General features: G+C 36.2%; 3 protein-coding genes and 2 long non-coding RNA genes across 5 annotated transcripts; 2 read left to right on the forward strand and 3 right to left on the reverse strand.

The window, feature by feature from the left end:
* Positions 1–3,421: 3,421 nt before the first annotated feature.
* On the reverse strand, positions 3,422–7,066 carry LOC132607224 (receptor-like kinase TMK3). Its single transcript, XM_060321100.1, has 2 exons — positions 4,512–7,066; positions 3,422–4,111 (listed from the first exon to the last, which is right to left on the reverse strand). The coding sequence occupies exons 1-2, from the start codon at positions 6,826–6,828 to the stop codon at positions 3,600–3,602; spliced, it is 2,829 nt and encodes a 942-aa protein (XP_060177083.1). The 5' UTR covers positions 6,829–7,066; the 3' UTR covers positions 3,422–3,599.
* An 8,500-nt stretch (positions 7,067–15,566) lies between these two features.
* LOC132607225 (uncharacterized) lies at positions 15,567–23,002 on the reverse strand. Its single transcript, XR_009570223.1, has 3 exons — positions 22,815–23,002; positions 18,038–21,918; positions 15,567–17,141 (listed from the first exon to the last, which is right to left on the reverse strand). It is a non-coding gene; the product is annotated as an uncharacterized LOC132607225 (long non-coding RNA).
* A 19,784-nt stretch (positions 23,003–42,786) lies between these two features.
* LOC132605455 (uncharacterized) lies at positions 42,787–45,822 on the reverse strand. Its single transcript, XR_009569191.1, has 3 exons — positions 45,175–45,822; positions 44,408–44,458; positions 42,787–43,205 (listed from the first exon to the last, which is right to left on the reverse strand). It is a non-coding gene; the product is annotated as an uncharacterized LOC132605455 (long non-coding RNA).
* Positions 45,823–51,218: 5,396 nt separating this feature from the next.
* LOC132607226 (disease resistance protein Roq1-like) lies at positions 51,219–55,470 on the forward strand. Its single transcript, XM_060321101.1, has 4 exons — positions 51,219–51,971; positions 52,927–54,013; positions 54,454–54,747; positions 54,842–55,470. Exons 1-4 carry the CDS (start codon positions 51,484–51,486, stop codon positions 55,304–55,306), a joined length of 2,334 nt encoding a protein of 777 aa, XP_060177084.1. The 5' UTR covers positions 51,219–51,483; the 3' UTR covers positions 55,307–55,470.
* A 94-nt stretch (positions 55,471–55,564) lies between these two features.
* On the forward strand, positions 55,565–56,829 carry LOC132607227 (disease resistance protein Roq1-like). Its single transcript, XM_060321102.1, has 2 exons — positions 55,565–55,921; positions 56,014–56,829. The coding sequence occupies exons 1-2, from the start codon at positions 55,565–55,567 to the stop codon at positions 56,275–56,277; spliced, it is 621 nt and encodes a 206-aa protein (XP_060177085.1). The 3' UTR covers positions 56,278–56,829.
* Positions 56,830–60,948: the final 4,119 nt, after the last annotated feature.

Raw genomic sequence — 60,948 nt, forward strand, 5'->3', positions numbered from 1 at the left:
CCGTACATACAAACAAAACCCCTCTCTGTATTTCACATTTGCATTTTATATACATACAAGATGCACATCTTTAAAACTTTGTTTATACATTCAACAATCTATTCCTCGAAGTAAGTCCCACATTCACGTGAGATGCATATATATTTTTGCTAGCATTAGTTTTAATCCCAAATGCGTACAATTTAACAAACTTAAGGGACTAAAGATGCTCAAAAGTAGATATATAGGGATGAAAACGAACCTAGGTACAAGTTTGGTTAATGACCTGCAATTTTATATAAAATTTTCTTTCTATTTATATCTCGCCTTCTGTCCACAACTTTGCATCTCACAAAACTAGGGTTTCTTTCTCTCAGCCGCCACCCCATCTTAAGTTACCCTTATTCATTTGTTCAATAAAGCTAATTTTGCTATGTTTATTTAGATTTTCATTTTATCCTTTTCATTTTGCTTAATGGAACTATATTTGCTATGTTTATTTGGATTTAAGCTAATATCTGAAGCATGTTTTGTTTATTTATTTCATAATTTTTCATTGTTATCCTTCTTCATTTTGTTTATTGGAGTTATATATATATACTATGTTTAATTAGATTTAACCAAATATTTGAAGCATGTTTTCTTTACTTTTTCATAATTTTGTATTGTTGTGGGTTGCATGTGAAAGTTCTTCTTCTTGAATGGAGCCATATTTGCTATGTTTATTTAGATTTTCTTTATTTTTTTCCCATAATTTTCATGGTTGTGGATTGCTGTAGATAATTATTCTTTTTTTTTTTTTTTAATAGAGCTATATTTGCTATGTTTATTTAGTTTTAAACATATTATCTGGAACATGCTTTCTATATTTGTTCATAATTTTACGTGGTTATGGGTAGCAGAAGGATTAGTGTGAAACAAACAAGTACATTGTGGAGGAAAAAAAAAGGGGTTCATAATCATGAAGAAAACACTTTATGTTTCTCATGTATCCTTCGGCTATCCATAACCATGTTAATTTTGGGACTTGAATTTTCTCGTCCTCGTAAATATAGAAGGCATGTTTTTATATAAATGCCAAATCTTTTGAGTATGCTCACATATAACAGCAACATACCCAATGTAATGCTCACATATAACAACATACCCAGTGTAATCCCACAAGTGGAGTTTGGGGATTGTAGAGTGTATGCGGACCTTACCCCTACTTTGCATGTTTTCAGTGCTCACATGCTCTTACATATTTGCATTAGTTACATTGTTATTTAGTTGACACTTTCATGGTTGTTAAGCGCATCTGAAGGTCCAATTGCTCTAAGTGCAAGGATGGGTTATTCTTAGAAAAACATTTTTTTTAAGTTAAAATCCAACTTCTCATGTTGAAATATTCAATATATTGTTTGCAAAAGAAGTTGGTTTACACCATATATTGTGCAAGATAATTAGCTAGTCTTTTCTTGCATCTCATTTTGTTTATTTAGGTATTAGCTGAGAAGTATTGATTAAAAAATGGGTATAAGCTGAGAGTTAATTCATATTTTGGTTAACAAGTTTCTCTACATGCTTGCTAATATTGAGGTAAACTAATATACTATGAATGTTCTGTTAGAATCATTATCATAGTAGCTCCAAACATCTACAATTTGTTTGCTGTGAGATAGGATTAAATACTTGGAATGTCTGTTTGTTAGGCACAAAGTGTTGTGTGAGTCTCAACATTACCATTCTCAAAAAAAAATGTTGTATGAGTCTCCATGACTTTTGAATTAAGCTACCTTTATTTTTTTAATTTTGGCAGTTTATCTAGAGCGTGCTTGCTTTATTTTCTCTTCATTTTGCATGGTTGTGGGTCGCTGAAGGATTGATGTGAAACCAAGAGGTGATGTGCGTCCACTGGGCTTTTTGGAGTAAAATGCGATTGTTGTCGGATAAACTTACGGAAGAAAACACTTTATGTTTCACACAAATCCCTCTGCGATCCATAACCATGCTAATGTTGGGACTTGAATTTTCTTGTTCTCGAGTGGTGCAAAATAAAGCAAGCACGGCTTTAGGTAATTGCTAAAAATTGAGTATCCATACCTATTTGCTTTTGTCATGATGTTATTCTATGTTCAATATACTGTGAACACCCTCTTTGTTTATCAATTATGTAAGACAGCTGAACATACCTGTAATAATGTGTCTGCTTCTCTTTTCTTGCTCCTCACTATTTGTTAGTTATTGTTATTAGTCAAGAGCCAACTCAGAATTTGGTTGGCAAGTTTCTCTCATGCATGCATATAGGTCTAGTTGTTATTATCATTGTACATTTAGAAGCATTATCTTGTTTAGTCCAAACATTCCTACAATTGGTATGTCATCTCATTGTTTTGAGTTTTAGTGAATTTCTTCATATTATCTGTTGTTTGATTTCTAGAACCCGCCATTATATTATCATGTTTGGGGTGCAAGATTCAGAATTTTTTGCAGGTTGATGTTACAACTGGAAAGGGAAGAGAGCAACGAAACACTCAGACATTTAGAACACGGCGACTTCATATAAAGTTTTTGCAACTGTGGTACTTTGGTGCGACTTTATTTAGGAACATGATGTATGTCACACTTGAGGAATTTTTTTCATTACCTACAGGATTTAGGGATTGTAGATCCAGATTACCTACATGATGTATGTCACACTTTCTTGGCGCGATTGATGAAATGATTTCTAGCATGAAACAATAATGAAATGCTGGGCAGTAGTAAAAATGGATTTTTGGATATGAGGTTGCTTTTTCTTCAGTGTACTGTCGATCCATGTGGTCAGATGTTGAGCAGTCTTATTTACTAAGGCCTATTCGCTTTTGGTTAAGCCCACACAGTTTTTTTTTTTAAACTCAAAGTGACTCACACCATTTAAGAGGTATTGCTATACTTTATGTAACTTCTTAAGCTACAGGCACATTTTGTTCAATCTAAATGCAGTGGTTCCATCTGTTGATTATGGTGAAGACTATTTTTGATATTTCGATGTGATCTCCACAATTTCCTATTGTTTCAGCTGGAAATGGTATACTTTGAATAGAAGAAAATGAACTTACAAATATTTGATGCGTTTCATTTACCTCTTGTGTGTTACTATTTTTTATCAACTCTTGTGAAAATGACCAATAACTAAAAGAACATTTGTGACGGGCGTAAATCCTCCCAATAATCAATATCTTTAGGGTTCACAATGGATGGTACCACTGGTAAGTTCTAGCGTATAGTAGCTGTAATTGTAAAGGGTAGTCTAGTTGGTAACTCCAACCATATGGACCTAGCCCATTTCAAATTAACACACATTATAATGAAATATTATTGGACAGTAACAAGTTCATTATCTTGGAAATGAAGATCTTGTGATCTACTTATGTCACAGAGTAGGAAGAATTACAGTATTTTCCTCAGAACTCAGCTGATAAACAGTTTTCATTCATCACTATACCATATCTACATTTCACGGAACTTAAATACTATACATTGGATTGAAATTTCTACAAACAAAAATGAATGAAAGCACAGATAAACAGGATCAAAATCACACAACATAAAACAAAAAGCTATCCACATTTACTGAATAGGAATATTTACTAACTTTTTTATCTACCGTCAACTGATGTAAAGGACTCAGCAAATCCGGTAGGCCTTGCAGGGATACTACCTTTAGTGTCTTCAAGATCAATGCAACTCACGTCTTTTCCTTCCGATTCTTGCCAGCCTTTGACCATTTGATCGAGTGGAAGACTATAATCAATACCACAATCGTCGTCTGTATCTTCCTCAAGAGGCTTCCATTTCTCAACAAGCGGGGCAAGCACGTTCACAGCGTGGGACATATCGGGTCGTTGACCAGGCTCTCTTGCTGTGCAATGGCCAGCAAGTTCAGCAATGGTGTAGATGCTCTCGAATGTACTCTCCTGTTTCACATCCAAAGCCGGATCGATTGCTGCCATAAGTTTTTCTTTAGAGGATTTAATGTTCCAGAACCATGCAACTAAGTATTGGCTCTCATCAGGTCTATCGTCATCAAGTGCCATCCATCCAGTTAACAACTCCATTAGGACCACACCGAAACTAAAGACATCGACTTTTGTAGTGATTTTACCAGTAACTGCGTATCAAAACAGCAAGCAAAATGAGTTAGGCAAGCAGCAGATGGAAACGACAGAATCATCTATAACACTAAAATATAAGATTAAGCAAATTTTAGGTGTCTACAATAATAGTTATAACTTCTAAGTAGTCTTGAAGATATCGAAAACTTGAATATACTACTGAAATCATCGCATTATGATGTTAGAGATAACGCACATTATTTACTTAATTATATTCTCAAATCCATAGAACTTGATTTATCGACCCCAAAACAGACGACAACAACCAAACTAGCTGAGTTTTATGTAATGTATTCATTCCAAAGAGAACATCAAATGGCAAACAGAACATCGCGTTCTTCTTCAACAAAAAAGTTGTCATGTTAGGAATAAAAGAACAGGAAATGAAATGTTTACCTGCATATTCAGGTGCTAGATATCCAAAAGTTCCAGCTAGCCTGGTCACCACAGAGTTCTTTTCTCCATCAGGAGCAAGTTTCACAAGTCCAAAATCTGATACTTTTGCTCGAAAATCATCAGTCAGCAAGATATTTGAGGGCTTAAGATCTCTGTGTATGAAGCACTGATGAGCCAATGTATGTAGATACTCCAGTCCTCTAGCAACATCTAATGCAATATTCAGCCTCCTCTTCCAGGAAAGAGGCTCTAAGTTCAAGCTTTTCCATTGGAAAAGATGCTTACTAAGAGCACCTTGTGGCATGTGTTCGTAAACCAAAATTCGTTCATTGCCTTCAGCAGAATATCCCATTAGAGACACTAAATGCCTATGTCTGACTTTGGAAAGAACAGAAATTTCAGATCGAAATTCATCCAACGCTTTGCTACTAATTACTCCCGCCTCCATTCTTTTGACAGCTATTTTCGTCCCATCGTCTAATTCTCCTTTATAAACCACCCCAAAACCACCACGCCCCAGTTCATTTTGTGGGGCAAAGTTATCAGTTACATTCCTAAGTACTTGACCTGATATGACCAAATTTCCAGCTTCCATCACAGGGTATTTACCACTAGCAGAACCGCTTCCAGTCAGTATCGAAAGACTTCTTTTAGTTTCATCGGCTATTGCGATCTTGACCATGCGATCCGAATCAGAAGGATCTCTAGGATGAACCACAAGTGAAGTTGGACCTTTTTGCCTATCCATACTCCTTCTCCGGATACAAATGTATAACGGAATAGCAAGCGAAACTAAAAGTGCAAAACACACAATAGGAACCACAAAAATAACTACTAACTTTGACTTAGAAGAGCTTGATTTATTGGTCGAAGAATAGGGTGAATAAGGTGAATAAGATGAAGCACCAGGGGATGTAGTATTATTCGTTTGTGAAGGGCTTGCTCTAAGAGGACTAGAGTTCAATAGTGAATTTCCACTTAGAATAAGTTTCAACGGGGCAGTAAATTTTGGTAGAGGAAGGGAAATGTGGTTATTACTTAAATCAAGCAGAACCAGATGTTTCAAGCTAGTCCAACTCGACGGGACAGAACCAGAAATATTGTTAGATCCAAGATAAATATGAGTAAGAGAGTCTAGTTTTGCAATTGAAGGACTTAAGGTTCCAGACAGATTGGACTTTGGCAAGTTTATCACCATAACCTTTTGGTTAATATCACAGCTTAATCCCCACCACGGCCCGTCACAAGGGTTATCTCCTGACCATGATTCAACAAGTTTAGATGGATAGTTCAACTCATCAAGGAATTCTAAAAGTGCATTAACTTGAGGGTCACAAAGTGAACCAGTTTTGGTTTGACAAAAAGAGTTGGATTCAAAAGTAACATTTGTAGCCTTGAAATTTGGAATAGGACCCGTGAAATGATTATTATTCAAATCAAGATGGCCTAATGGCATATTTGCTAAAGATTCAGGAATTAAACCAACAAGATCATTGCTATTAACATTGAAATCCTGAAGATATGTCAAATTACCAATCTCCTTTGGAATTTTACCTGAAAAATGGTTCCCATGAAGCCAAAGAATTGTGAGTGATCTCATTCTTGAAATCACGTCAAGTGAACCACTCATTCCATCGCCAGACTGATCATTCAACCAAAGCATTTTCAGCTCAGAGTCCTTAAAACTACTCGGAATACTCCCCGAAAGCCGATTATTTGACAACAAAAGTACATCTAAAGAAGACATATTTCCAAGAAACTCAGGCAAAGAACCAACCAAATTGCAGTTCACCAAAGTCAGGTTAGTCAATTGAGCTGAATTTTGCAACTCATTAGGCAAAGACCAACCATTAGTAACATTCAAAGGATTATCATCCAATGCCAACACTTCTAAACTCACAAGTTCATTAAAGAAATCTGATGGAATACTATCAAACTTGTTGAAATCCAAGAAAGCATAGCGCAATTCAGATAAACCACTAAAAGATGGTAACTTTCCACTGAATTCATTCTTTTGCAACCCCAAATTAGTCAGTTTAGACAACTGATTAAATTTCTGTGGTAAAGGACCTTTTAAACCCAACCCCATAACTTGAATCTGTTGAATTCTGTTACCACTGCAAATTATATGAGGCCAAGAAGGAACACCACAAGGGTCATTACTATTTTCAGGCCAGTTTAAAAGCTCTGAATTTTCCAATCCTTTCTTGAATTCAATGATAATGGCTAAGTCATTGGGGTCTGTAGCACTGTAAGCAACTGAAAGAAGTGAAAGAAAGAGTGCTAGAACAAACCCCATTTGTTGAGTAGCCTCCATTGATGATGATGATTACACTAAGAACTACTGGACATGTATTGACAATATTAATCACATAATCAAGAATGTTAGTTAATTTGGTGTGGCAACTAATGACTGGCTGTTTTTGTTACAACCCCATGTTAGATTTTAGACAAGGAGAGGTGGGAAACATGGGTTTCAGATCACTACAACCAAACAAGAATGGAGAAATAAAGATAGAGAGAGTGTGTGATAATTGGAGTGAGAAGCTCTATACTATGGAGTTCAGTGTGGCATAATAAAACAATAATTATGTCTCAATTTCAAACAAGTTAGATATTCATAATTTACGTGAATCTATTTGACTGGAACGAAACTTAATAAAGAAGAAAATACTTTTAAACTTGTGGTGTTTAACGAGTCACATATATTTTGTGTGGTTATAAATCATTGCATAAAGATGAATTTTTCCAAATATAGAAAGGGGTCATTCTTTTTTACACAAACTAATAAGGAAATGAAACTGAGGGAGTAATAATTATGTCTCAGTCTCAAACTAGTTAGGTGTTGTTTGGTTGTTGGTTAGGAAGTAATTTATTCATGTATTAAAATCAGTATATCTTGTGCGGTAAGTAACATTTTAGTTGTTATATATAAAATCTAGCACATCAAGTACGATGTTTATTAGCTTACAATCCCGCATAACTAATCTCTATATTACTAATAGGTGTATAACTAACAATAACCAAATGACCCCTTAGGATCGATATTGTGTTCAGTATAATCAGAAGAGGAGGGAGAGTATTAGTTACAAGTTCGAATGAACTCACTAACTTTTATCACTATGTTTATATCAGAAAATTCATTAAATATTTATAAAAATTTAATTGCGAACCCTGTAGATATGACGATAACAAATTTTAATGACAAATTCAGAACCCGTAAACTCTAAATCTGGCTCCGTTTCAAAGTATAATTTAAAATATATAATTAATACAAGTGGTATGATTAATGAACATTAAAGAATTAAAGAAGAAAAATCTGGTTGTGAATATTTTGAAGCAAGTGATGAGTGATGACCATAAAAAGTGGATCTTCCATTAGGAGGTCTTTTATGCAAATATAAAATGAAGATAGTGAAGCTTGGAGGGAAAATTGTGCCCTGATTTTATGGGCATTATGAAGAAAGTGATATTGGCCTTAGCAAATGTAATGACAGGGACATCATTGTCTTTTTAGAAAAATGAATTTTATTTCATTATCTGTAACCACATGATTCAAGTCTTTTTATTTGCCTTCTTTAATGAAAAAGAATTTGGAATTGCTCGGCCTTCGCTTTCTGTGTAATAAAATTCACATTCACTGAAATTCATTTATTTCATTAAGTATGAAAATTAAAGGTAAGAAAAAGACGTGCAGGTTAAAAATAACTTATGAAATAAAATAAGGATCGAAATAATATAGTTGAAGAGTGGCTTTGCCAATAGTCGTGTGGTGATTGAGACAGATAATCAGCTAGTTCATCAAGCTCTTGTAGGAAACATTTCAAATAATTCTTATTTTGATTCTCTTGTTTGTGATTGTAAGATATTAATGAAAGGTTCTCAATTAGTGTCAAGTTTCTCTATTCAGAAAATCAACGAATCAAGCTACTCACGCTTTAGCTAGAGTTGCCGTTTTTATGCTTGATTCGATGGAATGGGAGTCTGTTCCACCATATTTTATTTCTGATATACTGACTTTTGATTATTAATAATTGAGAAGACATCTTATGTATATATATATATATATATATATCTAATTTGTGAAAGTAGTTTTCTTTTGTTTTGTTTCAATACATGTATTTTGGTTTGATTTACGAAACAACAATTCTATTTTCCAAATTAGATGCCACTAGTTTTCGGAAAAGCTATTTTTTTAATACAACAAATGCCATGCTGCTGTTTTTCTCGTATTAAATGAAATTACAAGCAAGTTTAACCATAAATTAGTTGTAATTAAGCCGATCAACGTGGATAGCACATTACCACCATACCTCGTCAGTGGTCAATAATTAAGAGACCACTTCCCAGCATGTGGCGACTGTTTTTGAAATTGTCTTTTCACGAAAATATAAACTTCACCCCCTCAATATCAGAGGAATATCACTTAGACCCCTAAAAAGATGTGTAGATGAATAGAATTAGTTCACTCCGAATTAGAGATCTCAAGTTTGAGTCTTGAGAATGGAGAAACTCTTTATGTGGAACGTTTCCACCTTTAGTTTACTCAACACAACACGAATCCGAACTAATCAAATCGATAGGTTACAGATATCGAATGATTATATAAAAAAATATTTTCTTTCTATTCACCCACCTTGGACTACTTGAGTTTTGTAAAACTTATATTATTTGTGATTTTTCACTCAATTTTTCATCTAACCGATGCTAATTACCACCAAAATTTCGTAAAGGAAAATAAGTTCAAGTATCCTATATTTTTTTCCTTAATTCTTTTTTTTTTAGATAAATTTATTAAAATACTACTCATATGTTAAGTTTCACAAGAAAACAGGAATGTAATTGCTTATTGGTTCTGGATTCTCGTTTTCTACGCTGTGATGCCTTTAAATTCTACCTCTTTTAACTTTTTCAAGAGAACAAATAATTATCTTATCATCTTTTATTTTATATGTGATGTTTAAAAATAGGATAACTTTTTAAGTTCAACAGGACAAACAGCGTTACGATTGAATCTTGTCTTTTACGTTTGAAGCATTTGATTTCCTGTCAATAAAACAAAAAATAAAATAAAAATTAACTAATTAAAAAAATTCCTTAGACTATCCATGTGATAATATATTGATCAATATAATCAATGCACGTTATTGGACATATTCGATCAATCATTCACCTCACAAACACTAGTGCTATAATGGACAATATTTATACCCTTTTATACATATACTGTACTTCATTACGACTTGTAAATCCCTTTTACAGTTAATTCTGGATTAAATTATATCATAATAATTGAAAAATAAAAAGAAACATTTTTTTAAATATATTTCTCCTATTTTTTATTGATAGGACCTGATGGTGCAAAGCACCCCAAAAAAGCAGACAAAATAAGGCCCCCACATATCTCACGTAGCATTACTTTTTGTTTGTTGCATGAGAGGGTTGCTTGAGTTTAAAGGGTCAAAAAGTTGAGGCCAATGTAGCACTTCTATATATTTTTTTTCTGTTTTCCTTAACTAAAAATGTTTAAGTTATTAATTATTTAATTGAAAGAAAAATTGTCTTAGTTAGATTGAGAAAAAGATTATTTTGTTTGCTTTTACTTTGTAAGACTTGTTTTTCTATTATTTAATAAAATATCCCTCCACTAAGAATACTTAGTGGTTGCTTAAAAAAAAAAAAAAGATTGTGTCTTTATCTAAAGTTTTAAGTGACACTTACATCGTTATTGGAAGGATCACTACTTTTCGCTTTTCTTAAAAAAAAGAAATTTTCATTGTATAAAGGACTGGGGAAAGGAAAGAGGAAAATAATAAAGTAATGTGAAAGATTTTCAACACTAAATTATATTAAAATTTCTATCTTTGTGCTCATGCATTAAAGACAATTAGTAAAACTTTTTTAAACCGTACACAATAAAAGTTAGATGTAACAGTCAAGAAAACAAGATTGCCTTAGACTAATTAGGGAAAATTAGACTAACTAGCCTTCCAAGAAATAAACGAAATGTTCTTTCATGAAGTTAGACATACATTTTAAAAATTAATTGCACATTACTTATATGTGTTTAATTCATTTTCCGCTTTTTCTTTCCCGCCCTTGTTCATGGGCTCACTTGTGATGCTCACCATGTAGGTGGGTCGAGGAGGACAAGTAAGCTTATAGGCTAACAAATTTTTGAGAAAAAAACAAAAAAAAAAAAAGGAGCATATGACACATGAAGCAAATCTTACATGGAACAAAGAAATGAAAGTGAAATGCCATATAAGACATAACACAATTATTTACAAAATACACTTTTTAGTTCAATGTGTTGCATAGCCCAAGCCCCAAGGGGCAAATCCATGAGGTTTATTGCGTAAAAAACGGAGAATAAATGTCACAAGTTTAGAGTGTGAAAAATATAATATTAGAATCGGACTCACGCGGGATGATTGTAGGCAAATCAAACTAAAAAGAAGAAGGACATACAAGCTTTCAAATAAAGGGTGCATATGACACCTTAGACAAAATTCATATTGTAAAGGGAAGAAAAGTGAAGTAAAATGCTACTATTTAAGATAGAATACAAGTTAATTAGGATGATACGCGAACTTACAAAAGCTCGATATGGTGTAGCTTAAAGAATAAATTTGTATCAAAATAAATAACACTGTGTGTTATCGACTAATTCGACTGTGACATCACCCTCTTAACCAATACTTCCTCCGTCCCATAATAAGTGTCATCTTAGTCAAATTTGTTTATCCCATAATAAGCGTCACCTTAGGAAATCAAGACATAAATTGACTAGTTTTTTCTAATTACCCTTAGACAATAAAGTAACATCTAAATGATGATTGAAAAGCCACATAGTAACTTGGTATGTTGGATTCTCAATGTCAAAAGGTTTACTTCTAGTGCATGCTCTAATCAAAAGGTAAAATTTATTTATTTTTATTATATAGGAGTAATTTGGTAAACTTCACATTGCATTATTGATTCTTAACATGTGTATTTTTGGCTAAAGTGACACTTATTATGGGACGGAGGGAGTAAGTTTTTAGTGGTTCATTCACCACTAACCTAAGCAAAAAAGAAATAGAGTGCCAGTCTGGTCAATACTTCAGGACTTTAATCATGAAAATATGCCAAAGCAAAAGTTTGCTCAATCTAAGAAAGTTGTTGTCAATCATAGCACATGAGGTAGATTCTTTGTAACAAGTACTAATATCGATGCTGTTATAAACTGCTTGTACATATTGTCCGCTTTGGCGTACCTCACGACTTTAAAACGCGTATACGAAGGGAGGAGGGCCACCAGGCACCATAGCTCGACTTGTATAAACTGTCCGCTTTGGAGACTTCAGGCTCCGCACGGTTTTCAAACGCGTATACGAAGGTAGGAGGGCCACCAGGCACCATAGCTCTACTTGTATAAACTGTCCGCTTTGGAGACTTCAGGCTCCGCACGGTTTTCAAACGCGTATTTCACTCCTCCTGACGAAGACCAAGATTCAGATGTCGGAGTCTTCGCATTCCAATCTTGAATATCATCTTCTCAAGAGTTGAAGTTGGCAAAGATTTAGTGAACAAATCTGCAGGATTGTCACTTGAACGGATTTGTTGCACATCAATATCACCATTCTTCTGGAGATCATGTGTGAAAAATAACTTTGGTGAAATGTGCTTCGTTCTATCTCCTTTTATGAAACCTCCTTTTAATTGAGTTATGCATGCAGCATTATCTTCATATAATACTGTGGGTATTTTTGTATCACACTTCAAACCACATCTTTCTCTGATGAAATGTATCACTGATCTCAACCACACACATTCTCTACTTGCTTCATGAATAGCGATTATCTTAGCATGATTTGAAGAAGTAGCAACAATGGACTGCTTGGTCGATCGCCATGATATAGCAGTACCTCCGTATGTAAACAGATAGCCCGTTTGAGATCGAGCTTTATGTGGATCAGATAAACAACCTGCAACTGCATAGCCAACAAGATCTGTACTACCTTTGTTAGTATAAAACAGACCCATATCGCTAGTTCCCTTCAGATATCGCAATATATGCTTAATCCCGTTCCAATGCCTCCGTGTAGGAGAAGAGCTATATCTTGCTAGCAAATTAACAGAAAATGCTATGTCAGGTCTTGTAGCATTAGCAAGATACATAAGTGCACCTATTGCACTAAGATATGGTACTTCAGGACCAAGTAGCTCTTCGTTTTTTTCCTGAGGTCGGAACGGATCTTTGCTCACTTCAAGTGAGCGTACAACCATAGGAGTACTTAAAGGATGCGAATTGTCCATGTAAAACCGATTTAGAACTTTCTCAGTATAGGCAGATTGATGGATAAAGATCCCTTTTGCGAAATGTTCAATTTGCAGACCAAGACAGAGTTTTGTCTGTCCGAGATCTTTCATCTCAAATTCTTTCTTCAAATATTCAATCGCCTTTTGGAGCTCTTCTGGAGTTCCAATGAGGTTTATGTCATCAACATAAACAGCAAGTATAATGAACCCTGATTTTGTTTTCTTAATAAAAACACATGGACAAATGACATCATTTATATATCCTTCATTTATCAAGTACTCACTTAGGCGATTATACCACATACACCCTGATTATTTTAAATCATATAATGATCTTTGTAATCTGATTGAATAAATTTCCCGAGACTTTAAACCAAATGCTTCAGGCATTTTATATCCTTCAGGAATTTTCATATAAATTTCATCAAGTAAGCCACATAGGCCGTGACAGCATCCATCAGTATAAATAATGTGACATCTTCTGTTGTTTGGACTGCTGTCCCTAATGTTTACCAAAATGCATCATTTTACTTGGTAATTATTCTACGTCAACATGCTTTAAGAGACGTAGAAATCAAATCCTCACAACCTTATACAATATTGCGCGCTATATTGTATATTGTCGACAAGATATCATATTGTATCGGTTCGCAATTCGACATAACTTACTGAGATCTCATCACTTCATTATTTTCAGGTACCTGAACCTCCCATAAGGTTTATGAAGTATTATGTCGTAGCTCTTCAAGAGCACATTGTCTCCTTATTATGATCATTTGCTCCTCCTTTTTTCAAGGATTATTATATTTGGAACCGATTGGTCTACCATGCTCCATGCACGCTATAGACTTTGTCCTTCAGGGACATTAAGAGCATTATGCAGATGAAATATGAAATAGTTGGGTCAGCAAATGCTTCCAGCATTTGACTTGAATTATCTGAGGATCATACTGATGATAATTCACAACAAATTTCTTAGCTGCTTATTCTCTCCCCCTTATTTTAGTGACATATGTCCCCATTTTCTTTGGGAAAATCCATCTGTGTGCATCATGGTATATCCAGTAATCATGTACCGCACATCAAATGCTAAAAGATGAAAATATCTAGTTCCTGACCCTGAACCAAATATGAGGGGAGAATTTATCAAAATTTATTGATCTGAAGCATACAAGTGTTGTTGTATGCAATATATCATATCTCAGACCAACATCTGAAACTCTGTTCTCATAAGCAATGGTTTAGCTGTATTATGGAGGCATCCAATGCCAAACCAACTTAGATATAAACCAGCATTATCAAGATGATTGTCTTGATTACATATTTTGAAAATTGTGCTTCCAACTCAATTATTTTGAGCAAGCAACTTTGTAAATGTCAAACTGCCAGTTGACAATAAACATACACGTGACTGTCTTAAATAGATGCACCTATTTAAGACATCACATTGCAGGTGAAGGGGCCCACATTCACCTTTTATATTTTTCAGAATTTTGGGGATTCAGTCCCAACATTAGCTGGTGTAATCAACTTATCATGAGAACAAGCAACACAAACAAATTCTTGAAGAATCTTCTAGTTCTTCAATATGTTTTTTTAATACTCAATTAGCACATCAGATTTAAATCAGGACGATAAAAATGGTCTTGTCAACTGATAAAATTATCTGTACACGTAAACTTCAAGTTTACTATGACGAGTGCTATTTCTTTTAATAAACTTCTGGTTTACTATTGCATGAAATTCTATGTCAAAACTTCTGGTTTATTGTGACATGCGATCTCATCATGCTCAGGTAACGCTTTACACACGTGACCCTACCCGTAATAAGTTGGAGATATTCAATCTTCCAATCATCTATAGTCTCAATATGATGACCATTTTTCTTGCTAGTAAACTTCAGGTTTACTATAATTTATTTTCCGATCGAAATAATTATGATCTGAGATGAATGGTACTATCATATATAAGCTCTTCGAGAGACATCAATTTGTTCACCATAATCATATATTATTTGGACACTGCTAGTGTCATGATACTTGTAAATAAATAATTAGCTCTTCTGGAGCCTTTGATCGTTAATTTCTATTACCAAATATTTCTTAAATACTTCTGGTATCATGAAAGCAAATTTCGACACTACTGGTGTCACGAAATAAACATTGAATTCTAAACTTCAATATTTCAAACATCTCATTCAGGGAGATTCATCATTAACTGAGTATTTTGTATCTAAGCTCAAACACATAATAATCAAATCCTTCATAAAGAAATACATTAATTGTTATTTCCTTCAAGGAAATCAATAACAACTAACCATAATATATTAATGTGGTTATAGGAGAAAGCATTCTACTCTACTTCCTTTTGCCTTAGAAATATATTTCGACGTACGACAGGTACATGTAGCAATGTCTGAATTTCATACCACCAGAATATAACATCTACATTCCTTGTATTTTATCTCTCCAGGAGATAAGTTGTGGTATTTATTCATTCACTTCGGGAAATGAAACCTGATTATTTAAATATGCTTGAAATACGACGCTTATCAATAGCTCGTTATTTTGCTCAAACACAAGATTACATTGCTTTAGAGTATTTCTCATATATTTTGGTAATTCTTTCTGCTTCAGGAGTAAAGTTTCAGAGTTTTACTGCTTCGGGAGTAAATTTTCAAGTTTTACCACTTCGGGAGTAAAGTTTAAAGGTTGACTAATTCAGGAGTAAATTTCTGAATTCTACTACTGTCACGACCCAACCCCGTAGGCCGTGACTAGTGCCCGATCTGGGCACCCGAACCCATCTATCAAATATTATCTCAAATTCTATCAACTCATTCTAGTATATGGCGGAAGCCGACAAGGCTTTATTTCAGATTTAGGTAATTTCCAGAAAAATTTCGGCAGAGTTTCCTTTGTTTTACGGACTATCCAATATACCCTGCACGCAGAAAATACCAACAAAAGCCACACAGGGCTAACCAAGCAATACATAAACATATGCGGACCGGCCGCCTCGGCGTATAGGATCGCCCAAACAACATATGCGGACCGGCCGCCTCGGCGTATGGGATCGCCCAAACGACATGTACATACATCCATACAGAAAGACCCTAACCCACAAACACGTCCACAGACCTCTAAACAGACCGACAGAATCATATGGCGGGACAGGGCCCCGCCGTGCCCCTGAACAAATACATATATACATAGCGAACAAATGTATACCAAAATGTGTGCTCTGAAATGAGAAGAGCACTCCAAACAGCAGAAGAGGATGTCCTAAATGGGTAGATCACCAAACTGTGCGTCTGTACCTGCGGGCATGAAACGCAGCCCCCCGAAGAAAGGGGGTCAGTACGAAATATGTACTGAGTATGCAAAGCAGAATATACAGAAAGCAAATCTGAGACATAAGCGAAATGGAAGTACCAAACATAAGTGCAAATCCAACATATCAAAATTTGCTTACTTTCAAAAATATGTAAGTAATGCATAGGGTACAGAAGAATATGGTCGCCCACCCGTCGATGGCGCCATAACACAGCATAACACCAGAAAGTTTCAAATCTCCGTATCCCCGTCACATATCACATCACAACATACCGCCATACACAGCATAACACCAAATATATGTGGAACCCGACCCTCATTAGCGAGTAGCTCGGAGAACCATAACACAGCATAACTCCGGAGTATATCAAAATGCGCACGATAACAGAACCGGCCCGGGAACCGGCGAAAGATATAACAAAACGCACGAGCAGAGTCATGAGTAACCATATGCATAAAATCATTATCATAGACTCAAATATAAGTAAATGACCATACTTGAAATTTGAAATGATAATCATACCAAATTCTTTCAAAAGTCGTCCGAATTACATAAAGGAAAGTCGCGGGACCCACGGACGGGTATTTTCCCGAGTCGGGCCCACTTATGGAAAACATACTCATTATAGGCCATGCAAACTCATACGAAAATATCAAAACAATCCGAGCCTTTATGTGAAATATATGGCATTCAAAAATTACGAAATTCTTTAAAGTGAAAACCTTTTTGTGCAAAGTTCGGAAAGCGATTATTTCAAATACATAAAGGTTCATATTTCATCAAATTATACATAAGAGTGCCAAGGAACATATACGGATCATAACATGCTCGGATTTAGAATCATAGGATTTCCCTAAAGGCTCGTAATCTAGCCTATCCAAAACTAAGGCATGCCAAAAGAAGGAAGGTTGGAGCTTTACATACCTCGTACGCACTCCAAGATAACCAATCTAAAGTAAATCCCAATCTACGCCTCGGGCTCCCCAAGGTCTACAAATATGCCAACGAATATCCAATATTAAACATAGGCACTTAAGCCATTCATTCCAAACTAACATTAAATTCTACAGAAAATTCGGCAGCATTTCCCCTGTAAATATGCCAACCCGAGAATTTAACTCGCTCAAAATCAACAACAACAACCACAATAACCAACCTAGCAACTCCAATAACCAATCTGAAAGACAATATTACATTAATACTCTCTTTTTCATCATTCGACAACTTTTCAAATATTCAATTCAACGGCTTACCTTCAAGCCAACATCAACGCCTATACATTCAACTACTAACCCAAACCCATACTAACAACATTCAAGAACATTCTAAGTAATTCACATAATATTTCCAACGATCCAACAATTTCTCCAAATTGGGCCGAAAACAGCCCCAAAAACCGAGAGCAGCCCCTTTACCACATTCCTCATTTTTAAGTCATGATTTGTATCAACAATCCACACTATAACGATATAATTCTCATAAATATAAAGATTGCATTAATTTCACAAAATTCTCCAAATCAGTCCGCAACATTCACCATATCAATTTGGGACATTAAACTCTCATTTCCAAACTAGAATTCATAACGACGACAACTAAAACACTAAGCGATATTGATTCATCCTTTGCCAAACATTGGGGCTATACACGGCCACACTACACACATATACGTATATTGATGATTTTTATTCTCTTCTCCACTCTACAACAATCAAACATGCTACAAAAATTTTATTCATTAACCCAATCACACACCCATTTACACGGCTAGCTCCCCAAGCACACAACCCACTTCCAACATACAATATTTCACCAATTTCATCCATATTAACATACCAAAATATGCATAAAAAATTTATAACCCATAAAACAATAGAAATTCTTACCTTTGTTCTCTACTCCACAAGAAAGTTAGGGTTTGCGATTTACAAAAATGGATGGTTTGATCGCTCCAATAATGCTTCCACGCTACTTAGGGACCTCCAAATAGTGGGTTAACACCAAGGAATTATTTTTGGGAAGGCTAGAAATGGGGTTGGATTTTTCTCCTCTTGGCCGTGAACAGTGGCGCGTGAACAGTGCCGGCGTGAATAGTAGCGGCATGAACAGTGCGCGTGAACAGTGGCGGCGCCGTGAACAGTGGCGCCGCCGTGAATAGTGCCGCCGGGAACTTCTCTCTCTCTAAGCTTGAGAGCTCCTCTCTCTATCTCTAAGTTTCTCAAGTTTGAAAGATGATAAATGAGTTCCTTAGTCATCAATTTGACTTAAATATCATGCCTACTAATTGGACACATGTCCCACTCATGGCTTGAGCCAATAAAATTTGGCCACATGTCTTGATGGGGCCCACACGACCACTAGTGCCTAATTAGTGAATAATTAATTTTTTTAATCCCCACTTAATAATCTAATCATGGTTAATTAATCCCTAATCTCCATTAATATTTATACACTAAGTAAAATTTATAAGCAATTCTTGTTCTAATAGAAATCGGAAATTAAAGATTTCTACTTCGTGTCCGAAAATGATCCCGTCTTTAACTTGAGTCGATTCTTTTGCGAATAACTCGACGTATAAAATTACGGGATATAACATCCTCCCCCCCTTAAGAACATTCGTCCTCGAATGTTAGATTAATTCCACGGGTCTCACTAACAATTCGGGGGAGTTTCTTTTATAGCCACACATACACGTCTTTCACAAATCAACATAGTCAAACAAAGGATTTGGATTATCTGTAGGTACCGGAAATAGGTGAGGATACTTTTTCTTCATCTGCTCCTCAGCTTCCTAGGTCATTTCTTTTACAAAGCGTCTTCAATCATCTGTTCAAACTCATTCCAATTCTGGAGCAGCGTTGCTCTTTGTTCTTTTTCACTAATCTAATCCGTCTCAGCCCACGCGACCTTTATCACGTAATTTAAGGCAAATCGGGGTCTTACATATTTTCAAAACGTTCTCGTAGCGGGTCTCACCCCGATCTAGAGAGAATTCTTTTACTTTTCTGACTATATAGTCACCGTGTCGCCCCTTATAAATCCTCAATATTTTTCTCCTCATGCATATACATATATAATTTTAAACAGCCCACAAATTTAAGTTTTCATCCACAATTCCTATCTCCAATTAGTCAATGAAGACTGATAAAATATTACTGTAAGGCATTCTCCAACCACCAGCAAAAGAACATTAAAATCCGACGAACATCGCGAAATCCTTTGGTACTTAATTCACATAATTACCTCCATATTTATACATATATATATATATATTTCTTTTGAGTCGTAAGCGAACCATTCAATTCCCAACTGCCTGTTATACATTTAGTATTCTTCAAATGAATCGAAACTTAATCGTTGGACATTTTTGCCCTTCAACATAGGCTTTTCTGAAGCAAAAATGTGGTTGGAACATATTCTGATCCATTTAAACAAATTACGAATTTGCTACTCATATATACTTTATCGGAATAAAATTTCCCAATCAAGGATAATGCTTCTTACGAATGCCATGGAGGGCATCTCTTAAACTTTAATCCCACATAATGGATTTACCCTATCGGTATCGACTTTCAAAACATGGTAAGAACTTATATCTCATTTTCTCTCTTTATATTTCTGGCAAAATTTGGGCAGAGGTTCCTCTGTATTTCTTACTATTCCAAAACCGGTACACAGGAAATACCAACCAGGCCTCATAGGGCCAACACATATACGTATACATATATCACATCATGTCGTCTCATAGCCACACGGGGCTAAGATTTGCAAATAAAAGTATACAGATGTCGAGGCTTACCTCACATGCCCAACTCAAACGGCACCGGTGACATCTTCCTGTTTATTTTTCTTTTCAATCTTCAACTTTATATTTCCATCATACTTCAAATAGTTTTCCCGATATACATCTTTCATACCATCTCTTACCTGTGTACGGTATAGCTTCCAACATCATCGGTCACTTTCTTACGTCGATACCGTCCTCCAGCTGAAATTAAAGGTTAGTAGAAAAAGAGATTCATTTCCTACGGCTGGCTCTATCGCACGATCTAAGATTCAAAGAAAGGAAACACCCTAAATGTCCTGTAGCCTCCTGTTTATAGATGTGGTGCACAACACACCGATAAACAAGACTCTACGAGACACGGTCTGTAGACATCCCAAGGACAAACTGCTCTGATACCACTTCTGTCACGACCCAACCCCGTAGGCCGTGACTAGTGCCCGATCTGGGCACCCGAACCCATCTATCAAATATTATCTCAAATTCTATCAACTCATTCTAGTATATGGCGGAAGCCGACAAGGCTTTATTTCAGATTTAGGTAATTTCCAGAAAAATTTCGGCAGAGTTTCCTTTGTTTTACGGACTATCCAATATACCCTGCACGCAGAAAATACCAACAAAAGCCACACAGGGCTAACCAAGCAATACATAAACATATGCGGACCGGCCGCCTCGGCGTATAGGATCGCCCAAACAACATATGCGGACCGGCCGCCTCGGCGTATGGGATCGCCCAAACGACATGTACATACATCCATACAGAAAGACCCTAACCCACAAACACGTCCACAGACCTCTAAACAGACCGACAGAATCATATGGCGGGACAGGGCCCCGCCGTGCCCCTGAACAAATACATATATACATAGCGAACAAATGTATACCAAAATGTGTGCTCTGAAATGAGAAGAGCACTCCAAACAGCAGAAGAGGATGTCCTAAATGGGTAGATCACCAAACTGTGCGTCTGTACCTGCGGGCATGAAACGCAGCCCCCCGAAGAAAGGGGGTCAGTACGAAATATGTACTGAGTATGCAAAGCAGAATATACAGAAAGCAAATCTGAGACATAAGCGAAATGGAAGTACCAAACATAAGTGCAAATCCAACATATCAAAATTTGCTTACTTTCAAAAATATGTAAGTAATGCATAGGGTACAGAAGAATATGGTCGCCCACCCGTCGATGGCGCCATAACACAGCATAACACCAGAAAGTTTCAAATCTCCGTATCCCCGTCACATATCACATCACAACATACCGCCATACACAGCATAACACCAAATATATGTGGAACCCGACCCTCATTAGCGAGTAGCTCGGAGAACCATAACACAGCATAACTCCGGAGTATATCAAAATGCGCACGATAACAGAACCGGCCCGGGAACCGGCGAAAGATATAACAAAACGCACGAGCAGAGTCATGAGTAACCATATGCATAAAATCATTATCATAGACTCAAATATAAGTAAATGACCATACTTGAAATTTGAAATGATAATCATACCAAATTCTTTCAAAAGTCGTCCGAATTACATAAAGGAAAGTCGCGGGACCCACGGACGGGTATTTTCCCGAGTCGGGCCCACTTATGGAAAACATACTCATTATAGGCCATGCAAACTCATACGAAAATATCAAAACAATCCGAGCCTTTATGTGAAATATATGGCATTCAAAAATTACGAAATTCTTTAAAGTGAAAACCTTTTTGTGCAAAGTTCGGAAAGCGATTATTTCAAATACATAAAGGTTCATATTTCATCAAATTATACATAAGAGTGCCAAGGAACATATACGGATCATAACATGCTCGGATTTAGAATCATAGGATTTCCCTAAAGGCTCGTAATCTAGCCTATCCAAAACTAAGGCATGCCAAAAGAAGGAAGGTTGGAGCTTTACATACCTCGTACGCACTCCAAGATAACCAATCTAAAGTAAATCCCAATCTACGCCTCGGGCTCCCCAAGGTCTACAAATATGCCAACGAATATCCAATATTAAACATAGGCACTTAAGCCATTCATTCCAAACTAACATTAAATTCTACAGAAAATTCGGCAGCATTTCCCCTGTAAATATGCCAACCCGAGAATTTAACTCGCTCAAAATCAACAACAACAACCACAATAACCAACCTAGCAACTCCAATAACCAATCTGAAAGACAATATTACATTAATACTCTCTTTTTCATCATTCGACAACTTTTCAAATATTCAATTCAACGGCTTACCTTCAAGCCAACATCAACGCCTATACATTCAACTACTAACCCAAACCCATACTAACAACATTCAAGAACATTCTAAGTAATTCACATAATATTTCCAACGATCCAACAATTTCTCCAAATTGGGCCGAAAACAGCCCCAAAAACCGAGAGCAGCCCCTTTACCACATTCCTCATTTTTAAGTCATGATTTGTATCAACAATCCACACTATAACGATATAATTCTCATAAATATAAAGATTGCATTAATTTCACAAAATTCTCCAAATCAGTCCGCAACATTCACCATATCAATTTGGGACATTAAACTCTCATTTCCAAACTAGAATTCATAACGACGACAACTAAAACACTAAGCGATATTGATTCATCCTTTGCCAAACATTGGGGCTATACACGGCCACACTACACACATATACGTATATTGATGATTTTTATTCTCTTCTCCACTCTACAACAATCAAACATGCTACAAAAATTTTATTCATTAACCCAATCACACACCCATTTACACGGCTAGCTCCCCAAGCACACAACCCACTTCCAACATACAATATTTCACCAATTTCATCCATATTAACATACCAAAATATGCATAAAAAATTTATAACCCATAAAACAATAGAAATTCTTACCTTTGTTCTCTACTCCACAAGAAAGTTAGGGTTTGCGATTTACAAAAATGGATGGTTTGATCGCTCCAATAATGCTTCCACGCTACTTAGGGACCTCCAAATAGTGGGTTAACACCAAGGAATTATTTTTGGGAAGGCTAGAAATGGGGTTGGATTTTTCTCCTCTTGGCCGTGAACAGTGGCGCGTGAACAGTGCCTGCGTGAATAGTAGCGGCATGAACAGTGCGCGTGAACAGTGGCGGCGCCGTGAACAGTGGCGCCGCCGTGAATAGTGCCGCCGGGAACTTCTCTCTCTCTAAGCTTGAGAGCTCCTCTCTCTATCTCTAAGTTTCTCAAGTTTGAAAGATGATAAATGAGTTCCTTAGTCATCAATTTGACTTAAATATCATGCCTACTAATTGGACACATGTCCCACTCATGGCTTGAGCCAATAAAATTTGGCCACATGTCTTGATGGGGCCCACACGACCACTAGTGCTTAATTAGTGAATAATTAATTTTTTTAATCCCCACTTAATAATCTAATCATGGTTAATTAATCCCTAATCTCCATTAATATTTATACACTAAGTAAAATTTATAAGCAATTCTTGTTCTAATAGAAATCGGAAATTAAAGATTTCTACTTCGTGTCCGAAAATGATCCCGTCTTTAACTTGAGTCGATTCTTTTGCGAATAACTCGACGTATAAAATTACGGGATATAACATCCTCCCCCCCTTAAGAACATTCGTCCTCGAATGTTAGATTAATTCCACGGGTCTCACTAACAATTCGGGGGAGTTTCTTTTATAGCCACACATACACGTCTTTCACAAATCAACATAGTCAAACAAAGGATTTGGATTATCTGTAGGTACCGGAAATAGGTGAGGATACTTTTTCTTCATCTGCTCCTCAGCTTCCTAGGTCATTTCTTTTACAAAGCGTCTTCAATCATCTGTTCAAACTCATTCCAATTCTGGAGCAGCGTTGCTCTTTGTTCTTTTTCACTAATCTAATCCGTCTCAGCCCACGCGACCTTTATCACGTAATTTAAGGCAAATCGGGGTCTTACATATTTTCAAAACGTTCTCGTAGCGGGTCTCACCCCGATCTAGAGAGAATTCTTTTACTTTTCTGACTATATAGTCACCGTGTCGCCCCTTATAAATCCTCAATATTTTTCTCCTCATGCATATACATATATAATTTTAAACAGCCCACAAATTTAAGTTTTCATCCACAATTCCTATCTCCAATTAGTCAATGAAGACTGATAAAATATTACTGTAAGGCATTCTCCAACCACCAGCAAAAGAACATTAAAATCCGACGAACATCGCGAAATCCTTTGGTACTTAATTCACATAATTACCTCCATATTTATACATATATATATATATATTTCTTTTGAGTCGTAAGCGAACCATTCAATTCCCAACTGCCTGTTATACATTTAGTATTCTTCAAATGAATCGAAACTTAATCGTTGGACATTTTTGCCCTTCAACATAGGCTTTTCTGAAGCAAAAATGTGGTTGGAACATATTCTGATCCATTTAAACAAATTACGAATTTGCTACTCATATATACTTTATCGGAATAAAATTTCCCAATCAAGGATAATGCTTCTTACGAATGCCATGGAGGGCATCTCTTAAACTTTAATCCCACATAATGGATTTACCCTATCGGTATCGACTTTCAAAACATGGTAAGAACTTATATCTCATTTTCTCTCTTTATATTTCTGGCAAAATTTGGGCAGAGGTTCCTCTGTATTTCTTACTATTCCAAAACCGGTACACAGGAAATACCAACCAGGCCTCATAGGGCCAACACATATACGTATACATATATCACATCATGTCGTCTCATAGCCACACGGGGCTAAGATTTGCAAATAAAAGTATACAGATGTCGAGGCTTACCTCACATGCCCAACTCAAACGGCACCGGTGACATCTTCCTGTTTATTTTTCTTTTCAATCTTCAACTTTATATTTCCATCATACTTCAAATAGTTTTCCCGATATACATCTTTCATACCATCTCTTACCTGTGTACGGTATAGCTTCCAACATCATCGGTCACTTTCTTACGTCGATACCGTCCTCCAGCTGAAATTAAAGGTTAGTAGAAAAAGAGATTCATTTCCTACGGCTGGCTCTATCGCACGATCTAAGATTCAAAGAAAGGAAACACCCTAAATGTCCTGTAGCCTCCTGTTTATAGATGTGGTGCACAACACACCGATAAACAAGACTCTACGAGACACGGTCTGTAGACATCCCAAGGACAAACTGCTCTGATACCACTTCTGTCACGACCCAACCCCGTAGGCCGTGACTAGTGCCCGATCTGGGCACCCGAACCCATCTATCAAATATTATCTCAAATTCTATCAACTCATTCTAGTATATGGCGGAAGCCGACAAGGCTTTATTTCAGATTTAGGTAATTTCCAGAAAAATTTCGGCAGAGTTTCCTTTGTTTTACGGACTATCCAATATACCCTGCACGCAGAAAATACCAACAAAAGCCACACAGGGCTAACCAAGCAATACATAAACATATGCGGACCGGCCGCCTCGGCGTATAGGATCGCCCAAACAACATATGCGGACCGGCCGCCTCGGCGTATGGGATCGCCCAAACGACATGTACATACATCCATACAGAAAGACCCTAACCCACAAACACGTCCACAGACCTCTAAACAGACCGACAGAATCATATGGCGGGACAGGGCCCCGCCGTGCCCCTGAACAAATACATATATACATAGCGAACAAATGTATACCAAAATGTGTGCTCTGAAATGAGAAGAGCACTCCAAACAGCAGAAGAGGATGTCCTAAATGGGTAGATCACCAAACTGTGCGTCTGTACCTGCGGGCATGAAACGCAGCCCCCCGAAGAAAGGGGGTCAGTACGAAATATGTACTGAGTATGCAAAGCAGAATATACAGAAAGCAAATCTGAGACATAAGCGAAATGGAAGTACCAAACATAAGTGCAAATCCAACATATCAAAATTTGCTTACTTTCAAAAATATGTAAGTAATGCATAGGGTACAGAAGAATATGGTCGCCCACCCGTCGATGGCGCCATAACACAGCATAACACCAGAAAGTTTCAAATCTCCGTATCCCCGTCACATATCACATCACAACATACCGCCATACACAGCATAACACCAAATATATGTGGAACCCGACCCTCATTAGCGAGTAGCTCGGAGAACCATAACACAGCATAACTCCGGAGTATATCAAAATGCGCACGATAACAGAACCGGCCCGGGAACCGGCGAAAGATATAACAAAACGCACGAGCAGAGTCATGAGTAACCATATGCATAAAATCATTATCATAGACTCAAATATAAGTAAATGACCATACTTGAAATTTGAAATGATAATCATACCAAATTCTTTCAAAAGTCGTCCGAATTACATAAAGGAAAGTCGCGGGACCCACGGACGGGTATTTTCCCGAGTCGGGCCCACTTATGGAAAACATACTCATTATAGGCCATGCAAACTCATACGAAAATATCAAAACAATCCGAGCCTTTATGTGAAATATATGGCATTCAAAAATTACGAAATTCTTTAAAGTGAAAACCTTTTTGTGCAAAGTTCGGAAAGCGATTATTTCAAATACATAAAGGTTCATATTTCATCAAATTATACATAAGAGTGCCAAGGAACATATACGGATCATAACATGCTCGGATTTAGAATCATAGGATTTCCCTAAAGGCTCGTAATCTAGCCTATCCAAAACTAAGGCATGCCAAAAGAAGGAAGGTTGGAGCTTTACATACCTCGTACGCACTCCAAGATAACCAATCTAAAGTAAATCCCAATCTACGCCTCGGGCTCCCCAAGGTCTACAAATATGCCAACGAATATCCAATATTAAACATAGGCACTTAAGCCATTCATTCCAAACTAACATTAAATTCTACAGAAAATTCGGCAGCATTTCCCCTGTAAATATGCCAACCCGAGAATTTAACTCGCTCAAAATCAACAACAACAACCACAATAACCAACCTAGCAACTCCAATAACCAATCTGAAAGACAATATTACATTAATACTCTCTTTTTCATCATTCGACAACTTTTCAAATATTCAATTCAACGGCTTACCTTCAAGCCAACATCAACGCCTATACATTCAACTACTAACCCAAACCCATACTAACAACATTCAAGAACATTCTAAGTAATTCACATAATATTTCCAACGATCCAACAATTTCTCCAAATTGGGCCGAAAACAGCCCCAAAAACCGAGAGCAGCCCCTTTACCACATTCCTCATTTTTAAGTCATGATTTGTATCAACAATCCACACTATAACGATATAATTCTCATAAATATAAAGATTGCATTAATTTCACAAAATTCTCCAAATCAGTCCGCAACATTCACCATATCAATTTGGGACATTAAACTCTCATTTCCAAACTAGAATTCATAACGACGACAACTAAAACACTAAGCGATATTGATTCATCCTTTGCCAAACATTGGGGCTATACACGGCCACACTACACACATATACGTATATTGATGATTTTTATTCTCTTCTCCACTCTACAACAATCAAACATGCTACAAAAATTTTATTCATTAACCCAATCACACACCCATTTACACGGCTAGCTCCCCAAGCACACAACCCACTTCCAACATACAATATTTCACCAATTTCATCCATATTAACATACCAAAATATGCATAAAAAATTTATAACCCATAAAACAATAGAAATTCTTACCTTTGTTCTCTACTCCACAAGAAAGTTAGGGTTTGCGATTTACAAAAATGGATGGTTTGATCGCTCCAATAATGCTTCCACGCTACTTAGGGACCTCCAAATAGTGGGTTAACACCAAGGAATTATTTTTGGGAAGGCTAGAAATGGGGTTGGATTTTTCTCCTCTTGGCCGTGAACAGTGGCGCGTGAACAGTGCCGGCGTGAATAGTAGCGGCATGAACAGTGCGCGTGAACAGTGGCGGCGCCGTGAACAGTGGCGCCGCCGTGAATAGTGCCGCCGGGAACTTCTCTCTCTCTAAGCTTGAGAGCTCCTCTCTCTATCTCTAAGTTTCTCAAGTTTGAAAGATGATAAATGAGTTCCTTAGTCATCAATTTGACTTAAATATCATGCCTACTAATTGGACACATGTCCCACTCATGGCTTGAGCCAATAAAATTTGGCCACATGTCTTGATGGGGCCCACACGACCACTAGTGCCTAATTAGTGAATAATTAATTTTTTTAATCCCCACTTAATAATCTAATCATGGTTAATTAATCCCTAATCTCCATTAATATTTATACACTAAGTAAAATTTATAAGCAATTCTTGTTCTAATAGAAATCGGAAATTAAAGATTTCTACTTCGTGTCCGAAAATGATCCCGTCTTTAACTTGAGTCGATTCTTTTGCGAATAACTCGACGTATAAAATTACGGGATATAACAACTACTTCGGGAGTAGATTTCAGAGTTGTACTATTTTAGGAGTAAAATTAAAAGCCTTACTACTTCAGGAGTAAAATTAAAAGCCTTACTACTTCAGGAGTAAAATTCAGAGTCTTACTACTTCTGGAGTAGAATTCAGAGTCTTACTATTTTGTGAGTAGAGCTCAAAGTTCTACTACTTCGGGAGTAGAGTTCAAAGTTTGCTACTCCATGAGCAAATTTATGAGTTTAGTACTTCAAGAGTAAAGCATATAATATTAAGAATATTTCTTCTCAATTATTCTATCTCTTCTGGAGATGGATCATGATATTTTCACAATCAAATGCACGTTTATATTTATAACATTTATCAAAAGTTTTAATTCTTCAGGAATAAAACATAATTATCTGAGCGCGCCTTAAGCATATCAAATCGTGATAGCTTATAGCCTCTTTTAACATATTGCTACTTCAGGAGCAAATCGAGGCATACATATAATGTGGAGAATTTTTCTCTAACACATCTTCAATCATAAACACAATAAGCCCGTAAAAATATTACCACTTCTGATGTTCACGGATATAAACTCATTTAATCAATTCATATTTGCGAACTAACCTTCCAGTAGAATATTGACATAAGGCCTTCAGCAACTTCGAGGCTTTCAAAGTATTTGCTCAAGATGGTTGAGACTCGTGCTGATAACGTGTTATAAACTGCTTGTATATATTGTCCGCTTTGGCGCACCTCACGGCTTTAAAACGCGTATACAAGTAAAGGCTTCAGGCCCAGCTTATAAGCACGCACACAATCTCATGTGCGAGCGATGTGGAAACTTCAAGTTCACAACAGATGCTATATTGATGACAATGTTGGTAGGGTATTACTTATCACTACCTTATATATACTAGTAATATGAGTATTAAATTATCGATCCCTTGTCACATACAATTCAATGTATTATATCACGTGAAGTTGTAACAATACCTAACCCGTCTTTTCCAAAAATGCAAAACCAAAATCAAACTATTTTTTAAGTTGTAATTTATATATCTATGTTTTCTCATTAGATTTGTAGAGATCTTTCGACCATAGTTTAAAAGGTCCGTAAATTGCAAGGCAAAAATCTCACATAGACTTGATATTATCATAGTACTACCTAATTGAAATAGCAAAACTGGTTTTGCTCATATGTTATCGAGGGACCAAGTTATGGAGCTTATCATTGTCCCACTCAAGTTATCAAAGTTATATTTATGTACAATTATCACAAAACTGGATCCTCCTATTCAGTTAATCATGTACATTCAAGAATTGCACTCTAGTTATTACTGTCATTAGTAATACTTACGGAGTATTAGTTATTACATGGAAGATAGAAACAGGGCAGTTTTCTTTAATTATGTCAAAATAGAATGTGTTTATTGCAATGACTTTTTCACTTCTGTTAAAGACAGTTAATTGAGAATGATTAAGGTCTATAAACAAGGTGAAGCATCATTTGTTAGTTGTTAGTCTGGAAATGTTATTTGCAGTTTCTATTTACCTATTTCTAAATAGCTTGTTAACCTAATTGTTAAGAATCAAGGGCAAGAAGGAACTGGTTTCTGATGGAACTGATCAAAGATGAAAACATTAAAACATCTTAAATCAAGAGACAAGAGAGAGTATATTCATTCATTCGAGAAACAGATTGCAATCTGGCGCAGCTTATATGAATTGAAGGGCAAGTGTAACTTACTTTGGGAAATAACTAACAATGTACAGCTACGTATGTCTCTGCTCATTAACTAACTTTAGACAAACTCTTAGGGGTTGTTTGGTTGGGAAACAATTTATCCCATTACTTATCCCGGGATTAGTTTTCCCACTCTCCCACGGGGATAAAATAACACTATAATCCCGGGATAACTAATCCGGAGATTAGTTATACCGCGATTTTATCCCAACCAAGCGTGGATAAACTCATCTCAAATTTAATCCCGGGATTATTTATCCCTTATCCCTTGTACCAAACGAGCCCTTAATATACAGTTGTGACAGAAAAACTTTTCATAACCACAAACACTCTCTTGAAATTCAATATGTTATCCCAAATCTATGACTATATTTCCTTCTCATGTTGGAGCCACCACTATGAATGCCAGTCATCTGAAGTATAGGCATCAGATTTAGAAACATAAAGAGAAAAAAAAACTGCAGAATCATCACCAAAATGGCTAATAAACATTTCCCTACATTATTTGTAACTTCATGGAGAAATACTTCAAGAGGCCTGTCTCCGTTCCTGCACTCAGTATAATATGTGATGGATTATTAATGATGCTTTACAACGTGAACTTCCTTATGATCTCATGCACATTGTCCATGGAAGACGTTTCTTCTTCCAACTCGTCTACCTTTAAAAGGCTTTGAAGTCTTGCGAGTAGATCAGACGTACTCCCCGCTGTTTAGCACTCCCAGAATCGATAGAAGCCTCAAACAGGCAATACAAGTTTGGATCGCTCTATCCCATCACAGAATATTGCTACAGAGTCTTAGATACAATATAGGCAATGCACAAATAGCAACTATAAGTGCGTGACACCGTGCCCACCTTAGTTCTTTTCTTCAGTACTTTGAATTTCTCTGAACTATTTTCTAAATCAACTTGGTGTTGACAAAAAAATAGTCATGATTCCCAGATAAGCTCCAATCAAGACAGTAAACACCATCTCCCATGTAAGTGCTGCGGCATACAGCAAACCCAAGGAAGTTATCATTCCACCAATTTTTGGGCAAATGAAGTGAGATTTTTTCTTTGTGCTGCGGTACGTGAACCATTTGGGCATTACACGTTCTGGATAGAGGATTGACCAAGCAGGAACTTCTCTACGAGGATGAAGAAACTGCAACAAACCATGACGGTCGGATTCGATTTCATTAAGCTTGTGAGTGCATTTTTGTGTGCACCCTGTAAAGTTTGAAAGAGAGAGCTACCATGGTGTAGTAGACAAACCTAATGAGAATCATGGCCAACATATTATGTATATGATGGAAAAACTGAGACAGAAATTAAGAGAAGCAAATACTTAAACTCTATTCAATTGGCTAAAACTCTCATGATCCTGAATTACACCAGTTGAGCTCCTTAAATAGAGTTCTACTAACGGTAAAATACATAAAAATAGGATAGAAGTCCACTAAATCCTACTATCACTCAACTAGCTAATAAATTGGAAAATGCTGCAACATTTACTCAACAAACTAGTTACTTGCTAAAGACTAGGTCAACGAAAACTTGAAATACTAACAACTGAAAGATAAAGCAATAACATTCAACAATCCCTCCCTTAAACTGAAAGTCATACTTTCAGTTTAACATGCGATATCTTCTTACAAATTTGATTTTCCAGAGTGCAAACACCAAGTAATTTCTGAACTTCAGGAAGGATGCTAACTTGAGAGATTTGGTAAACACATCAGCAATCTGATTTTCACTTCTGCAGAAGATGAGATCAATTACTCCATCTTTTGTGAGGTCCCTTAAGAAATGAAATTTGACATCAATATGTTTACTTCGCCCATGTTGAACAGCATTTTTGGAGAGCTTTATTGCTGAACTGCTATCACAACAAATGGTAGTAGAGCCTTTCTGCTTGAAATGAATTTCATCAAGAACCTTGCGCAACCAAATTGCTTGACAGGCACATGCTGCTGCTGCTACAAATTCAGCTTCTGTAGATGATGAAGTCGTCACAATTGAATGCTTTCGTGAAGACCATGAAATAGCTCCCAAGCCCATCATAAAGACATAACCTGACGTACTCTTCCGATTATCCAAATCTCCAGCATAATCACTGTCAGTAAAGCCAAACAAGTCTGATTTTTCTCCTTTTGTGTAGAACAGACCATAATTAGTAGTTCCCTGCAAGTAACGAAAAATTCTCTTTGCAGCTAAAAGATGCATTTCTTTGGGACTTTCCATGTATCTGCTAATAAGACTTACAGCATGCATAATATCAGGCCTTGTGGCTGTTAAATACATCAAACTTCCCACTATTTGTTTGTGAAGAGTATTGTCAACTCTTCTTCCTTCAGGTTCTTTAGTGAGCTTCAAACCAAACTCGGTGGGACTGCTAACCGAGTTACAATCCTTCATCTCAAACCTGTCCAAGATCTCTTGAGCATACTTTTTTTGTGAGATAAAAATTCCATTAGCAGATTGAACAACTTCGATGCCAAGAAAATAATGCATCATTCCAATATCAGTCATATCAAATTCCACCATCATGGACTTCTTAAAACTTTCAACCATGGAGCTATCATTTCCAGTGTAAATTAAATCATCCACATATAAACAAACAATGAGCATTTTTCCTTTATCATTAATCTTTGTAAAGAGTGTATGCTCATATGGACATTTCTTAAATCCCTCTTTAGAAAAATAAGCATTTATACGACTATACCAAGCTCATGGAGCTTGCTTTAGCCCATACAAAGCCTTTTTTAATTTACACACCTTATGTTCTTCTCCAACTTTGACATAACCAGGAGGTTGATCAACAAATACCTGGTCATCCAAGTCTCCATGTAAGAAAGCCGATTTGACGTCCATTTGAAAAATGGGCCATGAATGTTGAGCAGCCAAAGCTATCACTAATTTGATAGTATCAAGTCGTGCTACCGGAGCAAAAACTTCTTTGTAGTCCACACCGAACTCTTGCTTATAGCCTTTAGCTACTAAGCGTGCTTTGTACCGCTCGACTTCACCTTCCTTGTTTAATTTTTTCTTGTATATCCACTTGACACCTATTGTCTGATGCCCTTTTGGAAGCTCAGTCAATTCCCAAGTATCATTTCTAGCAATTGCTGCAATTTCTTCATCCATTGCCTTTCGCCATTTTCAGTCTTTTACAGCCAATTCAAAACTGGTAGGATCACAATCTGAAAATAGAGCAAAATGAGTGAGAGGGTCTTCGGATTGATCAATTCCTTTTACCTCATAATCTGTCATCCATGCTGGCCGTCTTCGAACACGAGGGTCACGTGAATCGACTATAGTACTGGTGAAGTTTCAGAACTTCCGGAATTGTTGTTTTGAAAATTTTCAGAGACTGCAACTGTTGGAACTTGCTGTTGCTCTGGCTGAATTTCTTCTTCACCATTTTCTTCATCAAGGCTTGCTGGAATTTGTTCTCCCACTCCATTTTTGTTCCACGACCAAAATTGGTTTTCATCAAAGATGACATCTCGGCTAATCAACATTTTCTTAGAGTTAGGATTATAAAGCTTGTAAGCTTTTGATTGATCACTAACACCAAGAAAAATGCATTTCTCTTCCTTGTCATCTAGCTTCTTTCTCTTTTAACCTGGAATATGAGCATAAGCAACACATCCGAAGATTCTGAAATGGTCCACACTTGGTTTCTGTCCGCTCCATGCCTCCTCCAGAGTCATATTTTGAACAGAAAAAGTTAGACTTCTGTTTAAAATATGAATGCTCCAATTAACAGCTTCCGGCCAAAAACATTTTGAGACGCCACTCCTTGTCAAAATGCTGCGCACCATGTTGAGGATTGTATGATTCTTCCGCTCACAAACACCATTTTGGTGAGGTGTGTAAGCTGCTGTAAGTTGCCTCTTGATTCCATTTTCCTCACAAAACTTTGTAAATTCTTGAGAATTGTACTCTCCTCCACGATCAGTGCGAAGAGCTTTCAATGGGCTACCAGTTTCTTTTTCAACAAGTACTTTAAAACGTTTAAAAACATCAAAGGTTTCAGACTTGTCTTGCACGAAATACACCCATGTTTTCCGACTGAAGTCATCAATAAAGGTTATAAAGTGCCTTTTACCTCCATTGGAATTTGGTTTTATTGGTCCACAGAGATCCGAGTGTACCAATTCCAGCAACGTCTTTGCTCTCCATGATTTCCCTTGTTGAAATGGATTGCGAGGTTATTTGCTAACAACACAACTTTCACAAGTTTCCGAAGGAGCTGTAATTTGAGGAAGACCATTCACCATGTTCTTTTGATGTAGCGTTCTCAGTCCATTAAAATTCAAGTGCCCATAACGGAAGAGCCACAACCATGCCTCATCCTTTAATTTTGTAGAAAAACATGTAAGATGAATATTGTGGAGATAGACAGGAAACATTCTGTTTCTAGTCATTTTAACTTGAGCAGTTAATCCCAAGTTAGTATCTAGAATTCTACAAACTCCACCTTTTATAGAGATTTCATAACCTTTCTCTTGCAATTGAGCAATGCTCAAAAGATTAGTCTTCAGATCAGGAACAAATAGAACATTTGCAATTGAATGGATGAAATCTCTATTGGTCTGAATTACAACTTGCCCTTTTCCCATGACTGCAACTTTAGCATTGTTCCCAAACTTCACGCTATCTCGATAAGATTCATCCAAGGTGGAGAAAACTGACTTATCTCTACTCATATGATTGCTACATCCAAAGTCGAGATACCATAAATTCTTACTTGTTTCCTCCATCATGTGGCAAACCATCAACAAGGATATCTCTTCTTCCTCTTGTTCTACAAAATAGATTCCTCTCCACGCACCTTAGACGCATCTGTTTGGCATTCTGATTTATAATTGTTGGGAAGAAACAAGCAATAACCAAATTGCACGATGAGGTAACAGCGGAAGAAATACCCAAGTCAAAACTTCCCACACTATTTGAACAAATAGAGTACAATAAACACTAGCACAAATGGAAATCCGGACAGCAGCTATACCAACAATAAAATAGCAAAGCAAGCAAAAATAAATCGAATGGAAGAGACACTAAATTTACGTGGTAAAACATCTTCAAGGTGAAGAGAAAACATCTACGGAACCTCCGGCCCACAAAAGCTCCACTATAATCAACAAGAGTTACAATAATGTTCTCCAAATGGATATAACAACAAAGCCAAGCACGGAGCAACAATAGATAAAAGATAGCACCAAAACTAGTGAAGAAAGGAGAGAAATCACTCCAAAAAATGAGCTACTGTTCGTACTCGAAAACTGGAGCTACAAATCACAAAATCTGATCTCTACCGTTGAAATCGAAGAACCAGATGTTGAGAACCCCCAGTTCAAACAGCACGATCCAACGGTTAATGAAATGCAATTTAAAGTGGACTGCTGTAGCAGAAAATTTCTGAACGAAAATCTGCTTTCTCTCTATATGGCTGCTATAAATTCACTCTTGTGTTCTAAAAATAAGACCTAAATTGATCCTATATATAGAGGATTTTTTGGGCAAAATTGACCTGGTCCAAATTGGATTGGGTTTTATTAATCCAATTCTACATAGGAAGGGAAACCCAAAAACCTAACGATTCCCCCCCCCCCCCCCCCCGACTATGTGGAGGAAACCGCCATCCCGGCGATCAAGAAACACTTCAAATCTAGACTTGCAGCCAAGCCCAGAACAACCCGAATGGATGACATCTTCACAACTGGAGAAAAGATTTCATCAAAATCAACTCCCTTCTTCTGATTAAAGCCCTTGACAACCAATCTAGCCTTGTACCGTGGAACTGGGTTACCATCTTCATGTTTCACCCTAAAAACCCACATGTTTTTCCAAGCTTTTCTCTCTCTAGGAAGCATAACCAGATCAAATGTGTGATTATCATGCAAGGATTTAATCTCATCTTGCATAACATCAAACCACCTTTCTTTTTCTTCATTATCCATGGCCTCATCAAAACTTTCAGGTTCTCCCCCATTAGTTAAGAGTACAAACTCATTGGGAGAATAACGTGATGAAGGTACTTTCTCTCTAATAGATCTTCTGAGAGAACTCTCTGGAGCATGAATAGCAACTGGTTGCTGGCCAACCATATCATCTTCCACTGGCGCATCAATAACATCATGCTGGTCATTCTGAACATGATCACTCTCTTCATTATCAACTTGATATTCATTATTTTGAAGATTTTCTTCAGGTGCAATAGTCACAGGAGCTGGATCAACATCAACTAAGCTCTCATTGCTCTGAGAATCAACCTTCTCAGCTTTGTCAAAGAACACAACATCACGGCTTCTAACAAGTTTCTTCTCAACTGGATCATAAAAACGATAGCCAAATTCGTCTTGACCATAACCAATGAAGATACACTGCCTAGTTTTAACTTCCAGTTTTGACCTCTCATCCTTAGGAACATGCACAAAAGCCTTACACCCGAAGACTCACAAATGAGCATAAGAGACATCCTTACCAAACCATACTCTGTCAGGGACATCACCATCCAAAGCAACAGTAGGAGATAAATTGATAACATAAGCAGCAGTATTAAGTGCTTCTGCCCAAAATGAATCTGGCGGCTAAGCAAACATCTAACCCTCTCAACTAGAGTTCTATTCATCCTCTCTGCTAGACCATTTAACTAAAGAGTCTTTGGAGGAGTTTTTTGATGCCGAATATCCTGCTGTCTACAATAATTATCAAAGGGACCAATGTATTCATCACCTTTGTCTGAGCGGATGCATTTTAGTTTCTTCCCTGTCTGTCTCTCAACCAAGGCCTGAAAAGTCTTGAACACATCAAGTACTTGATCCTTGGACTTCAAAGGAAATACCCAGAGTTTGCGAGAATGATCATCAATAAAAGTCATAAAGTAAAGTGCGCCACGACGAGAGCTTACTTTAAAAGGACCATGCAAATCAGAATGTACCAACTCCAGCAAATCCAGCTTTCTTGAAGGTGAATGACTGTGAAAAGAAACTCTTTTATGTTTCCCAGCTAAGCAATGAACACGTCTCTTTAACTTTGCTTGTTTCACTCCAGAAAGCAAATTCTTCTTAGCCAAGTTATCAATCCCCTTCTCGCTCATATGACTCAGCCTTCTATGCCATAACTCTGATGAAGTATCATTCTCCACCAAATTTATTGAGTCACTATAAATGGAGCCCTGAAATAAGTACAAGTCGGATATCTTGTTATCTCGAGCCACAATCATTAAATCTTTAAAAAGCTTCCACTGGACACCACCAATGGTTTGATCATAACCATCATCATTAAGCTTTCCTATAGAAATCAAATTTAGACTAATATGTGGAGCATGCTTGACATTGTTAAGAACCAACCTCGAACCGATCTTACTTTTCAAGCAAGCTGTGCCAATGCCAAATACCTCAACCTCACTATCATTTCCCATTCGTAACATTCCAAAATTACCCGGAGTATAAGAAGAAAATAATTCCTTCTTTGGCTTGACATGAGAAGTGACACATGAATCCACAAACCAGGTAGACTCATCACAAACAAGATTGATATCATTTTTACCATAAGCAACAAGAAGATCATTTTCAGCAACAATAGCAACACATTTTTCATTATCTCCTTCTTTCTTTTGCTTTTTTTGATCTCTCTTAAACTTGTAGCAATGTTTCTTGATGTGCCCTTTCAAATGACAATAGTCACATGTAAGGTTCTTGTACTTGGAGGATCTTGACTTGCTTTTACTTTTGCCTCCATCATTCTGACCTCTGAAGTTATTTCTCCCCCTGTCTTCAGTAACCAAAACATCGGAGTGTGAAGTTGAAGAAGACGAAGCTTGAGATCTTCTTCTCATCTCTTCATTCAAAATACTACTCTTAGCATATTCCATAGTTACACCATCACTGGGAGCAGAATTAGTCAAAGAAACTCGAAGAGTTTCCCAAGAGTCTGACAGAGTATTAAGAAGCTAAAGTCCTTGTATTTCTTCATCAAACTTGACACCCATTCCAGACAACTGACCAAGGACACCCTGAGAATTATTGATATGATCAGAAATAGGGCTGCCCTCTTTGTGTCTAATATTCATCAATTGTTTCAATAGGAACAACTTATTATTGACAGTTTTCAAAGCATAAAGTGTCTCGAGCTTTTCCCACAAGCTTTTAGCATTTGCCTCATTCACAATATGATTTCGAACATTATCTTCAACCCATTGCCTGATATAGCCACAAACCTGTAAGTGCTCAAATTCCCACTCTTCATCTTTAATAGACTCAAGTTTCTTAGAAGCAAACACAGGTAAATGCAATTTCTTGACAAATAGAAGATCTTTCATCTTGCTTTTCAAAATATGGTAATTATTGCCATTTAAACAAACCATCTTGCTCATATTTGCCTCTATCATTCAAATAGACAATTGACACAACCAATACAAACACAAGCTCTAATACCACTTTATTGGGAAGAAACAAGCAATAACCAAATTGTACGACGAGGTATCAACGGAAGAAATACCCAAGTCAAAACTTCCCACACTATTTGAACCAAGAGAAGACAATAAACACTAGCACAAATGGAAATCCGGGAAACAACTATACCAATAATAAAATAGCAAAGCAAGCAAAAATAAATCGAATGGAAGAGACACCAAATTTACGTGGTAAAACCCCTTCAAGGTGAAGAGGAAACATCCACAGGACCTCCGGCCCACAAAAGCTCCATTATAATCAATAAGAGTTACAACAATGTTCTCCAAATGACTACAACAACAAAGACAAGCACGGAGCAACAATACATAAAAGATAGCACCAAAACTAGCGAAGAAATGAGAGAAATCACCCCAAAAAACGAGCTACTGTTCGTACTCGAAAACTGGAGCCTCCACCGTTGAAATCGAAGAACCAGATGTTGACAACCCCCAGTTCAAATTTCAGCATGATCCAACGAATAACGAATTGAGAAACATAATTTAAAGTCGATTACGATCTAGATGTTTGTCTAATAAGTCGAGGATCACCCTAACCCTAGTCGTGCTAGGTCTTGATCTCACTTGTGTGGCCTTATCCACAGCAATAGGTTTTCCGACTGCTAAAGCAATGGAAAGCAAAGATCTCTTAGTAAACAAGTCAGTCGATAGGTTTGGAAACGAAATCCATTCTGTCGCACGTGAAGTCACCTGCTTAGGGTCGAATCCAATAGTCCATGGGAAAATCCTAATTTGATAGTCTTTGCCATTGTACATGAAATAATTCACGCCTCTTGATAATGCAGCCACAAAATCATCATATTGATCCGTACAGATAAGAAGTTGTCTTTGAGCAAGCAACCCAACGAGACAATGTCCCTTAATGCCGAGGAACTTAGGAAAAATCGATCTTAAAGTTGGCAAATCCGGTGATCCCACGGATAGTTTAACCACAATGGCTTGATGAAGTCCCTCCTCCCTAGCGAAAGCTTGTCGTTCATCCAATGTAAATTTTAAAGTAGGAATTCCATGAACAACTTCAATACGTATCAAACTAGTTTGAGAAAAGTTAAAGGTTAATTTTGTTTGATTCAATCTATCGGCATAAGTGGGGTTTGTATTGGTGTTTGTAGTGTTGTTTGTAGGGTTTTGGGGAGGCTCTCCCACAGCCAAAGGCTGGGGAGAGACGGTGGCAGCCATGGCTGCCCTAAATCTCCATGGTCTCAAAGGAGAGAGGCAAGAGGAGAGAGCCTAGGGTTTCAGTTACTCCAATATGGAGTTAATACAACTCATAGAAATATCAATGTCCATTAAATAAGAAAATAGAAGAAATATTCAAAAAGAATAATTCCGTTATTTAATTAAAAGCAGGAACTAGAATAATTTCCAAGACTAAATAATCTAAGAAACTATATAAGAAAAGGCTAAAGAATGGAATATATTTGTAGCTCTCTGTTCCTCCTCTCCGTTTTTTTTCCCCAAAGCAACTCAAACAACTCTATTTATAGTCTTCAAAAGGTCGTAAATCTCTAGATTTGGCAAGTTGAAAATTGCAACTTGTATTTGCCTTATTTTTAAACTAGTGAAATTGTTCGCGTTTCGCGCAATCATAAATATTTTTTTCTTTCTAATAATTGTATAGCAAAATACTTTAATCTCTAGATTCAACTGTAGGTATCAAGTTTTAATAGATTTTATTATTAACACTTAACTTCATACTTTTCTCAAATTTCTCATTTCTCATCACTTAAAAGGTTTACATTGTCTTAAAAAACATGCAAAGAATGAAAAGTATTTTTTTCTTCTAAAATAGCTTCTCTATACATGCATAGGTGAAATAAATTCTAGAGTATGATTTTTCTTTGTACATTTAGTATATGTACAAACATTTTCTCCTTTTTATTAAAGAGTTAGCTTTTGATACGAACTTATATCAATAAGTACTATTTCAAGTTAACAATTAAAGAATTATTAGTAGGATTATATTACATATAGGATTATATTACATATAGCAAATAATGAATAATTTACTCCTAAACCAAAATTTGGGAACCGACACTTCATATCTAAAATTTATCTCATCATATCATTTTTCTCACACTTTAATATACTAAAGGAGGACTATGATGCACCGAACGCTTAGAATCATTGCAATAAATACTAGCAACAACTTGTAAAGAGTAAAAAGTTAATTAACGAAGCTATAATTTTTGTCAATTTATTAAAAGTCATAGAGTAGAAATAAATTTCAAGAACCCGTACGCTTTCTTGCTCAAACAGGCGAGAGTTTTTAATTTGCTTTCAATGTTTGCTGTCAAGGGCAAATGTACCATTTTAGGTACGGGTTCAATTGAACCCATAACTTTCGATGCGGAGCACAAATTTGTGTATAAAAGTTACTAAAATTGCAATAAATAATAGATACATATAATGGTTCAATTGTGAAAATCTTAAAAGATTGACCCATATAGTTTAAATCCTGGATCTGCTTTACCTTTAATTAGAAGTTGCCGGGGAGCTCTTCGAAACTATATTCTTTCAAGTTTTTCTATAGCTTAAGAATTCTTAATTTATGCGCAATATTATTCTTTCCCCACATCCAAGTTCAAGCTGCATGAGAATATGCCTTATAAAAATGTAAGTAAACATGCATACACATTTCAGAACGATGAATACATGTGAAAATGCTTTCTTATGAGAAATCCAAAAAATGAAAAAACAAAATGCTTACTTAAAAAATAGAAGCAGCATATTAAACTTACTGATCAAAGAAGGCATATTCACAAAATTATTTTTGAGAGATTTGAGTATTCCCATCCATTCCTACATTCACTGTTTCACAAGTTATCAAACAATCCACGACCTCTACCCATTACCTCTATCTCTATATATATTTAGTAAATTTTACGTTATAATTGAGACTATAACTGATTTACAATAGAATATGAAAGGTTGGAGTTCATAATAATTGAGACTATTAAGGTTTTACATAAACAGATTTAATTGCTGCTACGTGGGCTGACTTGGAGAAATAATTACTTAGGATTTATTACAATTTCGTGGCTGACTCATTAATGGGTTTTATTCCAAAGGGATATTTTCTTTAGGAATTTTTAAGGCTTTTAATAGTCCTTTTAGTTAGTAGAATGAAAGCAAAAATGCCAAAAAAAAAAGGAGAAATAAGAGATATAGAAATAGAGTTGGTCAATTACACTTACGTGTTGAAATTGGTTTCTTCGACAGTCCTTTGCTTTTTTAATTTGCGGTCCACTTGCTTTAAAGTGGCATGAATACGGAAATGCGTAGTAACTGTTCTTCAAAGTTGGTCAATTACACTTCACGTGTTGAAATTGGTTTCTTCGACAGTCCTTTGCTTTTTTTGCGGTCCACTTGCTTTAAAGTGGCATGAATACGGAAACGTGTAGTAACTTTTCTTCAAAGTTGGCCAATTACACTTCACGTGTTGAAATTGGTTTCTTCGACAGTCCTTTACTTTTTTGCGACCCACTTGCTTTAAAGTGGCATGAATACGGTAATGTGTAGTGGCCTTCTTTTCTCTTCCTATTGTATTTTTGTTTTAGTTTGATGGGTTCCACAAATGGTCATTAAATTTGTAGAAAAATCCTCCTAAAGTAACTTTTAATTTTTTTTAGCCAATAAGGTCATCAAACTATGTTCATGTTTCCAAAAAAGTAAAACCATCTATTTTTTGACATAAAAATCCCTTAACTCATTTTTAAATTATAAAACCCATTTGAATATTTCTATTTTACTTTCAAAATGTGAAATATTAATTCGAATAAAAATTTCAGAATATTGCAAAATTATATCTCAGTGGACAATAAGAGGATACAGTTGAATGATAATGGAACTGAGCACAAAGCTTAAATATAGGTTTTTTAACTGATTGTAAATTATTCTTCCTGAGATATAAAATTTTCAATAATAAAAGAAAATATTTAGTATTTTTATTTTCTTGGAGTTGAACTTGTAATATTTTGATTTTATTTAAGTTTTATACATAGGTGGATTACAATTAATTTAAACAATTTATATTTTTAGAAAACATATATACAACTAATTGTAAAAGTGTCTTCATTTTTGCGACATTGTTATCCAACACGATTTTTTTGTTGAGAAAATTTATATAAATATTCTTCCAATAAACAAATCTCATTCTAATTATATATATATATATATATATAAAACCGAAAATAATAATTACATGCATCAACGTCCTATCTGTTTCAATTATGTCCAAGCACTTCTATTCAGTAAAATATTTAACTTCCGACTTTGAACAATAGAAAAATATCAAAATAGTTCAAAAGATGTTGATATAACTGTCACGACCCAACCCCGTAGGCCGTGACTAGTGTCCGTGCTGGACACCCAAACGTACCCAATAATCCAAACCAGCAGACTAGCAGATTATATAAATATAAAAGTCAGTCGACATTACTAGTGTCATAGAGGAACATATATAACACATGGAAGCCGATAAGGCTATCACAAATCATAGCAACCCAAAACATATACAGAACCCACATGTATGTCTACAGACCTCTACAGAACATAACAGAAACATAAGACAGGACAGGGCCCCGTCGTACCCATGAATAGCGTACATATATCCAACAGCAGCAGACTGTACCAGAGTATAGGCTCTGGACAAAAGAGCGCTCCAGAATAGCAGAATAGGTGTCCTAGGCAGGTGGGTCAGCAAATCTGTAGTCTGTACCTGCGCGGCATGAAAACGCAGCCCCCGAAGAAAGGGGGTCAGTACGAAATATGTACTGAGTATGTAAAGCATGGAACGTAGTAAACAAAGTCATAATCGGAACAGGAGGTACAGAAAAATGAACGGAATATCCAGATTAGCAAAATGCTGATCATAAAGCATAAATAGTACTTACAGGAAACGTATGTCATACCTGGTCCCATTACGGAACAAAATCATAACCGGAACAGAACGTACAGAAATGTGAGTGAGATGTCCAGAGTATCAAATGCATATTTTCAAAACATGAAGAGTATGTACAAAAACATATGCCATATCATATCCGGCCCCTGCCAAGGGACTCGGCAGACAGAACGTGGTCACCCCCCGACACTGGTGCCACAACACATAAGGATCAGAAAAGGGGAATAACCCCGTAACATAGCATATCATATCAGATGGCCATATCAGATCATATCAGAACAAGCGTACATGGCACAGCATACTCCACAAACCCATGTACGCGTATACCTGCCCCCTCACATTGAGGCACGGCGAACAATGCAAAGGATCACGCTTGACAACATATCCTGGCCCGGGCTCAGTGGGGGAAACATTGAGGCATCCACGAACGGAGTAGTGAGAAACTAAATGCACTAAAAATACCATAAATATATTTCCAGAGACTCAATGAGGCATATCGAATGTCAAATCAAATCAATGAAATCGGACGGAAACATAGTAAGTAAATTTAGATGTCATAACGGGTTACGGAGGCATAATCTATCCGAGATCGTTTTCAAGATTCAAAACAATTTATAAGACTTAATGAAATATTTAAAATAGTTTTTATTTAGTAGATAAAGGAGTAGTTAGAGTATCTCTAACGAAAACGCTCGAAGACAAGTCATAGACACATAAAGGGTAAAATTGGAAATAGTGGGCCCACCTCGGAACCAATGAAGCGGTGGGCTCAAATTACGTATTTTTAAGCTTATGGGGTCACCTACAAAGGTTCTAGGACATTCCATAACTTCCTAAGCAATTTGGGAAATTTTTTCATAATTTTTCATCAAAGCATACTTAAGGAATTCAATTCTATTGAATGAAAAAGAGACGATTTCAAACGCGGATTCCGATGGACAGAATATTCCCCGAGGCGTAAATCCAAGCCTAGTACATCTAGGACATGCCAAGAGAAGAATCGGGATAGCTTTACATACCTTTCTTGCCCTTTACGCTTGCCAAAACTCAAATCCCGTTTCGTCCAAAACCTACAAATGGTCACATTTACCAATTTACTATTCATAAGACTTAAAATTTCAACCTTAACCAATTCTTGTCTATAAAAATTTGAGCAGCATCTCCCCTATATATATATCATCCCCGAGGTTAAAACTCGGCTAAAACAACAACAACCATACCAACAACAATATATACAACATCAATAATCGACTAGGAACGCATTCTAGCGTAAATAGTCTTATTTTCCAAATAATGCGACAATTCCAAATCCAACTTTGCACTTACAACCCGATATCAATATTTTCATATTCACATACTAATATAAGACCATTCAAACATAAACCAAAAGTATTCCAAGCTATATATTCAATATTCAACAATTCCATCAACTTCCATATTCAATCCAAAATTCTTATATATGCAACAAAACCATTCCAACACATTTTCTACTTACTAATTCATCTCCAACAACAATCTACCACACGGCCAACATGGCTTCTTTCCAATTTCATCCAATTTTCATTCAACTTCCATTTCCAATACAAATTTCACAATAACCACAACTAGTATACAACTTAAAATTCAACTCATATATGTATACAACATATATACACCCATGGCTACATATATAATATATATACATACCCACTTTGCAAACTTTCATATTTCCATAAATTCTACTCATTTCTACATACTACAACACAAACAAACATTCATAACATAAGAAAAAGGAATTGATTCTTACCTTGTTTTTATGAAAGTAGCAAATCCTTCAACATCTTATTGTTCCCATGCTCCTCTAACTCCAAACAAAATTATATTCGTGATTATGCGTTGCCCGGACTTCGATTAGTACTTCGTAGCTTGAAATTTCACTCACAATCCTCACTTTTATGTGAGATTTAGGCCCCTTTTTGTTGCTGAATTTTCTGGAAAATTTGAGAAGTTTTTAGATGATAAAAATGGGGTTTTGCCCCTTTTTATAAGGGCTGAAACGGCGTCACTGTAGCTACAGTACTGTAGCAGTGCTGTAGCGTACTGTAGCAGTGCTGTTTCTGCGCGACAGTTCAGTTTGTAGCGTCTATAATTCTCTACTCCGACGTCCTATCGATGAGTGGTTTGTTGAATCATAAACTAGACTTGACGAACTTCATTTTAGGCTTTTGAAACGCCTTAAAACTCCAAATATGCATAGAGATATACCCCTCCAAAGTTGACTAAAAATTTGTCCAGCATTTCTCAAATTTTCGTCGAACTTATTTTCTTCAACTTGCTCGATCTCGAAATATTCCGAAACCCTCCATACATGATATTTATCACTTATTATACATGATAATGACCATATTCTTGTGTTTTAAAATACTCTTTCCCGATGACGACTTACAAGATCATAATCATCCATTATTTAAACAATATACTTAATAATGCCTCATTCCTCATACTCCAAAGTTGTTTTAACTAGTCGTAACTCGACATTCTTACATTCAAATTTAACAGTGTTTCTTCGAAGTACGGGGTGTAACAATAACAAAGAAAATCAACTTCTAGCATACTTAAAGTTTGAACGATTATAGTGTTTTATTCTTATAGCTTGAAATATTATTTGAATATTTCTATTTTATTATTAAAACTTGAACAAGAATTTTGGAGTATTTAAAAATTGTGCCTAGGTAATGAATTTTATAATTTATATATGGGTTAAGGGTTTTATGTCTAAAAATGGGTTAATTTACTTTATTGGAAATAAGGACATAGTCTGATGACCTTATTGTCCAAAAAAATTCAAAAGTTACTTTAGAAGAACTTTTCTATAAGTTCAATAACCAAATTAACTCCAAAATTTGTACAATTGATTTCATCTTTGCAGCACTTCCTTTTCTCGTTTCTTGCTTTTCTTTCTTTCTTCATTTTGATTTCTTGAATTTATTTATTAAATTATGGTATTTCATGCAAATAAAACATAAAATATTAGTATTAAAAATTAAATAACAACTTAATTTATATACGTATTTTTCCCTCATCAACTGGGCGCCACTTTATATAGCTATATTCTTTTCCATTTATAAACACATATATATATACAATTTCGATCGAGGTGTGCGGGTGGCGTGGCACTCTCTCCCTCCCTAGTGGATCCACCCTTGAGTATATATGCCCCAACTTTTCTAACGATGAGTATATTTGCTATAAATCGCAAAGTTGAAGAATATATTTGCCCATTTTTTCTTTAAATTATGTCGGAATTGGTTATATCATTAATCAAATAAAAAATAAATTTAATCTCAAATTTAATCCTGACATATCCCAACTTGTCGAACCAATCCCAACTTATCCAACTAAATTACCCTTACGATAAGAACAAGAATAAATAATAGAGAACTTTATGCTCTAAATGCTGTAGTCGCAAATGAATTCATACATAAAATAATATATAAATTTCTCTATAACTAATCCTTATATTAACTCTGACTAACTACCCAACGACCCCTAACTGTATTGAAGTTATAAAAGAACCACTAAAGAACCACTAATTATTTTAAGGCAAAATACATCAAATGCTTAATAAATTCACTTTGTAATTGGGCAGGGATATTAGATCGCCCAATTAGTTTGAGTGTGAACTCAATCTTTTAGGTATAGTTAAGGGGTCATTTGATGTATTTTGCCTCATTTTAACAAGAGTGGGCAACTTAAATGACAAGTCCGGATCCAAAATGACTCAACAAAAAACCAAGTAAATCAAAATATCCCAACAAGAAAAAAGTTACAAAACTACCTTTATTGCGCTAAAGCAGTTACGGAGACGGAGCCGTTAACTACTTTAACACAGTATTTTACTGCGCTAAAGATTTTTTTTTTGGTATAGCGTAGTAAAATATTGCACTATAGCGAGCACTAAAAAAAATTTGGTAAACTTTTGTTTTTTTTGCAACGCTTATTGTGTTTTTTCATACTTTGACCAATGCTTAGTCGTGTGTCAAGACTCCAAAACGTCAATATTTTATATATAACCTGATATTTTTTTTCTGCGTACAATAATGTAGGCTCAATACATCAAGGATACGTAGACGTTCGGATCATCATTTTAGGGGGTTAAAAAGATGCCCGAAGTAAGTTATGTTTGAAAAAACTTAGTGTTTGACTGTAAGGCTATTTTAGTCAACTTTATATGTCGAGAAAACTAATCAGCTTTATTTTCAAAAATTGAAACCACAGAAGTAAAATTAACATTCACAGCTACATTACCTCGGGATTTTTACGGTGAAATCTATTATGTATCATCATATTATAAGTAAATAAAATTGAAAATTTCACGCCAATTTGGGGAAAAATTGAAATTGAATGGGATAAAAGATTTTTTTAAAAATCGGCTCGGCCAAACCGCCTTGCGGCAGCTTGTCCGCATAGATCTCGAAAAAATATCCAAAATCAAAATAAAAATTGTGTAAATCGGACGTCTGAGCGCAAAGTTATGATCATCTAAATTTTGACCACTTTATAACTAACTTTTCTCCCTATATTTAAATACTTTTTTATCAAATTGAATTAGATTTATATTCAAAATAAAGTTATGTCTCGATTAAAAAAATAACACGCTTAAATCAAAATCTTAAAAAATAAAACACTTAAACCTAAAGTTTCCAAACAAAACTTATTTCGGGTAGCTTTTCAACCACTAAAATGACGATCCGAATGCTTATGTATCCTTGATGTATTGAGCGTACATTATAGTACGCAGGAAAAAAAATTAGGTTCTAAGTCTTGATACACGACTAATCGTTGGTCAAAGTATGGAAAAGAGAACTCTAAGTGTTGCCAAATTTTTTTTTATTAAAATAAGATGTTGCGATCTTTTTATGAAAAAAAAAACACTAAGTGTTTATTTTTTAATGCGCAACTTTATTTTAAATATGTTGCAAAAAGAAATCGCGTAAATTGGACGTCCGAGCGCAAAAAATTGTCGTATATTTGAAATAAAATTACGCATTAAAAAATAACACACTTAAATCTAAAACCTAAAAATAATTTTTTTTAAGCTAATGACATCAAGTCTTCAAATAAAAATGGACGGTTATGTACTCAAACCTAAAGTTTTCAAACAAAACTTACTTCGGGCACATTTTCAACCCCCAAAATAACGATCCGAATGTTTACGTATCTTTAATGTATTGAGCCTATATTATTGTACGCAGAAAAAAATATCAGGTTCTATATAAAATATTGACGTTTCGGAGTCTTGACACACGACTAATCATTGATCAAAGTATGAAAAAAATACTAAGTAGTACCAAAAAAAAAAAAAAAGTTGGCCAAAAGTTTTTTCAAACAAAACTTACTTCGGGTACCTTTTCAACCCTTAAAATGACTATCCGAATGTTTACGTATCCTTGATGTATTGGGCCTACATTATTGTACGCAGAAAAAAAATCAAGTTCTATATAAAATATTGACGTTTTTTCGAGTCTTGAAACGCGACTAATCATTGGTCAAAGTATGAAAAAAAACACTAAATGTTACAAAAAAAAAAAAGTTGACAAAAAGTTTTTTCAAACAAAACTTACTTCGAGCACCTTTTCAACTCCTAAAATGACGATTCGAACGTCTACATATCCTTGATGTATTGAGCCTACATTATTGTACGCAGAAAAAAATATTAGGTTCTATATAAAACATTGACGTTTCGGAGTCTTGACACACGACTAATTGTATGAAAAAACACACTAAGTGTTGCAAAAAAAAAAAAAGGTTTACCAATTTTTTTTGTTTTAGTGCTCGCTATAGCGCAGTATTTTACTGCGCTATACAAAAAATAAATCTTTAGCGTAGTATTTTACTGCGCTAAAGATAGTTTTGTAATTTTTTTTTTATTGGGGTATTTTGGTTCACTTGATTTTTTATTAAGTCATTTTAGTTTCGGACTCCTTAAATGACCCACATTTGGGTCTATCTAACAAAAGTAACCACAAAAAAAAAAAAAGGAACATTAGTACCTTTTGCCCACAAATTTTGTGAGCAATAGGACTTAATTTATACGGCCGCTGTTAAGTCCTATTGCGCACTAATTTTGTGCGTAATAAGGGTTGGTTTTATTTTTCCCACGCTTTGTATAATTTTAAAGTTTTGAAATTCACTTTTTTTCATATTTTGACCAAAGATTAGTCATGTCCCAAAACTCCGAAATATCAATATTTTATATAGAACCTAATATCTTTTTTTGCGAACAATAATGTTGGCTCAATACATCCACTATACCTAAACGTTTGGATCGTCATTTTAGGGGCTGTAAAGTGCACCGAAATAAGTTTTGTTTGGAAACTTGTTATCGTTAGGTTTAAGTGTTTTATTTTATAAGGTTTTGATTTAAGCATTTTATTATTTAGTCAAGACATTAATTTATTTTGAATATGTCGAGATTTTTTCATAATTAATTTAGATTGTCTCACAAGTTATTAATAAACGATAATAAAGACTAACATAATTAATTATCATTAAAAAAATAATATCAAAAAAATATAATATTAACATGAAATATACTCATACAATATTTGGTATCTGCGTTAGGACTTCAACTAATTTGAATTCACTTGTATAACGCATTAACACAGAAATTACTCTATCCTTAACTAATTTTTGATCAAAGTATAAAAAAAATATGAATACTAATACTTTGAAATTATATAAAGTGTGAAAAAAATAAAGTTAACGTGTTGTACAAAATTAGTGGGTCCTATTGCGCGCAAAGTTTTGAGTAAAGAGAGAAGGTGGCAAGGCTAGAGCGGTAGGGGTTGCCTGGGAGAAAATGATCAAAATAGTCTTTAATATATGTACTTATATATACAACTTATGAAAAAGCTGATCACTTTAGTCTTGAACCCTACAAACCTAAAGACACCCAACAAAAATATGTCAAACTTAATAGAAGCCTACGTACTTTTGAGCTTCATCAGTCAAAGGTCAAAAGTTCTCTTTCCAACCAAACCAGAATGATTATAACAGTACTAACGATAAAGAAAAACGCGTGCCATTTTCATGTGTCTAGTTCCCAGTTCTGCACTGCACTTCTAAATATTTTGAATCCACAAACCAAATAAAGCCAACAGTAAAAAAAATCGAAAAGGTAGAATTTTATATTACAAAAAAGAAAAAACAAATTTGATAAAAGGATTGGAGAAAATAGTAGTAACAACCTAGATTTTGAGTACCAAATAGGTTGATCTTTGTATTGCTTCAACTAAAAACAAAATGAATTCTTACCGTAGTATGGACTTGATCCTATGTCGTTTCTTTTGATTAACATTGTTCAACAATGAAGAAACTTCTCTTGTGTTGACTGATTTTACAAGACCACAAAAGAGATGGAGAAGGATTTTTGTTGGGAAGGCGGGAGTTTCCACCTTTTGGAACTGATCAAAAAGGCAAAAGGCTTTTGTTTTAGAGTCTGTTTGGATGAGGTTATGTCTATAAGCTGCAAACAGCTTATAAGCTAAAAAAATAAGTTGGGGTAGTCCAACTTATTTTTTTTGATTTATAAACTGTTTTCAGCTTATAAGCTGCTTTAGATAAGTTAAGTCAAATGGGCTTAATTATTTTTTGGAGCTTAATTTTAAACACAAAATGACTTTAAGTTGACCAGCCAAACACTCAAAAAAAGCTAAAAACAGCTTATAAGCAACTATAAGTCAATCCAAATTGGCTCTTAGAATTTTGATATCCCTCGTGAATTTGCACATGAGGAGGCTTCCGTTAGTTTGACAGAATTTTATTATAAGCAACTATAAGTCAATTCAAATGGGCTCTTAGAATTTTGATATCCCTCGTGAATTTGCACATGAGGAGGCTTCCGTTAGTTTGACAGAATTTTATTAGATGTCGTTAGGTTTGTAGGGCCCAAGACTAAAGCATCAGCTTTTAATATACTTAAGTCCATGCATTAAGGACTATTTTGATCATTTCCTCGGTTGCCTTGTCAAGTCCATCTCATTTTCTCTGTAAATCTGAGTTTCTACACGCCATTTCTATTCTTTTTAGCTGATTACTAAGCTCAAAATTCACCATGGCTTCCATATCAGAGACCCGGAAATGGAAATATGATATTTTCTTGAGTTTCAGAGGTGAAGATACACGTAACAACTTCGTTTCCCATCTTTACACATTTCTTACATTCAAAGGAATTCATGCATTCAAAGACGACAAAGCACTTGACAGAGGAAAATCCATCTCACCTGAACTTTCAGAAGCCATTGAGCAATCAAGAATTGCCATTATTATTTTCTCAAAAAAATATGCTTCATCCACTTGGTGCTTAGAAGAACTAGTCAAGATCATGGAATGTGTTCAAAAGAAGGGACAAATTCCAATTCCAGTCTTCTATGATGTTGATCCATCAGATGTAAGGAATCAAAGAAATAGCTTTGGTGAAGCTTTTGCCAAGCACGAGGCATATCTAAAAGGAACTGATTTGGAGAAGGTGAAAATATGGAGAAAGGTTGTTACTCAAGCAGCAAGTATAGCAGGATGGGATGTACGTAATACAGCCAATGGGTTAGTAGAACAAAAATGACTCTCTTTTAATTTTTCTTTTCTGATTGTTGTTTGTGTTTCTATTTAGGGTGTATTTGTTATGAAGGAAAAAGTTTTTCATGGAAGATGTTTTCTTGGAAAACAAGTGGATTTTTTACTTATTTTTTAGTGTTTGGTAAGTAGTAATAACCACAAAAATATTATCCCAAGAGTATTTATATGTTTTCTAGCAAAATACTATTGGGGTGAGGGGTGGGGGAATGTGGTGGGAGTGGGGGTTCGGGGGTGGTGGGGGTTGGGTGGGAGGGAGGAGACAATGAACATGGAATATAACTTATAAAACTTGTTTTCCGTACTTTGATTAGGGTTATAATTTGTTTTCCTAGAGAAAATGTTTTTCAAAACATTTTAACTAACCAGAATGGGAAAATTGAAAAATATTTTCTGGAAAATGTTTTCCTCCATACCAAACACACCCTTAAAATATTCAGTATGCACACGGTCAATTTAACTAAATGCAGTGGTAGCTGGAATCAAGATTTCATTTACTGCAGTGAAGATGTCTCATTGAATATAAATTCAGAATTGCATGTATATAAGATAGGTCTATTGATCCAGAACTGAAAATTGATGCAATTGCAAATTGTGTCCAGAGTGAGAGATAACTAAATTGTAACTATTGTGAGAAGTTATATTTCTGAATACATTGAATCTCTTGCTTTAAAACCTTTCCAAGAGTTATTCTCTCCCAGATGAAGATAGGGATAGATTTAGTAATATTCCTTTGTCACATATATGCATAAATGGATGCTCTATCTGTCTGGTACTTATAATTTTTAAGGCTCGAGGACTGCATTTTGCTTTATATCACAGGTACCCCGTTGAATTCCTTGCATCTCTCTGGGCACAAGTTTTTTTTCCCGCTATTTTTTTCCTTTTAGTGTTTAAAAGTTTGAACTTTTCTTACCAACCACAGGAATGAATCAGAATGCATAGAGCTAATGGTAAACCGTATTTTTAATAGCTTGGACCGTTCAGTTTCTGCTGTCACGATGAATCTTGTGGGAGTGGAATCTCGTTTGGCTGAAGTAAAGTCATTGTTGAATGTGGGTTTTGGGGGTGTTTGTTCTGTGGGGATATGGGGGATGGGCGGCATAGGGAAGACAACTATCGCAAGAGAGATTTTTGACACGCTGTCTGGTCAATTTGAAGGGTCTTGTTTTCTTGCAAATATTAGGGAAGTTTCAAAGAAGCATGGGTTGGAATACTTGCAAAAGACACTTCTTTCACATATCTTGAAGCTAGATTCTCTAAATATAGGGAGTGTTTATGAAGGAATCAACATGATAAAGGCTAGGCTTCACTTTAAAAAGGTTCTAATTGTCCTTGATGATGTGGATAATGGAGACCAAGTAGAAAACTTAATTGGAAATGGTAATTGCCTTGGTAGTGGCAGTAGAATCATTACAACAACTAGAGACAAACATTTGCTCAATAAGCACAACCACTTGTACGAGGTCCATTTGCTGTCTGACAGTGAAGCTCTTCAACTCTTCAGTTGGCATGCCTTTCAGACAGTGAGTCCTGAAAAAGAATTTGAAGAACTCACATTCCATGTACTGCATTATGCTAAAGGTCTTCCTTTAGCTCTTAAGGTCTTGGGTGCTTTTCTTTATGGAAGGGACATGGTTGAGTGGATTAGTGCATTAGACAGATTAAAAGACACTGCAGAAGAAGGAATTGTTAAGCAGCTCAGAATAAGTCTTGATGGATTGGGCCCTAAAGAGAAAAATATTTTTCTAGATATTGCTTGTTTCTTTAGAGGGAAAAAGGAAGATGAAGTGATAAGAATCCTAGACGCTTCCGGTTTCTACTCTAAGATCGGGATAAGTGTCCTTGCTCAAAAATCTCTTCTATATGTTTCACGAGGAATCATTGAGATGCATGATTTGATACAGGAGATGGGTTGGCAGGTGGTACGCCAGGTTTACCCTGATATGCCAGGAAGATACACTAGATTGTGGCGTTATGAGGACATATATGATGTCTTTACAGATAATACGGTATGTTAGTAATAATGTCAGAGATATTTAGTCCTGTCTTTATTTTTTTAATGTAGTAGCTATTCAGTCACATAACAGTTCTCTTGGCGTCTAGGACATTGTAGTTGTTGCGCAGAAAATGCTGACAGGTTCTAACAGTTCAGCTTCTATAAAAAAATTAACTGGTGTCTACTTCTTGTTTCAATTAACTGCTCTTAATGCTTACTCGTTCACCAAATTACGCCATTTTCTACACTTGAAGGAAGGTATAATGATTAAAGTGAGAATACAGATAATGGAAGCCTTTGATCAATACCTCAGTTGCTATGAAAACAATTCTGATGAATACACATCATGTTTTTATGAATAGGTGCTTTACTTCCTATTACTTCATCAAGGGAGAATGGTTTTGTGTATTGGGTCAATATCAAGTTTTACAGACTTTCTCTTTATCCTTTTAGGGCTCCGAAGCAATTGAAGGCATAATGGTTCCATTTGAATTGGAATCACTTATATGCAATAGGAGCAAAGCTTTCAAAAAAATGAATTGTCTAAGGATGCTCATAGTCAAAGGGGATGAGATTCGGTATCATGACCCTATTGCTCACCCTATTGACTGCTTCTCCAATAGCTTGCGGTGGCTTGATTGGTCATACTACCATTTTGAATCTTTGCCAGAAAATTTTCAACCTAGAAAGCTTGTCGGGCTCAACATGTTTTCGAGTTCTATAGTTGAACTGTGGAAGGGATTGAAGGTAAAATGCATCATTGATATCTACCACTTAAATTTTAAACATGTGAAAAAGGGACAAGAGCTTATGTTTCAAATATTTGTGTTGTTTTAAACAGGTATTTGATAGCTTGACAACCATCAACCTAAGTTGGTCCAAGAATTTACGCCGAACCCCTGATCTTTCTGGGACCCCGAATTTACAGAGGTTGATGCTAAAACAATGTGTAAGCTTGGAAGAAGTCCATTCGTCAACTGCATATCTCCGGAAGCTGACTTTGCTGAATTTGGAAAACTGCAAAAGTCTTGAATTCCTTCCAAGCAGCATTCAGATGAAATCTCTTGAAAGTTTCAACCTCTCTGGATGTCTGAAATTAAAAGAAGTTCCAGAACTTTCAGAGAATATGGATTCTCTCTTAGACCTCCGTTTAGCATGCACTGCAATACGGGAGCTAAGCTCATCAATTGGCCATCTTTCTAAAGTTAGCATACTTGATTTGAGTTTCTGTGAGGAACTTGTTGGTCTCCCAGCCAATGTTTGTCAGTTGAGGGAACTAAAAGTTCTGTGGCTGCTCAAGACTTAAGACCTTGCCAAGTAAGATTGGAATTCTGGTAAAGCTAGAGGAACTCTATGTTGATGATACTGCCATTTTGCAACTACCAGATTCTATCGTCCACTTAAATAAGCTTACTGTCCTATCTGCGAAAAAAAAGACGCAAGACTAAATAAATGTCCATCTGCTTTGAAGTTGAAGTTTTTCCTGGAATACCGCTCATGGCAATTGAAAAAATTAGATCTCAGTGGTTGCAATCTACTTGACGAAGATGTTAGTCATTTCAGTATGTTTCCTTCTTTATCTGAACTAAATTTGAGCAGAAACAAGTTTGTTTCTTTAAAGAACATGCATCTTCCTATGCAACTACATTATCTCAACATAACATACTGTGAGGAGCTTAAGGAAAGTCCCGAACTTCCTCCAGATCTTAGGGAACTGTATGCAGATGATTTTCTAGCCCAAGATTGTGTCAATATGTTTCGATACAGACGGTTGTATTTGATCTCATTTACAAACTCTAGTTACGAACAACTTTATTCAGACAAGAGCAATAACAGCTCACTGATGGATGAAAACTGCCAACAAGAAATTATACATAATACGTTGGTCAAGATTCTCATTACGTTTTTCAAATACAAACAGGTCTCTCTCTCTCTCTAAAACGTTAAAGGGTGCGCGCACAAATGCACTCACAAGTTATTGAAATCGAAACTGATCTTCATGGTATGTTGCAGGCTGGTTATCATGATGGAATGCCTGCTTGGTCAGTCGTCTATCCAGAACGTGTAATTCCCAAGTGGTTCACGTACCATAGCACATTGGAAAAAATCTCGCTTCATTTGCCCAAAAATTGGTGGAATGATGACTTCCTTGGGTTTGTTGTATGCTGCAGCACTTACATGGGAGATGGTGTGTACTGTCCTGATTGGACATTATCAGGAATCCGCGACTCTTGTAGCGCAAAAAAAAAAAAAAAAAAAAAAAAAGAACCAAACTAGCACAAAAAAAAAAAAAAAAACATTACTAGGTTTCACGCACTAAATTAGTATGTGAAAGGATCAAACTGCAAAAATGCAACTTGGGCCTTTTACGCACCAATTTCGTGCGTGAAGGAGGTCTTCTGTTTTTTTTTTTTTTTTTTTTAGTGTTACCTTTCAAATCACGTTTTTTTCCATACTTTGGGCAAATATTAGTCATGTTTCAAAACCCCAAAATATCAATATTTTATATAAAATTTAATATCTTTTTTTTTGCGTACAATAATGTCGGCTCATTACATCAAGTCCACCTAAACGTTTGGATCGTCGTTTTAGGGGTTCTAAAGTGCCCCGAAGTAAGTTTTGAAACTTGTCATATTTATAGGGTTTTGATTTAAGTGTTTTATTATATTTGAATGTACAAATATAAATATTTGATTTAATAATAATTCATCCAATACGAGAGGTTTATACTAATTAAAAAATAATTCATTCCATTTAATTACAATACTAATTCAAAGCAATACAATAATAAATTACAATAACAATACAATCTTCAAGTTCTAGAGGCTCTATTACTTCGAGACGTGCTTGTACTACCACGGCCTTGTTGCCCACACGAACGCTTGTCATGGCCATATTGCTTACATATAGAGCACTTGCGAGAGTAAGTTCTTTCACTAACATCCATTTGATTGGGTCTACGACTTCGTGAGTTAATGCCCAATTTCCTGATGTAATCCTTGTTAGCAACCATCGAAAACAGCTCGTTTGGCCAATAAGCTTCATTACCACGTGAGTGGAATTGACCGGAATATGCTCTAAGGTAACTGTGGACCTTGTATTCCCCCGCCACATAACTTGTTACCGTTTTTCTCATTCTCTCGAAGCACTTGACAGCATAAGAACACGACATGTGGTACGTTTGCCACTTACCACAAGTGCATGTTCTTGTTGCCTCATAAACGGTATGCACGTTTCCACCCTTACCGTTATAATAACCCGTCCTAACTTCATAGACATGTTGAATTGGGTCATACTCGGTCATTTGGTGATGCTCACATTTTTTTCTATAATGCTTCATATTTTTGAAGGGCTTTGGCATCCATGTCCCGTCGTCGGCTAATATCGCTCTAGCCTACCTTGTCCTAACAACAAATCGCTCCACAACCTGCTTGAAAGTCATTCTCACCATTGCGGTGACAGGTAGTCCTCGAGCAGATTTCAGCAAGCCATTGATAGACTCTGAGCTGTTTGTTGTGAGCATGCCCCATATTTTGCCTCCATCAGCATGAAGCGTCCATTTTTCAACTTCAAGCTTCATCAACCAAACATATGCGGGTTCACTCACTGCCCTGATCAGATCCATTTTTGCAGCCCATTTTCGTTGTTGATGCTCCATCGCAGCCCCCCACATCAATTTGTTTAGAGTGCCATTGTGAAACGTTGATTGCAAATTTGCCTTCAAGTGCCTTAAACAATAGCGATAGTAAACAAAGGGAGGCTGCCACCCCGGTAAATTATCTATATTGTGCAATATGCCTTTATGATTATCAGACAGCACGCATATGCCGGTACGATCCTTAATAACATGAGTTTTCAAATGGGTCAAAAAGATCCCCTATGTGTCGTTGCTCTCGTTAGCGGCAATTGCGAAAGCAAGAGGAAATATTGACCCATTGACATCCATTCCTATTGCAATTAGGAGCTTGATGTCGTAGGCACCATATACATGCGTACCATCTATGGATATCACTGGTCGGCAGTGAGCAAAACCATCAATGCATGGTTTGAATGTCCAAAATACTAAGTTGAAGATTTTACCCTCTATAAGTCGCCACTCTACAACAGTACCATTATTAAAATGTTGTAGAGCTGCCATATACCTTGGCAACGATTGAAAAGAAGTATGCCAATTTCCAAAGACCATCTCAAAAGCGCGTCTACGCCCGAGAAATCCCTTTCTATTGCTTATAGTTTTACTATATACGGTTTGAACGTTTCGAATACAATCTTTGATGGGGAACCTGCACAAGTTTAAACAAACAACATTAAGTAATGATCTTTCAATTGATATAAGACATATAATGTACTAGGTAGGATAAGTTACCTTGGCGTTTCGGCAATGTCTTTAAGTAACACTTGACCAATCATGTTTGTATCTACATTATAATGATCTGCTCGATTTTCTTCCATATCATAAGTGTGTCTTTCGCGGAATTTTGTGATAGCCCACATACCATCAGGCTTAACAATTCCCCGAAGCAACCACTCACAGCCTTGATACCGTCGTCTACAAACTAGCCTCCATATCTTTGTGTTTGACTGATCAACCTTAAACTCCCTCATGTCCTTAAAACAATAAATTTTGACAGCCCGTTGCAACGCCTTTTTGGATACGAACAACATTTCCTTTGCAAGGTAGCATTGATCTTTGTTGAGATCCCTTGGTTCAATCCAGGTTTTTAGGCGACTATCATCATCTTCTCTTGTGAAGACAAATGCATCATCACGACCCTGCAGGCTGTCAAGATAAGGGATATTGTTAGAATGCCACTGAATTGGGCTTTCAGAAGTTGGGTTTTCAGCCATCGGTGGTGGTGCATTGGTTCTTGTTGGTTTTGGCTTTGAGGAATATTGTTGGTCATACCAACTTGAACATCATCATCATCTTCATCATCGGTTACCTCTGCATTATTAGCTATTTCATCGTCATCACTTGATGATGACTCATAATAATTAGGAAAATCTTCATTATCAAGTGCATTCATCCTCCTACACGAAAAGTAACATATTTTAAATACCAACATCATATATATATATATATATATATATATATATATATATATATATATATATATATATATATATATATATATATATAGATAATTTAATATCAAGGTGATGAACTTACTGTTGTTCATAAGCACTGTCATGGTGTGGAGAACGATCAACTCCACCGAACTGAGAGGATTGACCAGCATCCATATTTGGTACCACTGACGAGTTTTGAGAATAGTTCCTATAAAGATTTGAAAACTGATTATTTACCAATTCATACAACATACACGTGCTACTACACATAATAATAATATGAAAAATCCATATTTACCAATTTTTATTGTAAGCTTGATTAAATTGCTGGCTTAGATTTTCCAGCGCCACTTGACCACTCAAAATGTCTCCTTAAGAACTAAAGTCCCCATAAGTGTTACCATGAATAGGCTGGACTTGAGGGACTTCTTCTCGAGGTATCTTTTCAACATACATCTCAAGAACATTAATGAATACTAAATCACGATATTCTTCCGGCGATCCCAAATAATCACTCGAAGATTCATCATCGTTGATATTGTGCATGCCATAACGCACTACACCGTTTGATATTGTTTGTGGATATCTGCCAGTTAGTGAGATTCTAAACTCAGTGGGTGTAGTTTTCATTCTTTTGTGCATGTAACTGACTAGTATTTCATAATTTAAAGTTGTTGGAAATTTAACATGGGCTTTTGGTTTGATACTATAACGAATGGAGTAATTGTCCTCGACGATATCTCCATCCCAAAATAGTGAAACCTTAACAGTTGAAGCATTTTGAGACATTTTTTCTATGAAGTTTGATTTTTTTTTTGAATGACTTGTAAGACTTAGACTTATGAAGTTGATGAGTTTTTCACTCGTCAAACCTTCAAGTTAAATAGATTCCTGAAATTGTCATGCGTGGTGTATTGTCAAATCAACACTTACATTGCGCATTAAAATGGTGCGCAATACAAGTCGTGTTAAAATGGTCAAATAATGCAACAATGTATTGTCAAATCAAGCCTTTATGTGTCATAGATTCCTGAAATTGTCATGCGTGGTGTGTTGTCAAATCAATACTTACAGTGCGCATTAAAATGATGCGCAATACAAGTCGTATTAAAACAGTCAAATAATGCAGCAATGTATTGTCAAATCAAGGCTTTATGTAACGGAGGCCTTTTCACGCACGAAATTAGTGCGCGAAAGGAGAAAGCCTTTCGCGCACAGTTTCTGTGCGTGAAAGGTTAATTTTCCACCACGCCTAAAAGGCAAGGGCACATAATCTGAAAAAGGGTCCGGCGTATACAGAGGTGTCTGTGAAGTCAACGGCCAAGAATGAGAAGTCGATGGGATATCTGTAGTAGCCGGCTGGTAAGAACTCGGTGGGATCTCTGAAGTCGATGGAGCCTCATCACCTCTGCCAGCCCTACCACCTCTACGACGGCCACTAACTCCTCGGCGAGCACGACAACCTACTGCCCCAGGTAGGGCAGCGGGAACACGCTCAAAGTCATGTGCCTGTCTCATACCAGTCTCGGCAAGCTCAATCATCCGTGCTGCATACTTCGCCATCTCGGGGACCTCCGTACGGGCAGTGCTCTCATAGTGCATCGTCTGAACGGTCCGTACCAGCGCCTCGTACGCTCCTGCGAGAGCTACCTATCCCAGGCCATCTGGATGACGCCTAGAGGGGTTGCCAATAATGATGCGAGTGATCTGCATGTACCACTCCATGTACACATGGATAGGAGTGTCATGTCCGACCACCGCTAGACTCGTCATCCTCACATCCCAACTCTGGACCTGCTGCTGCATATATAGTCGCCATGCATCATCGACGCCCGCACGCTCGTCCCTCGCATACTGGTCATGCTCCCAAACCGTAGC

The sequence above is a fragment of the Lycium barbarum genome, chromosome 8 (genome assembly GCF_019175385.1).
Source record: "Lycium barbarum isolate Lr01 chromosome 8, ASM1917538v2, whole genome shotgun sequence".
NCBI classification, from domain to species: Eukaryota; Viridiplantae; Streptophyta; class Magnoliopsida; order Solanales; family Solanaceae; genus Lycium; species Lycium barbarum.

What these genes read in the sequence shown, in the direction of transcription:
- LOC132607224 (XM_060321100.1), bottom strand. Translation starts at nt 6,828, where the DNA reads ATGGAGGCTACTCAACAAATGGGGTTTGTTCTAGCACTCTTTCTTTCA. An exon ending in TCTAGCACCTGAATATGCAG is followed by an intron (nt 4,112 to 4,511) that starts GTAAACATTTCA and finishes TTTGATACGCAG; the next exon opens with TTACTGGTAAAATCACTACA.
- LOC132607226 (XM_060321101.1), top strand. Translation starts at nt 51,484, where the DNA reads ATGGCTTCCATATCAGAGACCCGGAAATGGAAATATGATATTTTCTTG. An exon ending in GTACGTAATACAGCCAATGG is followed by an intron (nt 51,972 to 52,926) that starts GTTAGTAGAACA and finishes TACCAACCACAG; the next exon opens with GAATGAATCAGAATGCATAG. An exon ending in AACTGTGGAAGGGATTGAAG is followed by an intron (nt 54,748 to 54,841) that starts GTAAAATGCATC and finishes TGTTTTAAACAG; the next exon opens with GTATTTGATAGCTTGACAAC.
- LOC132607227 (XM_060321102.1), top strand. Translation starts at nt 55,565, where the DNA reads ATGTTTCCTTCTTTATCTGAACTAAATTTGAGCAGAAACAAGTTTGTT. An exon ending in CGTTTTTCAAATACAAACAG is followed by an intron (nt 55,922 to 56,013) that starts GTCTCTCTCTCT and finishes GGTATGTTGCAG; the next exon opens with GCTGGTTATCATGATGGAAT.